The sequence below is a fragment of the Chenopodium quinoa genome, unplaced genomic scaffold (genome assembly GCF_001683475.1).
Source record: "Chenopodium quinoa cultivar QQ74 unplaced genomic scaffold, ASM168347v1, whole genome shotgun sequence".
NCBI classification, from domain to species: Eukaryota; Viridiplantae; Streptophyta; class Magnoliopsida; order Caryophyllales; family Amaranthaceae; genus Chenopodium; species Chenopodium quinoa.
This window is the reverse complement of record NW_018744537.1, coordinates 2,564,227-2,630,063: the sequence shown is the minus strand read 5'-3', so window position 1 is coordinate 2,630,063 and position 65,837 is coordinate 2,564,227. Positions and strand designations below refer to the sequence as shown.

Genomic DNA, 65,837 nt, shown 5'->3' with positions numbered 1-65,837 from the left:
ATGAGGAATTTGAAAATGTTGAGGCATATATGGTGATCGAATAAACGGTGACTCATTCTTTTGTATCATCCTTTGTATATAAAAGCTTGATTCTGGTTTCCTATTTTCTGTTGATGGGTTGAAATCCTGTTGCAGTCCTGAATCCAAGATTGATCCAATATATACCTCATTGAACTTCTTTGCAAAGCTCACTACAGAGGAAGTTAATGTAGGAAATTAAGGCTAATAACGAAATAAAACTTATCTCAAAAGCAAAGAGTATTGTCGTGGCGTGATAGAAATCACTGCCCTAAAGTCGAATTTGCCCCGCACTCGTACACACGGACTCACGGCAATCGACCCCCAGGGTTACACGACTTCATCCGAACTGTGTACTTCGTAATTAAGGATGAATTGAGAACTCAGTAATACAATGCCTGAATAGTGTTTTGAATATTTTTTGAGAGTTGGGAAAACCAGTGATGAAATTCGATTTTTTATGTGCTCTCAAAGACTGAAAGAATCTAGTATTTAAGCCGAGAAGAGTCGAATAATTAAGGGAGAAAATCTCGGTAATTACTCAAAGAAAACGGTAAAATGAAGAGATAATTTTGGGGAAGGTAATCAATCAAATAATTGATTGGCATAATTACGGAGTAAATCAAAGGTTAAATCTTTGACTGAATCCACGTAATAACGGTTACAATATCAACGATGATATTATGACCGTTATCCGAAAGTTTACATAAAAAATTATAATCATGTGTAAAATTCGGCCACACCCACACTCGCGCACGTGTCACGAACATGAACCGGGCCGGGCAGCAGCGGCGGCGCGCGAGGGAATACCCATATCTAGCCCACACAAGTTACTCAAGTATAAACATGAGTGATGAAATATATAAAGAAGGTAAAACCTCTTTACCTCACCAATGTGAGACTCTGTTCTTTTATTTTGAAGCAACTAAGGAGACTAATAAACAATATCTCCAACAATCCCCCACATGATTCAAAAGAAAAGAAGATGAAATGAGTGCAGGATGACAATTGGGCATTGGAGATGTGAGTCTCTCGGGTATCAATGTCTTATGGACTTGAATTGACACCTAGTGTTTACAAGTATATCCTACATCCATTATAGGTGGGAAAACGTTGAACCTTAAATGGGGTTTGTATGAATACACTTGCACACTTGACTTTATCTCAAAATTAATTAAGTTCTCGCAAATAACAAATGATTTGTCCATCACAATTTCCTGGGTTTTCATGAATGCTCTAGAGATCACAAGCCTAAATGACCTCATAGGGGTTGGACAAATTCCCCACATTCACATAGGTAAGTTCCTCAAGTTTGTCTCATCACAAACCACCTTAAATGCTATGAACTTATTAAGAGCTAAAGCTCATCCTTGAACCAAAATTGAAGAAAAATACTACAACACTTTATTTATTTGGAATGGTAGTAGTATGTAACTCGAGTTATTTGTGACTTCGTTTGACCCTTTTGAACTTAGAAAAAACTAAGTTGGGTATCCATCACAAATCACTCCTCAATAGGCTTTAAATCCATTCCCTTGTGTTGTTTCCAGCACCATTTTTCTACAAAGGCCTGTGATGAGAGGATCTGCAATATTCCTCTCAGATTTTACAAACTCAAGTGATATCACATTATTTCTGATAAGATCTCTAACTATTCTATGTCTCATGCGAATGTGTCTCCTCTTTCCATTGTAGGATTGGTTCTTTACAGCACCTATGGCAGCTTAAGAGTCACAGTGCATGGAGACTAATGGAGTAGGTTTCCCCCACAATGGAATGTCTGCAAGTAGCCCTCTTAGCCACTCAGTTTCTTGCCCTGCAAGTTCTAAAGCAATAAATTCAGATTCCATTGTAGATTTAGCAATACAAGTTTGCTTAGAAGATTTCCATGATATAGCACCACTTGCAAGAGTAAAGACATATCCACTAGTAGATTGAATTTCATCATTATCAGATACCCAATTGGCGTCACAGTACCCTTCTAAGACACGAGGTGTCCTTTGGTAATGTAGACCCCAATTGATTGTCCCTTTCAAAGATTTCAATAATCTAATCAAAGCACCCCAATGCTCACGATTAGGATTATGGGTGTATCTACTCAATCTACTAACAGAATATGTTATATCAGGTCTCGTATAGTTCATTAAAAACATGACACTTCCGATAATCTTGGCATATTCCTCTTAGAAACACTGTTACCTTTGTTCTTTTTCAAATGTATACTAGGATCATATGGGGTTTTGACAGGTGAATACTCAAATTGATTAAATTTCTTCAAAATTTTCTCAATGTATTGTGATTGATTTAGACACAACCCATTTGAAGTCCTAGTAATTTTTATGCCAAGTATTACATCAGCTTCTCCTAAGTCTTTCATGTCAAAACATGAGCTTAAAAAAGTTTTTGTTGCATTAACTATATCTATGTTGGATCCTAAAATAAGCATATCATCCACATATAGACATATTATAACACAACCATACTCATCAAATTTTGAATAAACACACGCATTAGAGTCGTTTACCTAAAAACCATTAGAGATAATGGTTTGATCAAACTTTTCATACCACTGTTTTGGTGCCTGTTTTAGACCATATAATGATCTAATTAGCCTGAACACCTTGCTTTCCTGTCTTGGTACTACACATACTTTAGGTTGCCTCATATATATGTCTTCTTGTAAATCACCGTTAAGAAAAGCAGTTTTTACATCCATTTGATGTACAACAAGATTATGAATAGATGCAAGAGCTATAAGTACTCTAATAGTGACAACTTTAGTAACAGGAGAGTAAGTATCAAATAAATCTAGCCCCTTCTTTTGGTGGTTTCCACAAACTACTAATCTAGCTTTGTATATGTCTATTGAACCATCGGGCTTTAGTTTCTTTTCAAACACCCACTTGCTACTTAAAGGCTTAGAGCCCCTAGGAAGGTCAGTCAAGATCCAAGTGTTATTGCTCATAATGGACTCTATTTCACTGTTTATGGCCTCTAACCAAAAACTAGAGTCAATGGAACTCATGGCCTCTTTATAGGTCCTAGGGTCATCTTCTAGTACAAAAGCATTCACAACTTCCTCATCTATAAGAACTTGTTCAGCTAGAAAGGTTGTAACAAAATCAGGACCAAAGCTTTTCTCAACTCTAGCTCTCTTACTCTTTCTAGGTTCCACAGGCTCACTAGAAGATGCAAAGTCATGTTGAGAAACCACTACAAGAAATAGGCCAATTTCCGACGGACTTAAATTCCGTCGGAATTTTCAACATTTCCGACGGAATTTTTTTCCGTCAGAAAATTCCGTCGAAAAAGGTAAATTCCGTCGGAAAATCCCTCGGAAATATTCCGACGGAATTTTTTCCCTCGGAATTCACAGCTTCCGACGGCATTTCCGACGGAATATTCCGTCGGAAGGTGTGAATTCTGAGGGAAAAAAATCCGTCGGAAGAAATAAAAGAAAAAAATAAAAAAATTGGAATATTAGGGGTTTCCGACGGAATATTCGGTCGGAATGTTCCGACGGGATTAAGTTCCGTCGGAATATTCCAACGGAATATTCCGTCGGAATGTATTATTATAAAAAAAAAACCAGTTCTTTTCTCTCTCTCCTCTCACCGCCTCTTTTCTCTTTCTCTCTCCTCCCCTCTTTCCTCTTCTCTGCTTTTTCGGCCTTTTTCTTTCCCCTTCTCTTTCTCTCTCCTCTCCTCTCCTCTTCTCTTTCCTCTTCTTCTCTGTCATTCCTCTTCTCGTTCTCCTTCGTCCTCTTCTCGTTCTCCTTCTCCCTCACCGTCCTCCTCTCGGTCTCCTTCTCCCTCCTCGCGTTCTCCTACTCCCTCCTCGTCCTCCTCTCGTTCTCCCTGTCACCCAAAACCACCAACACCGACATCAACAACAACAAATTTCGGTATTGTGTGGTCGAATTTGGTGGTTTTCAACAACAACAAAGGTTTTCAAGTCAAATTCGACCATGAAAACTCTAGATCTAGAGTTTTCATGGTCGAATTTGGCCTCGTAAACCTAATTTTGAGGTATTGTGTGGTCGAATTAAGTATCTCTTTTTTTTTTTAATTTATTTGTTGTTTTTTCGGTTTTTTTTTAGAGAATTCATTGTGGTGGTGGTGGTGGTGGATGTTGGGGTTTGCGAGGTTTGTGGGTTGTGGGTTTGCGAGGTTTGTGGGTTGTGGGTTTCGGGGTGGTGGGTTGTGGGTTATGGGTTTCAGGGGTGGTGGGTTGTGTTCGGTGGTGTGGGTTGTGTTCGGTGGTGGTGGGTTGTGGGTTGGGGCTTGTAGTGGGTTAGGAATTTTGGTGGGCTGTGGTGGGGGTGGTGGGTTTCGTGGGTGGTGAGTTGTGGGTAGTTGTGGGTTAGGGGGGTTTCGTGGGCTGGTAGGGGTATGGGTGGGCAGGGAGTGGGCTGTGGTGGGTTTCGTGGGTGGTGCTCTATTTTTTTATTTTTTTTTTGGAATTTTCCGACGGAATTTTTCGTCGGAATGTGGTATTTTCCGATGGAAAATTCCGTCGGAAGAGGTTTATTTGTTTTTTTTAATAAAATTTCCGACAAAATATATTCCGTCGGAAGAGGTAGATTCCGACGGACTTTTGATAACAGTCAAAAAACCGTCGACGGAAAAAAATCGGTCGGAAATTCCGTCGGAAAGGGCGTTTCCGACGGAAATTCCGCCGGAAAAGGTCGAATTTCCGACAAAGGGTTTTTTGACGGAAATTTTCCGACAGAATTTTCGATGATTCCGACGGGTTTTTTTCCGTCGAAAACCGGCCTAATTCTTGTTGTGAATGTTAGAAGATGATGCAACAAGTAAAGATGGATAATCATGCATTTTCATAGGAAAACAAAAAACTCAACATCTCTGGATTCCTTTATAGGTCCAAATCTAGAACCATCTTTAAGAATTTACCTGTAAGCAGCACTGTTAGAAGCATAACCAATAAAAATACCGTCAACAGTTTTAGGACCAATCTTAGACTTTTGAAAATCAGGCAAATCGATTTTCCCCATACACCCCCATACTTTGAGATAATTAAGGTTAGGCTTGTAACCTTTCCACAATTCATAAGGAGTCTTGTCTAGTTTTTTTATGGGGAACACGATTAAACATGATAAGCAGAAAGAAGAGCTCCCCCCCACATGTTAGTAGGGGCATACCAGAACTTATCAGCATAACATTCATCATTTCCTTTAAAGTCCGGTTTTTCCTTTCAGCTATTCCATTTTGTTCAGGGGTATAGGGGGCCGAAAGTTCATGAATAATCCCATTTTCTTCACAAAACTTCTTAAGGAGATTCCCATCATATTCCCCTCCCCAGTCTGATCTTACCCTTTTTATTTTAAGGTCTAATTGATTTTCAACTTCAACTTTATAAATTAAAAACTTAGCTTCAGCCTCATCCTTAGTACTTAACAAAAAGACCTTGGTAAAACGAGAAAAATCATCAACAAAAGTGATATAGTAATGTTTCTTTCCCCGGCTCATTGTGTTCTTAAAGTCATCTAAGTCTGTGTGAATCAACTCTAGTAGAGAAGAAGACCTATTAACAGATTTATTAAAAGGTTTCTTTGGGTGTTTAGCTTCAACACAGACTTGACATTTATCAAACTTTATAAAACTGAAGTTGGGAATCAAATTATGTTGTTTTAACCTCTTAATAGAGGCAACATTAACATGTCCCAACCTGGAATGCCACAAAGAAATAGACTCAGCAATATAAACAGAACCAACAGAGTTATTATTATCAACGACAACATCAACATCAAGAATAAAAAGCCCTCCATTACAGAAACCCTTTCCCACAAAATCACCATTTCTGGTAAGTGCAAGTTTATCAGATTCAAAAGTTAACTTAATGCCTGCTTTATTAAGCAAAGCTCCAGAAATAAGGTTCCTGCGAATATCAGGCACTGTAAAACATTTTGTAAAGCAATCAGTTTTCCAAAAGTAAGTTTCAACATAACTTTTCCTTTTCCATGGACACTCACAGAACTTGAGTTGCCCATGAAAACACATTCACCATCTCCAACCTGTTCATAAACTTGAAATTAAAAAGTTGTTTGTTAGAGCAAATATGACGAGTTGCTCTTGTATCAACAATCCATTCACACACATTACTAACTAAATTAACTTCAGAGACAACTACAGCAATGATATCTTCAGTAAGGTTAACTTGTGATTTGGAGCTATTATTGTTACCCTTATTTTTCGAACCCGGTCCATGTCCCTTAGGACAAAAACTGGAAGTATGACCAGATTCACCACAAGTGTAGCACTTTCCATTGAAATTACCACTGCCCTTATTTTTCGAAAACCTGTTAAGCCTTTTGCCGTGAACCTGATTAGGACCTTTCCCTTTGAATCCCTTATTTTTTCCTGCAGACTTAGATTCAACCAGATTAGCAGAAGAGGAAGAATGATCACGAGATTCAGATTTCACCTGAATTCGGTTCTGTTCCTCGATTTTGATGTGAGAAATTAATCCCTGGAGGGTGAAATCTTTTTGCTTATGCTTCATGGAATGAACGTAGGATTCCCAAGATGGCGGCAGTTTTTCAAGAAGACAATTTGACTGAAATGTCTCACAAATTTTCATTCCTTCGGCAATAATGTCGGCACGTAAAGTTTCATACTCATGAACTTGATCAAGCACAGATTTATCATCAGTCATACGAAAATTTAACCAACGACTACAAGCATATTTTTTAGTCCCAAAATCATCGGTTCCATACTTAGATTTCAGAGCATCCCAAATTTCTTTAGCATTCTTATATTTGCTATAGATTAAAAACAAAGGTTGAGTCATGTAATGTAAAAGCATTCCACGACAGGTTTTGTTATCCTTAGAAAAATCTCTAACAGAATTCAGAGGGGCAGAATCAATATCAAGAGCATAATCTATACCAATTTGACCAAGGAAAAATTCCAATTTATCGGACCACATTTTATAATTTTTTCCGTCAAAAGGATCTGTCTTAGACATATCAGGAATAAAAGCATTAACCATGGCATAATTCAACGGCACAACAGTATGAATTTCGGAATCAACCATAATATTAGTATATATATTAAAAAAAATGGACTTTAAATTGTAGGAAATTAAGGCTAATAACGAAATAAAACTTATCTCAAAAGCAAAGAGTATTGTCGTGGTGTGATAGAAATCACTGGCCTAAAGTTGAATTTGCCCCGCACTCGTACACACGGACTCACGGCAATCGACCCCAGGGTTACACGACTTCATCCGAACTGTGTACTTCGTAATTAAGGATGAATTGATAACTCAGTAATACAATGCCCGAATAGTGTTTTGAATATTTTTTGAGAGAGTTGAGAAAAACAGTGATGAAATTCGATTTTTTCTATGCTCTCAAAGATTGAAAGAATCTAGTATCTAAGCTGAGAAGAGTCGAATAATCAAGGGAGAAAATCTCGGTAATTAGTCAAAGAAAACGGTAAAATGAAGAGATAATTTTGGGGAAGGTAATCAGTCAAATAATTGATTGGCATAATTACGGAGTAAATCAAGGGTTAAATCTTTGACTGAATCCACGTAATAACGGTTACAATATCAACGATGATATTGTGACCGTTATCCGAAAGTTTACATAAAAAAATTAGAATCATGTGTAAAATTCGGCCACACCCACACCCACACCCGCGCAGGTGTCACGAACACGAACCGGGCCGGGCGGCAGCGGCGGCGCGCGAGGATACCCATATCTAGCCCACACAAGTTACTCAAGTATAAACATGAGTGATGAAATATATAAAGAAGTTAAAACCTCTTTACCACATCAATGTGGGACTTTGTTCTTTTATTTTGAAGCAACCAATAAGGAGACTATTCAACAATATCTCCAACAGTTAAAAGGCTGTCTTGCCCTTTCATTAAGTACCTCTATGGCAAGCATACAGTGTTTGTTTGCTAGTATGTGTATGATAATGTTACATGATTTTTAATGTTTTCAGGTCTCTGGATTTGGTCCACATAGTGACCCCAAGTATTAGCCGTCGTTGTATCCATGGATAGTTAAGTTCACCGGCGATATTACGACAGTTGCATTGTTGTGTTGTTGCCTTGTGGTGTGTTGATGTTGGTGTAATAACATTTTCCTATTGTAATAGGAGCATTGCAAACTAGTTATATGGATACTGTTTAAGGCATGGGGTTTGTTTTTTCACTTTGATGTATAGTGTCTTGTTAATAATGATACTCAACTTTGAGGAGTTTAGAAATACAAAATGAGTTATTTTTTATATCTAATGTTGATACTCAATCCACTTCTTAATTTAGCAACTCATGTGATATGAAGTAGTATATAATTTCCAATGGTGATACCCATATACTAATGTCACTTTTATAGCACAACATATCCACTTTTTTTTTTTTTAGAGATTATTGTGACTAATAATTTAATAAATAAATAAACATTACTCGTATTTAAAAATTGATAAGGGCCCACATATTTGTCAATTGAGACTCAGAGTAAAGTCCCTAAACTTAGCAACTTTCTTTTTTGAAATCTAAGTTTAGATACCAACTTATTGACATTTTTTGGAAAAATAAATAAATAAATAAAACTCTCTTTTAAAAAGCTTTAATAAATTTGACCATTGGAGATGCTAAGTGTAAACTCTTTGGAAGTTTTGTGGCCTTAATTAAAAGCTTACTTACCAACAAAAAAAAAAAATCCCTTTTTTTGATTGATAGAATATTTGATACTTCCTCCTTCCTTTTATTAGAAGCCTATTTGCCATTTTTCACGGAAATTAAGTATACCTGATCAAGTATGGCCCGACCGTCGACCCGAATTTGCCCGGGTTTGGGCAGAATTTTTGAGCCCGAAATGCGGGTTTGGGCTGAATTTTTGAGCCCGAAATGTGGGTTTGGGCAAGGAAAAATAGGCCCTAAAAAATTCTCGACAGCCGGCCCGAAAAAAATAAGGTGTCCAATTTTCAGAATTTAGATTAAATCATTTAAATGGAAAATAAAGCAATAAACCCTAACAACCTATTCTTTTATTTCAGATTTTCAGCAGCTGTCACTCACTCACTCCCTCTTCCTTACTCTCCTTCTCAATCTTCCAGACTTCCACACAAGACACAACGCTGCACTCTCTCTCCTCCATTGAAGCCTACTCTGAGTTCTCCATTGAAGCGCCTTTTGAGCTTTCTCTCCTCCATTTAAGCGGCTTTTGAGGTAAGAATGTAAGATGTCTTTAATATTTATTTTCTTTTTTCTGTAAACATCGAATATTCATTTCATATTCTAGAGTTTAGTCTCAGTTTCATAATCTAGGGTTCTTAATTTTCAATTGTCAGCATTTTCAATTTAGGGTTCTTAATTTCTGGAAATTGGAGTACTTATCTCTAGTATTCTGTTTATTTCGATGTTAAATTTTGAATTTTTGATTGTATCTTTTTTGTAATTTTCGACTAATTAGTATATTATAAATTCAGGTTTAAATGATTAAATCTTTCTGTTTTTTTGTTTATGTGTGTGATACAGATTTAATTTTAAAATCATGGTTAAGTCCAAAACAAGTAAAAAACGCGCAATTGATGGTGTTGATATTGGAGAAGAGGATAAAATCAAAGAAGAGGCAAATGCTAGTATACGTGATGGTCGATCAGCGGTGTGCGGTGGAATGATATGAAGAAGCTTGAAACTTCTGACAAGAATGAAACCAAAGAAAAATGTAAGCACTGTAAGCAAATTTTTACTACCAAATCTAGCAATGGAACTTCCCATTTAAAAAGACATCTTGGTAAATGTGCTGCAAAAAATAATTCTTCCATAAATTTTTTTTTGTTTGGTGCTGATTGTAGTTCTGGAGCTCAATCATTATCTTTAAAACATCCTAAAATTGATCCTAATGAACTTAGAAAAGCCACTTGCATGTTTGTTGTTGCTCTTTTTCAACTATTGAAGAACCTGGTTTTAAACACATGCTTTCCGTTGCTTGTCCTAGTTATAAGGTATTGAGTAGACACACATTACGAAGAGATGCATTGAAGTATTATGAAGAGGAAAGAAAAGTTGTTGATCTGATTTGCAAAATGCTTGTGGTAGAATTTGTTTTACTTCTGATAATTGGAGAAATGATAGTACACAAGATGAGTATATTTGCATAACTGCTCATTGGATTGATGTTAATTGGAAGTTGCAAAAAAGAATTATTAGATTTGGTGCATTAAAACCTCCTTTTGATGGGATTAGTATTGCTGAGGATGTTCTCTTTGTTTGGCTAAATGAAAAATTGATGGAAAATTAGGAACATTTACATTGGACAATGCATCCTACAATAACACTATGGCTAGTCAAATTAAGAGACAACTTGTAAGGAATGGGAAGGAGCTTTTATTTTGTGGTGAATATTTTCAAATTCGTTGTTGTTGTCATATCATAAACTTGATTGTGCAAGATGGTCTTAAGCTCATTGATAGTGTTGTGGATAAGATTAGAGCAATTGGTAAGCATTTTAGGTACTCCATCCAAAGAATTAAAAGTTTTATGAAATTGCTCAAAAAACTTATCATTTGGATCCTAAGAAAAGGGAATTCGAGGTGATTTTTGTGTTAGGTGGAATTCAACTTACTTGATGCTTGATCGTGCTCTTTATTTTAGGAAGACAATTGATCATGTAGTTTATAAGGATAGTGACATCAAAATGTATCTTCTTGATGATGATGAATGGAAAAAAGTGTCGGTGATTCATGAGTTTTTAAAGCTTTTTTATGATGTCACAAATGAATTCTCTTCTTATAAAACTCCAACTGCAAACTTTTTTTTTAAGGGTGTTTGGAATATTCAATGCATGTTACTTGAAGCTACAAATGGGCCACATTCATTTTTAATTGACATGGTGAAAGCAATGCAAATGAAATTTGACAAGTATTGGTCCGATTATCATACTTTGTTGTGTTGTGCATGTGTTTTGGATCCTCGTTACAAGTTGAACTTTGTTGAATATTCTTTCATTACTCTTTATGGAGAATTACATGCTAAGGAGAAAGTGAAAGAGGTGAAAGCTATGTTATGCAATTTACTTAGGGAGTATAAAGATGTTGATGGTGGGGGTGTTGGTGAAAGTGATGAGGTTAGTCATGATAATAGAACGAGCAATGCTTCTTTTTCTATTGATACTGATAGGATGGCTAATTTTGGTTCTTGGATGAGTAGTCAACAACAAAATGTGAATGATAAGTCTCAACTTGATCTCTATGTGGAAGAAAAGAATGTTGATTTTAATTCCAAGATTGATGTGTTGGTTTGGTGGAAAAATAATAGGGCACATCGACATCCACAACTTGCGGCATTGGTTCGTGATATATTAGCCATTCCAATTTCCTCTGTTCCTTCCGAGTCGGCTTTTAGTATGGGTAAGAAGCTAATTAATCCATGGAGGGCTTCACTTACTTCCATGACAATTGAATCCCTTTCTTGCTATGAGGATTGGCTTCGTGCAAAAGGTTTCTCTTTAGGTGATGTTTTGTATCATTTTAATGTCATTGTATTTTTATTTTATTATTCATTTAACTAACCTTTTGTATATGTTTTTCATTTTGTCAAGGTGGATCAAATATTTTCTCACCTCAAAACCCAATTATGAAGACGAAGAAGATGAAGATGAGCAAAACAAAGTTCAACGCGAGACTATTGAAGTTGATTAGTTTTATAATTTAACTCTAGTATAATTTTCAATATTGTGTGTTTTGGACATTAGTTTGTAAACTTAAATTTTGTTGGAACTTGGATTGTATCTTTTTTAATATTTGTAGGCTTTGTTGTACTTCCATACTCAAAACTTTTATTATTTATTTGTACTAGTTTAGTTTAAATTTTAAAAAATTAAAATTTATAGTTTTATGCACTAACAATCTTTAAATTACAAAAAATAATTAAAATTGATGACTTTAGACAAGCAGGCCCGAAATGGCCTGGTAGGCCCGACTGGGACGGGTTTGGGCAGCAACATTCTGGCCTAAATCCTGGCCCGGCCTGGCCTGACAATATGGGCAGAAAAACAGATCATCAGCCCAACCCGACGTTTGATCAGGTGTAGAATTAAGGTTTCTCAAGATTTCTTAATATTAATGATTGTGATCCGTACAAATATGCATGTGGGGGTAAAGAAAGATAGAGAGAAAAAAAAAGTGGTTGAGAATTATTGAAGAGAGGGAAAGAGAAAGTGTTGGAAATTGATGTCAAAAGTACAAAAAAGAAAAGAAAAAAATGATAACAAATCGCCAAAAAAGGGTGATACTGTAACAAAGTAAAATCTTTAAATAAAAACAGGCTTGTAATTTTGGTTACCCAAAATGGAATACAAGTTTGTTATTAAGGATAGAGGGAGTAATTTTATTTTCTTTTAATTTTCCTATTATTGCTTGATTGGAATCTTTAACTAAAATATTATATCAATTAACATTATTTAATTTTAAGGGGCAATTTGGGTTATATAATAAAGATAATTATAATTGAACACATTTATACACACAGAAGAATATTATTACATAAATACAATATTAAGTTAAACGAGAATGTGTTATTTGATTAAATTGTTGTAACATGAATCTTTTGCTTGTTTATGAGCTTTTATTACTATTATTATTATTATTATTATTATTAAGGGGAAACTAATTTTTATCGATTTGCAACTTTTTTTTTAAATAAATTTGCTAATCAGGTTAAGTCAGTTCAAAACTGAACCATGCCTTATTGAAAAATTCAGGTCCAAAACATAACCCGGTCCTCGATTCTTGGATTTTTAATACTACCTCCGGTCGCTATTATTTGCAACTTTGGAGGAGTTTGCGGTCCACGAAGTAAAAGTTGGTAAAATAATTGAGGGGTAGTTTAAGAAATAAATTAAGAGGAGAGAGAAAAAAAAAGTACAACCACTTTATTTTTTGGTAAAATAATGGGACAAAATCTGATTTTTTGGTGGGGGACCCATTTCCCACCAAAGAAAATCAGATTGAGACACATGGGGCTTTACATTATAAAGGTGGATACTTGGTGGTGGAGGGAAAGTTAGAATTCTTCCCTCCACATACAATTACAACTTTTTTTGGAGGGAAAAATAAAATTTTCCCTCCACAAAAAAAAAAACAGAATTTCTCTTACAAAACAGGAATCATGTTGCTGTTTTTTTTTGTCATTTTTTTTGTCATCTTCTTCAAGCTTCCAAAAAAACAGCTTCAAGGTACAGCAGCCATAAAGGAAGGTGAAGGGGGGACTCTTGTTCTTGTGTCAGCGTATGAACATCATCCACAAGAATCTTTTGCTCGTTTGTTGTTGAAATTTCAGTACATATCCAAAAACACCAAAAAAAATCAGAATTTGTTTCTGCATTGGTTGTACCTGAAAATGGACAACTATTGGAGCGTTGAAACAATATTACACGAGGAATGCATGAACGCATATGAAGAAACGGTACTGGACAACAATGAGTTCGAGGGACTCACAATATGTTCCGATGAAGATGATTTTTATAACGCCGATGTACTACTTGAGGAGGAGTACAATTGGGCAGAAAATGCAGGGTATATGTCAGAATACACCAACATTAACCACGGGGACAATCAGACAACAGGCAACCATAATGAAAGCATCCACACCAACCATATCGAAGGCAACACATTTGCAACCGAAGGCAACAGAACCATGGAAACGCAGAAGGCAGCGGTGGAACACGATCAATTGGAAGGCAGCAGCTCACTATAGCCAAGAAACGTGAGATTATCGATGAAATGTTACTTGTTTTACGCAACGGTAAACTACCAAGAGGGCATTTAACACATCTTGCAAGGCAATTTTGTGTACACAAGTCAACAATAACCCGTGTTTTTCAAGACATTAAGCAACAACTGGAAGGGGGGAATGTCATTGATGTGAGGAACAAAAAAATTGGCAAATGTGGGCCAAAATCAAGAGAGTATACAGCCGAATTTTTACAGCCGGTACCACTTCATTTAAGGACAACAGAGAGGGGGTATGCAGGTGCATTGAAGATATCAAAATCAACACTCCATGAATTAAAGAAGAAGGGGGTATTGAGGACGCACACTAGCACAAACAAGCCAAGACTCACTTCAAATCACAAAATAGCAAGATTGACGTGGGTTCTTTCACACATACAGCCAGCAACACATACATCACCTCCCACATTTCATGCAATGAATCATGTCATTCACATCGACGAGAAGTGGTTTTATCTAAACCCGGATACAAGAAGATTCTATCTTCTTCCGAATGAAGAAGATCCATACAGATGTGAACAATCAAAAAGGTTCAAGTGTAAGGCAATGTTTATGGGCATAATAGGCAAACCGTTGTTTGATGAACAAGACCAACTGATTCATGATGGAAAGTATGGTATCATTCCTTTTGTTTATCAACAACTTGCAAAGAAAGGAAGCAAAAATAGGCCAGCAGGTACTATTGAAACAAAAGCGACACAAAACGTAAATCGGGGTGAAATAAGGAATATGTTGATCAATGAAGTTCTACCAGCAATAAGAAGCAAATGGCCAAGCATATTGCCAAAACATGTTATAATTCAATGGGACAATGCAAGGCCACATCAAGTGCCGACAGATGAAGAGTTTTTGGCTGCATTGGAGGAGGGGGGGTTCAACATATAGTTCGTTTTTCAACCACCACAATCACCGGACCTAAATGTTCTAGACTTAGGTCTATTCAGGGTAATTCAATCAATTCAACATCAAGCATTTCCGAAAACATTAGACGAATTGGTTGAAAGAGTTAACGTTGCATATCATGAGTTTGACCCTATGGTGAGCAAACACACATGGTTAACATTACAATCATGTATGATTGAAATTCTGAAGTGTGACGGGGGCAACAACTACAAAATACCACACATGGGAAAGCTAAGGCTAGAACGACTCGGGTTGCTACCGGAAGTACTAGAAGTCGACCAAGGTTTGGTGGACCAAGCATGTACTTTCTTGAACAACTCATTCATCCAAACAAACACAGAAGAACAAGAAACAGTTGCAATGGAAGGGGTGGATGCAGATTGAGGGCATTTGTATTGTTGGTTTTGTGTGCAATCAGATTGAGGGCATTTGTATTGTTACATCTTTTGTAATGGGACTCGTATGTAACTGATTTTTAAATTTGAATGAAGTCCAGTTAAAGATTTGAAGAAGTAAACTGAACTTTTAAATCCATCAGTTGGGTATTTACATTCTCACAAACCATCAACAAACATAGTACCTCAGAATCTAATAACATAGACTGGAGCATCACATGTTTGGATTAGTTTACTAAAATGAGTCCCTTCATCATTTGGATTAGCCCTTTATTGAAAATAGATAGGAGTATTGAAAAGGCGGAGTACTTTTGTTTAGATGAATGAAAGGGACAGTGAACTCATCATACCAACCAAATAATAATCATGACAGGGACATTTAACCACATCAAAGGGACTTCCTCGGGTCATTAAATCTTCATACACACCAATTCATCAAGACAGGGACATGGGACATGAATGAAAGGGACATCAACAACTCATTAAATGTTCATACCAACCAACTCATCATGACATGAAGTCAAACAACGAAGTAGCAACATGCAGGAACTCCACCAAAATAGGCATGCAGGAACTTCATCAAGGCAAGTAGCAACATGCAGGAACTCCAACAAGGCAAGGCAGGAAGTAGCAATAACAACAAACTTGATAAACCACACTACAGCCTAAACAACATAACACACATGTTGTTTCACAAACAACAACAACAAACAAATCACCACAATCCAACCCTGCCAGTAACTGAAGTTACTGGCCTGCATCATAATAACAATTCCACCACCTAAACATGATACTACTTATAAAATAAACTGAAATTAAATGAGTAAGGGTTTCACAGAAATATACCGACGCCAAAATCAGGGGACTCATTCATCAGGATCACTGTCGCCGGAATCACAAGAAACTGGTTCAGCCTCAATTGATCTAACCACAGAACCAAGTACCTCCCACAATTTTGGACTCAAAATATCACGGCCCTTGCCGGAATAATAAAGCTCACAGGGCCAGAATTTTTTTGACTCAAACGCATCAAGAAAAGCGTTTATCATCCCCCTTTCAACTTCATTTTCTGAAGCAAAAATTGCAATGTGGAGAGGGGTTAAATTCATGACTGAAAATAGGGCTACAAATCGCAAATTATTTGAAAACCCAGAAAACGCAGTGACTGAAAATAGGGCTACAAAATTGAGTGGAACTCTTTGAAGGAGGAAATAAACCCAGAAAACCCTAGAAATTAATCAGACAATCGTAACGATTTCGGGATCTAGAAACCCCAAGAAAACCCAGATATCTCTGATTGATTAATGGAGGAAAAAACCACCGTTTAATCGCAAGATCAGACCCAAAAAACCCTAGAAATTAGGGCACAAAATCGTAACGATTTCTAAACCCAGAAACCCCAAGAAAACCCAGAGATCTCTGATTGATTAATGGAGGAAAAAACCACCGTTTAATCGCAAGATCAAACCCAAAAAACCCTAGAAATTAGGGCACAAAATCGTAACGATTTCCAAACCCAGAAACCCCAAGAAAACCCACAGATCTCTGATAGATTAATGGAGAAAAAAATCATCGTTTACTCGCAAGATAAAACACAGAAAACCACAGAAAACGCAGGGACTCATTTATGGAGGTGTATGTTGAAGAAACGAAAACCCAGAAAAGCGTAGCAATTAGGACAGCAACTGAGTGGAACTCAAAGATTGAAGAAACGATAACCCAGAAGAGGAAGAGGAAGAGGAGGAAGAGGAAGAGAAGAGAAAACCCTAGACAGTGAAGATGAGAAAACCCAGAAATATGAAGAACACCGTATTCTAGAGTCTAGAGTGTTCTTGGGTTAGAGAAGAAAGTGATTTGATGTGATGATGTTGGGTGGGTAGGTAGATTAGGTTAGGAAATCAGAATTTTATTTTTTTGTTTGAAAATATTAGTGTTAATTAGGTTAGATAATTAAATAAGATTAGAGATATAATCTGATTTTATAAATAAATAAGTAAGGGTAAAATGGTCATTTTACACATAAAAATATACTAAAAACGGAAAAAAATTAAAAGTTGCAGATAATGCTGGGCGGCCAAAAATGGCAAAAGTTGCAAATAATAGCGATCGGAGGGAGTATTCCGATTCCGGTCCCGGTTCAAGTCTGATCCAGTTTTGGACAGGTGCTCTGCCCTTTCCCACGTTAAAAAAAAATAAAGTTACGGCTGAAAATTACTATATCACCCTCAAGAACTTCCAGAAATCCAGAATACATGAGGTTTCCATACCTTTCATCTCCATACTCTTTCTCTTGTCTTGTGCTGCCGATTTGATTGGTAAGTTCCTCAATCTCTTTCTTCAAAAATCGCACTCCTTTCATATTCAAATTCTTCGATCTATTTAGTGTATCTGTTCAAATTATATGATATTCATTTTTCTAATGTTTGTTTGATCGCTTCTAATTATTTTGTTTCTTGTTTAAATTTCTCGCATATTTTCCAGATTTCTCCCCTAAAATGGCTGCTTATCTTGTTAATTCCGTGAATATTGATACTTATTTTACCAATTTGTTGATGATTAGCTGAATCAATGTCAAACATCATTGATTAATTATTGTTCTTATGTTTAGGTTTTGGTTGATAAATCTGGTGGTAATAATCGAAATTCTGATGAATTGATATCATTATTATGGAATTGATCTGAGTTTAAGTAGACCTAGATATTTAGCGCTTAGGAAATGTAGATGGGGCAGTATTTTTGCACTCGAAACGTTATATGGATATTCGAAGTGGCAGTATGATCACTTGAGTGTTCAGTTATCTATTACTATGATCGATATCAGTCGGAATAAAACTAGACTGCTACCTTGCTTAAATACGATGTCTTGTTCCGATTAATGACATTGCGTTCGTTTGAGTCTGTGCTATATTGCTGTGGTCTTTTTCTGTAATTACTTATAATTCATATTGCCATTTTCTCCTCTTGAATGAAGGGCAATGGCGAGCACCGGAAATTCGATGCTTCTCTCCTTTCTTATGTTCACTGTAGTTCTCTCACTTGAAGTAATATATAGAGCGAAGTTAGCATCATCAGAGTTATTCACCATTCTTGGAGGGTTCATTAGCTCGCTATTGTTTCTTTTCTTCTTCATTGTGAGTTTGCCATCTAATTTTTCATTTGTTTGGGCTTGAGTTCTAATACTATGAGATATTTGGTCTTGCATGTGACTTAATTTTAGCTTGATTAGTAATTTGTTTTTCTGTTTGTTTATTTTCTACTGCAGTTCATTGCGAATTTTCAAGAGTCCAGTGGCACCAAAACTGGGTGGGGTGCTGGTAAATTCCATCTTTCTGCTCTGCTTATATGAACTGAATTATTTTTATGTGTGGGGAGTAAGTTATTCCTATGAAGCTTTGTCGAACATATAGAAATGTGGAACAAAGAAAATCATATAGAAGGTACACGTCAAGAGTGTGTCAGGTTAGGGTAATTTGGAGGCCATGGAGGGAATAGAAAGTGAGGGATTCAACTTTCCATGTTTGTATATGACTTTAGAGAGAGGAAAGGGAGTTGGATGGATCTATTTTCCTTCCCTTTAAATAAACTAAGCTCTTCCAATGTTGTTAAAAATTGGAAGGAAATTCCTAGCTCATTTATTTTCTCACTTCCCTTTCTTCCCACTTTCATTCCGTCACCTCACTTCCCTGTCTTTCCCATTTCCCCTCTCCTTTCCGGCCCTTTCTTTCCTTCAACAATTGCTGTCCAAACTTAGTGTAAGAAAAAAAAGTTGATGATCTGAACTATTTTGTAATGCTTGGCATTAATATTTTTTTTTCTTTTTTGCAGTTATAGTTGCTGAATTAGTCGCTCTTGTTGTTGCTGGTACTGTCCACCGAGTTTGTATCACAACATGGTATGCAAATGAATCCTAAATTTTTAAAAATTGTTTGTTTGATAACTTTGATCTGTACATTGATTTTATTACAAATAAAAAGTGGGTCTACATGTGTAATCTATTTTACTCGAACTCTTCAATTTATTTGTAGTACCCATGTTGGGTCCTTGGACATGGATAGGATACTTTGACCATTCTTTTGGGCCAAATTCATGGAAATTATTCATGAAATGGCCAAGTTGGACACGATACCCGAGTCTGAGCTACACAGTGAATGTGCTTTAATCTTTATATATGGGCATATTTTCCAAGTGTGCTTTCTAACTTTGGATGGACAAGGGGCATGTGATTTATTGTTAATGTTTTAAAGGGTGGTCTACCTGTTGGGATATAGGCTACGTAGCAGTATCAAGAGACTAGCAGAGTGCGGTAGATAATGACACCTTTGGGCCAAGCCGCCAAGCTTCTTTGACCATACTTTATTCAGACTTCTCTTCGTCTCAGATTCCTACCCCTTCTGTTCCCGTCAATCCATCTGCAGAGGTAACTTCTTCATTTCCATCCTCTTGGTTTCGAAATAATACATCCCATGGTAAAGGGAAAGATGGTTTTCACTCTTGGAAACTTTGCTTTTCTGAATTGATGGATATCGAGTTTATTTCATCTGCTCAATCACATTCTCTTAAGGTGTTTCGAGAGTCAAATATGTTTAAATTGTCCTCTGTTTCTGATGTTGCCTATCCTAGACTCACCCGCCTATTTTACATCAATATGGTGGTTAAAAGGAGTTGTGGGGAAATTACCCTTGATACTCTTGTCAAAGGGAGAGAAATCTCTCTGAATTCCTCAATTTTAGCCCAGATTTTAGGCACATCTCCTGACTTTTCACGGGATTCTCATCCTTCCCGTTTAGAATGTGTCACTCAGGCTAAAGAACAACAATTCTTGCTTCCAAATCTGTCTTCCTCTCATCAATTGACACACTTCTCTCTTCGCCTTGAACCTAAAATACTTTTCACATATTTGGTGCGATGTATAGTTCCCCGAACAAACTCTAGGGAACTACTTACCGATCAAACCCTTGATATTCTGTTCTTGCTCTTTAATGGCTATGACCTTGATTTTCCGTTTCTAATCCTAAATCATATGGTCCACTGCTTTTCATCTTCCAGGCTAATGCCTCTGCCTTACGCCAACTTACTTCCCAAAATCTTCCAATTCTTCAACATTTCTCTTGAAAATGAAGAAGTTGAGCGCATTCAATCACCTAAAGTTGGTCTAGATTTCTTACCAAAATCAGCATTCTGTGTCTCCCGATGGCTCTTGGAAAGCTTCGCTCTGACCTTACTCCAGAGGAAGTTGCTGCCCTACCCTCCTCTCTGTCTAAGGGGAAAGGCATTGCTGACTCTTCCTTATCCTCTTCTCGCTTAGATGCCTTAGAGTTTGGTTTGGATGACCTCCGTCGTGACATTCAAGACCTTGACAGCAAGCTTGACCAAACCCATGAACTCTTGGCCATTGTCAATGCCAAAGTAAATCAACTGTTTCACCTCAATGCCCTCTCCTTCACTGCTACGGCAGTATTATGCCTCTTCATGAGGATGCTGCTGAGCATGCTAGGGAGAAATCTGCAAATGTCCTCCTAAACTGTGAACGTTCAGTGTGCAACCGACCAATTCTTCGACCTCTAGTGTCTGAACTATCTATCATCACAGTTGAGGAATATGGAGTGGTGAAGAAATATAGAGCTGAGGAGCAGAGAAGGTTGGATGAGATGCAAAGGGACAAGACTATGAGGGAGGCTCATAAGCGTTTTGTTAACCGGGCTCAGGCTGATGTACGTTATCAGCAAGGTAGGAAGTAATTGATGCTGGGATCAAGGCCTTATTATTTGTTTTTCCTATTTCTGTTTTTCACTTTGAACTTCTGTTTTGTAATATTTTTAACATTTTTTTTAACTGTTCCAAACATTTTCCCTCCCTTGTTGGATGTCAAAAAGGAGGAGAAGTTTCCTGCTTGTTATATGATAAATGTTTTGGATATTAACTTTGTGTGCAGGTTTATTGGTTACTTTAATGATGGTTTTGACTTCCATCAAGGGGGAGATTGAAGACTCCACCTTGATGGGCCTTAATGCTTTTGTTTATTTATGAATGATGGAAGTCAAACCCATGTTGCAATATGTTATGCCAGGTTATATTATTAGCTCACAGGCTGTGCGTGCGTGGACTATGCAAATTGTTCAATATGGCTATTTGTGTAAAGCCCAATATGTGTGACAAGTTGGACGAATTTGTGGACTGGATAATTATTTAGTTTATTCTTATATATTTATATTGTGATAATTTTTCAGTTTATATTATCTCTAACAAATTTATCTTGTATTATGATAAGATATTTATCTCTCTCTAACTAATCTGTTTTGCAGATTCCTTAAAGCAAGGGATAAAGTTTATTTTAATTTTGATTCTATTCTTATCTAATGCTAATCGAATTGCTTGAGTTGAAATATTTGTTTTGAAGATATTTCCTGAAGATAGGCCGAACATATTTCTGTTGAAGATGAATGTTGAATTTGAAGCCTAAGAATAGCGTAAGACTATTCAAATGAACATTGAAGGTTTAACGGCTCTTCAAATTCAAATATCAGAAATTCAAGCCTCTCAACTCTATAAATAGCGTGCAACACTTCACAAGAAGCATTAAGAATTATCAAGTTTCATTCGCTATAGCAAGAGTTGTTAAATACTTTCTTTCTAGTTTATCAAATACTTTAATTTGTAGTTAGATTGAGAGAAAAGAAAAGTATATCAAGATTGCTTAAATTTTGTTATCAAAAGAGTGATATACTATGAGTAGTATTATAATACTCAAAGTATAATAAAAGTAAGGTAGCTTTTTATTTGGCGGGCCGCGGGAAGAAGATGGGAGATCTTCTAGGTGCTTTAGGACTCTAAAGGAAAAAATAAAAAGATTTAAAATCCTACAGGTTAGACAACCCTAGGCAGAGACGTAGGCATATTTGCCGAACTTCGTAAAAATATCGTTGTGCCTTGTCTCATCTTTATTTGCTTTACTTTACTCGTTTTTATATCTGTTTTAATTCGCAATTTATAATCTGCTTTAGTTTCAAAGTTTTGTTTTTAAGTTTTTGAACCGAATCTCAAAGTTTTGACTTGAAAAGTGAATCTGTTTATTCCGCCTTGAAACTGAGTTCAAAACTTTGAGATTCTTATTTACGAAAATTTTCCATACTCTATTCAACCCCCCCTTCTAGAGTATAGCAAATTTTTGTAAATAAGAATCTCAAAGTTTTGAACTCAGTTTCAAGGCGGAATAAACTGATTCACTTTTAAAGTCAAAGCTTTGAGATTCAGTTCAAAAACTTAAAAACAAAACTTAGAAACTAAAGCAGATTATAAATTGCGAATTAAAACAGAAATAAAAACGAGTAAGTAAAGCAAATAAAGATGAGACAAGGCACAACGATATTTTTACGAAATTCGGCAAATATGCCTACGTCTCCGCCTAGGGTTGTCCAACCCGTAGGATTTTAAATCTTTTTATTTCTTCCTTTAGAGTCCTAAAGCATCTAGAAGATCTCCCATCTTCTTCCCGAGCCGCCAAAATAAAGGTACCTTACTTTTACTATACTTTGAATATTATAATACTACTCATGGTATATCACTCTTTTGATAACAAAATTTAAGCACTCACTCTTTTCTTTTCTCTCAATCTAACTACAAAATAAAGTAATTGATAAACTAGAGAGAAAGTATTTAACAACTCTTGCTATAGCGAATGAAACTTGATAATTCTTAATGCTTCTTGTGAAGTGTTGCACGCTATTTATAGAGTTGAGAGGCTTGAATTTCTGATATTTGAATTTGAAGAGCCGTTGAACCTTCAACGTTCATTTGAATAAGTCTTGCGCTATTCTTGGGCTTCATCTTCAACAGAAATAACTTCTGCCTATCTTCAAGGGATATCTGTAAAACAAATATTTAAACTCAAGCAATTCGGTTAACATTAGATAAGAATAGAATCAAAATTAAATTAAACTTTATCCCTTCCTTAAAGGAATCTGCAAAACAGATTAGTTAGAGAGAGATAAATATCTTATCATAATACAAGATAAATTTGTTAGAGATAATATAAATAGAAAAATTATCACAATATAAATATATAAGAATAAACTAAATAATTATCTAGTCCAAAAATTCGTCCAGCCCAAAGCATCAACTTGTCACACGTATTGGGCTTTACACAAATAGCCATATAGAACAATTTGCATAGTCCACGCACGCACAGCCTGTGAGCTAATAATATGACCTGGCATAACATATTGCAACATGGGTTTGACTTCCATCATTCATAAATAAACAAAAGCATTAAGGCCCATCAAGGTGGAGTCTTCAAACTAAATTGGAAACATTTTCAAATTTGGTTGGTAAATGAGGCATGAAGAAAGGAATGTTCATTCTTTAAGGTTCACGAATCATTTATTTACTGGTGCTCTTAAACAATTTTTTTCTTTTTTTTTTTTGAGGAAAATTTTATTTATTTATGCTCCCTTATCTTATCTTGAAAATTACTTTGTGTAATTTTAAAGTTCAAAAAATATTTGAATCGTTCAAAAATTGCTAGGGTTAAAACTTTCCATTCTGTTTGTTTTGTTTCACTTTAAATTGCTTTCACACTTGTAAGACTTATCTTTATCATCTAAAATAATCTTGTGTAATCTTTCGGATTTAATTGAAAGAGTTATAAAGAATGAATCTCCATTATAAGCTTGGCTTTCTAGTTAAATGAGTCAAATGGGCATCAATAAGGTAATATTTGATTGACCTTTTTACACTTATAGACCTTTCAAAGGTTCCTTTTAGCAACTAAATTTGATGCAGGATCTTGGTCCAAAGTTCCATATGATTCTTTAGTACATTTATTCATTCTTGCAAGCTATGCAATAGGGCCTGAAAATTTCAATTTGCAATTAAAATATAGTTTAGATAAATCAAAATCAGGTCTAACATGTTCTAATAATTTTAAGGATTTTGAGGCAAAAGATCACTGCTTGAGTCTATTTTTTGCATCACATTTGTCCAAAAATCTGTCAATGTTATTTGAAAGAAATGGTTTTGGTTTCTGTTTTTCACTGACTTGTTAGGATAGTACCGAGACTTACTCAAGTAAAGAAAGGGGTCTTGGCAAGAAGGGAGAGCTTGAGCAGCCACTAGAAGGCAAAGCTTACTAGTGATTGGTTTGATGAGGGTAGAATGGGGGAAAGTGAAGTGGCCAGGAGAATGCAATGGACCAAGGAGAGAGCAGAGCCAGTCACCGGGGAAGGGGAAATGATTTTTTTGGGGGGTGGGGCTGGGGGGGAAGGGCAGTGGAGCCAATGGTGTGGTAATGACTAATGTCTATGAAGATTTGAAGAGCCCTGACAATTTGCCAACGCCGAAGAGACTCCCATTAATAGCAAGTGAGTTTAGGGACATAGCCTGATCCTTGTTTACATATAGAAATGTTGTTTCCAATTGATCTTTGATCCGTAAAGCAATAATCCTAGCTGAACTAGGAAATATTAAGTTTACAATTTACTGAGCCATTTTCTATCTCGTCCATTTTAATCCAGAGCCAAAGAGTAGAATCTTATGTATTTACATATTATCGGGAGATGTTAATAGTAAAGTTTTCATATGATGAGGGCTTTTGAGTCGTGTTCGCTATGTTTTGTCCCTAAAATCTATCTGCATACAGCCTATGCAAAAAAATGCTCTTATGATTTTTGTGAATCTACCAATAAGAGCAAGTGAGCAACATACTATTCTGTGTTACGATGTATTCTCACTGGTCAATTACTCTAGTTTTGTGCTCCATAATACCATCAACACATGAATTAAAACTTTTCTCTATCATGGAGTTCTGCTGTTCTTTTTACATAGCATCTAGCATGTGTTTACAATTTTTTTTCTGTTTACTGAGCTCGGGGTCTTTTAATGATCTTTAAATTTATAATAATTTTATGCCTGAGGATTTTGTTTCTGTGTGAAATGCTTCAATTTTGGAATGAACTTAACCAGTGAAATTTTTGTTTCAGCTTCTTGTTCTCCGCAGGATTGTTATACGAGGTTAATAAGCTTTCAGCTATGATGCAATCTAGAAGCGAACTAAAATCCAAGAGACACTGAGCCACTAGGCGTCTGCAAAGCCTTACTTTTAGATATAGATTCTGGTGTCAACGAGATTGTAGTTTCGTTCACTGCAAATCATGGTAATCTGTTATGTTTGTTGGTTAGATATGCCTTTTATACCATGCCATGGGAAGTTGTTTCCCTTGTGTCTCGACCATAACAACAGTTTATGACGAACAATGTGAAAAAAAATCAACGACAACAAATGTTTCAGAAACGATGTTATACATGTTTAGATGTTGAGTGGTTCATGCTTCGACTCATGAATTGTGTTTTTTTAGATTATCTTGTTATTTCAAATCAGATAAAATGGTAATTGTTGCAATATTTGTACAATGTAGAAAGTATTATCTATAGTCATGATTGTGGATTACTGACGAGTGTATTAGTTAATATTTTATTATATGTCAAAAAATAATAGGAAAATTTGTGTAGAAAAGACATATATTCACTTATTTGTTTGGAAGGACCTTATAAATTTGAAGTGGTGACAAAGGACTTTATAAGTCTATTTTGTTGTTTGGGGGGACCTTGACGTCGGAATCTGACCATTGACTTTTTTCTACGGCGTTTGACCTCACGTGACCTTAAAAAATGACCTTCCCCTTTCTTTTTTCCACGTTTTCCCTCCATTTTCCCCTATTTTCCCCAAATTCTTTCTCTCCTCAAATTCGTTGGTTCCAAACCCTAATCCTTTCTTTGTTCGAAATTATCGACCAAATTCATGCAAATCAACTTGGGTTATTCTCATGCTACCTACTATCTTTTGACCCCTCTCAATCATTTCACAATAGAGGGCATTATAATCCATTGAAGTTTTATAACCCCTCCCTTTTAGCACAGCATCTCATCATCACATATCGTCTAATTCACTCCATCTATGACAGAATTGGATTAGGGTTTGGAACCAACGAAGATGAGGAGAGAGAGAATTTGGGGGAGATTTTTGGGGAAAATAGGGGAAATGGAGGGAAAACATGGAAAAAAGAAAGGGGAGGGTCATTGTTTAAGGTCACGTGTGAGGTCAACGCCAAAAAAAGAAGTCAACGGTCGGATTTCGACGTCAAGGTTCCCCCTAACAACAAAATGCACTTATAAGGCCTTTCTCTCCACTTTAATTTATAAGGTCCCTCCAAACAAACAAGTGAACATATATGTGAATATGTCCCTTCTAGACAAATTTTCCAAAATAATATTTATATTTTATTATATTTATTCTAGTTACCGTAGCTACACAAACCAAGGAAAATTAAAAATGGGGACTATAAATGTGGGTACTTTTATATTAAAGTAGAGAGTAAGAGCTTTATTAAATAAAATTAGGCTCCATAAAGTGGGGTTGTGTCCTTGTGAATGATAAAAATAAATAAAAAGTTGTCATAAAAGAAATAAATTAAGTAAAACTTAGAAAAACGGATGAATATGAAAAGCGAGAAAGTCTTAGGAAAATTGAGGTAGTAGTTGACATTTTTTCGGTAGTTGGTAAAGAATTAAAGATTCTTATTGGTGGTTAGAGGTGAGGAGGGAAGTGGTGGATGAGTAGTGTGGTTAATGGATTCAATTAGGACTTAGGAGAGTTGAGTGAGGAAAGAATACGGATAATGGGGATGGATAGGGTGGCTGAATGAGGAAAAAACAGAAATGGTGGACGATAGTGACATGCTGCATAGTTTCAGTGGAAAGCAGTATAAAGCGAGGTATATGGAGATAATTTTTTTTTTCTTCTTCTTCTTTCAAGTTAAATAGGTATAAGGTTGCCGGAATCAATTAGATATGAGTATATGACCACCTTACATTAGAGATTTTTTTTAAGTGAAATTCTCTCTGGTAACCACGAATTTTTATTTTTTCTCAGTGGTAAAGTCTGAAACTTTTGATTATCAATGGTAATCAATAATTAATGTTACTAAGCAAATGGTAACATTAAACCAGGGTTAATCTTGGTTAAGTAACAGTTTACATTAGTACCCTTAAAATTATTTTTTTTTAAAAAAAAACAAACTCCTCCCAACCCACCCACCCACCCACCAGCTAACCGCCAGCCCCCCTCCCCTTGCCAACAATCAGATCGGCCTGGAAGACAGCGTCTCAACCCCCTCCCCTGCCGGAGACCCCCACCACCGACACCCCAATCCCAAAACAAGCACCCCTCCCCCTATTCTCAAACCCTAAATAAAATCAAGGATTTTCCGCCATCTACATCTTACTGAGTCGACTCGATCGAGGTTGGAAATAAGATTGCCGCCATTGCTGGTGCGCGCAAGGACAATCAGCGTCGCAAGAGCGCCGATTCTCACCACCTTCAACTGTACCGATTCTCACTAGCGAGCTGAGTTCGTCATCACGGATCGTCGCATATTCAACCGATTCAGCTGATAGACACCAACTACCACCAACAATTAACATTTTGCTGCTGCATCTTCATTCTCCAATTGAAGGAAACTTGTTTTCAACTAACATTAAAGTGATAATTAATGAAACTTCTTAATTTCCAGCAAAGTGTATAATTGTCGAAATTGGAACAATAATTGAAAGGGGAGAATGATTTGGGAGCCTGAACAAGGGAAGTGGGGTCGTTTTTGGAGTGGGAAAGCCGTTAGCCGGGGTTAGGGGAGCTAAACGTCGGCATGGAGGGGGTTGGCGGTGGATGGGTGGGTGGGGAAGAGGTTGAATTTTTCTTTTTTGTTTTTATTGATTATTGATTAATTTGGTTGGGGGTAATTAAATGAGGGTAGTTGTGTCTTTTTGCAGTCCAATAGCTAAACCATGGTTAAGAAATTAACAAATTGTTTAACTTAAGTTATCATTTGCTTAATAATAGAATTTATTGATTACCATTGATAATAAAAAGTTTCAAATTTTACCAATAAGAAAAAAATAAAAGTTCGTGATTACCACATAGAATTTCCCTTTTTAAAAAAATAAACTAAACATAGTATCAAATTTAAGTGTCCTTGCCTTTTGCATTCTCTTTTTTGAATCTGTAATTAGAGTAAACATCACATGACTTTCAAACTTTAGTATCAAAATACTAGTTTGTAGAGGGTTGTTATGATATAAACTTTTAAGAATGGGTCTAATAGTCATTGGGTATTCATTAAAGACAATCTTTCTATAATACAACATCACGGTCGTCAGAATGTAAACAATTCTCATCCTTGACAAGTTCAAATTAGAAATCACATATTTTTACCAAAATTTTCTTGTTATAAAACACGTTGTTTGTCTCCCTCTACCTATAGATCTTCTAGCAAACACATAGCTTAGAGCTATATGTAAACCATATACAAAATTAATCAAACTTTCTAAGGGAATATATTATTTATCTACTTATATATATCAAAAATACTTTGAATATATAGAAATTTGGATTTTTAAATTTTTTCTAATGTACTTTGAATGTAGATTTTTAACTGTGTTATTTATAACTTGTGTATGCAGCTGATTGAAAAAAATACTTTTGCATCTGAGTTTGCCTATGGAACAAGAGTATTCAATTGAAAAAGGTCATGCAACCTGGTTTAGTTTATGAGAAAGTGACTGATAATTTTGATATATATTGTTAATTTGTTATACTTGTTTGCAAGCTGGAAAAAAAGTTGTTTAGAGCTTAATTTGCCTTTTTTTTCGCCACATTTCCTTTCCAAAATGAAGAACGGGTATGCAAATTGTTGAGAAGGAGCAATCTACTTACTCTGTAATGGATTCAGTCAATTGAGTTTACTATTGTTCCAAATAATTAGAATTTGATGGTGAAAACATGAGCAACAATTTTCATTGATTCAAATAACAAATAATAACTCTTCATTAAATATAATAAGTTTAATTAAGTTAATTATTAGAAAAAACATATAAATGCAAATTCGCAATAACTTTATTCCGTTACATGAAATAAATTACATTGCAGTTATTTATGTATTAACAAATTACATTAAACCACATGTACACTTTATTACATAAGTTTTTTTTAATAAATAGTGGGTCAATTGATCCTTAAACTTAGCTCCATAACTAAGCACTTAGGAGATTTGAAGACTTTCGTTGATTGTCCTATTATTTTGTCATCAAAGATGTGCCAGATATTCTACATTAAATTTGTACATATTATTTATTTTTATATGATATCAAATGATTAAAAAAGTGGTTAGCCTATTATAGATAAAATTCTTGCTAACTTTTATTTTTTTTAATAAATTTTGAAACTGATAGTTAGCCTATTTTTTCTCTTATGTATTTTTCATATTCTCAATTTTTTCTATTTTTGATTTATAGAATTTATTGATCAATATAATGGCCTAATATCTAAAATTAACACTCATACAAACATCATCAATTGATTCAACTTTTTTTGGTGAAATCATTTGTATTTTTTTTGTGTAAAATCATTTTAAATTTCTTTTTGTAAAATCACTAATAAATGTGAGTTTTTATTTGAATAATAACTAGTGCTCTTTTTTTTCTTTTTTTTTTTCTTTTTTTTTTTATGGTTTACTATTATTTGAATTTGAGGTGATTGATATGGTTTGTGATTTAAATTTGCATTATTTGAATTTGAGGTGATTGATATGATTTGTGATTTAAATTTGCTGTAGTTTTGTTTTTAAAATAATTAATTTTTTGTTTACTATATTAAAATAAATATTTGATGCGTTAAATAAGCATATATCTATTTTATTTTCATTTTTTGTTAATAATATATACATTGAACATCACTTTAATGAATTTTGATTCAAATATTAATTTATGATCATTGACATGCATATTAATAGATATTCATTTAGAATAACGTTAATTTTCACATTAATAAATGTTGGTTTGTATATATTTAACTCACATTGAAATACGTTTATATAAACTTTTAAATTTGTACAAAATGTTCATTTTCTTATTGTACGAGTATGTTTTATTTTTATTTGCATGAATGTTCATTACTACATCCTTAAATGTTTATTTTTGTTTAGAGTGTGTTCACGATTATCATTTTTTTTCATCATTTTGATATCTTATTTTACAAAATCATCAAATAAGGCTGTAAAAGGTAATATGTACAATGGTGCCAGGATTATACTTTACAAGGAAATTAAAAGACGCTACAATATTGGATCATATGGTGTTGTTACACGAAAGATAATTCTATATTACTAGACATATACTTGTATTATATTAAATTAGATATTCTTTTTTACGCTTAAGATACAACGAGTATTTAATAACTTAGAATAATATTATAACTGTAATTTGAATATTGCACCTTGTATTAATAAGTTTTCAGCTATATGATGCAATCTAGAAGCGAACTGAAATCCAAGAGACACTGAGCCACTACTTCATTTGGCAGACACCTATAACATTGGCAAGGTCTTGTACTTATTAAGCGTCTACAAATCCCTTACAGATATAGATTTTGGTGTCAACAAGATTAGATTTTGGTGTCAACAAGATTGGAGTTTCGTTCACTTCTCTTCTCATGGTAATCTGTTATGTTTGTTGGTTATATATGCCTTTTATAGTTACCTCTTACCATGGCATGGGAAGTTGCTTCCTTGTGTCTCGACCCAGGCATAACAATAGTTTATGACGAACAATGTGAACTAAAAAAAAAAATCAATGACAACAAATGTTTTGATCTTGGAGATACTCATCAAAAACGATGTTATTATACATATTTAGATATTGAGTGGTTCACGTTTTTAGAATATCTTGTTATTCCAAATCACATTTCAGTTATAGATATATTCTTCCTTATTCACCCCAATTATAGCGTTGTTAAATATGGTCTTGTAAAAATGAACATACCACTAACATAACTTAGTATCCTTGCAACAAGCTCCCATTTAAAGTTACATCAAACACGAGAATTAAGAAAAATGTTGCGGGCCTGAACACCTTACAGAAGCACACTCTCAGCAACAAACTAACCATTACAGAAGCACACTTTAAGCATCAAACTAACCATTAGACGTTACACTAGAATACATAGATGACAAAAAAAAAAAAAAACCTTGCCAAAGTCTGAAAAACTTGATACACAGTTAGAAACACTTCAGAACCATCGTGCTAGCTAGGTTGCCGAAATAAGAGCAGCTCTAACAGCTCGGATTATGTCTGTAAGCGAGATGACCCCAAGGATCGTACCATACTCAAATTCATCGACAACCCAAACCCTGTGCACATGTCTACTCGTGACCAAGTCGATCACTTCCAATAAGGAGGAATCAGCATAACAACTCACAAGCAACTTGGGAGAGTTCACCAAGTCTGGTACCCCATGGGAAGGGTTTTGATACACTCTCGACATGAATTCCCTTACATGCAATGGTAGCCAAGACTTCATCAAATCAACCGGGCATCCTCTTATATCGGTAGCTGAAAAGGTCCCCACGAGTTTCCTGCCATATCCCTACAAATTGCATAGCACAAGTTCGATCTTAAATTATGTATATATGTCTTGCTATTCATCAATATATGTTGAGTGCCCAAGCTAAGAGCACACAAATAGTCAATTCTTCTGAAGCTATATCGTGATTAACAAATCTTTACACGATGAACCAGAATCACTAGCATAAAATCTATATCATATTAGGCATTAGATTACTAAACAGAACAGAGGATTTTCTGACTTCACTTACATTAATCAGCTGTTTGTGACCTTCTGGTGGAATATCAGGGGCCTCAACTATGGGCACAGCTTGAAGACCAGCACTTCTCAAACACTTGATGGCATCCATAGCTCTTGTTCGACGAGTCACAGCAAGTATAGTATCAGTGATGGCACCTGTGCTACTCACGGTGCGTGCCAATGCATCGCGCAACTCTTGTTGGCCATGGGCTTTAAGGAATTTAATGACATCCATTTGGGTTAACATCCGGTAAGATGATGACGACTCTACGAGCTCTACACCTGAGATGTTATCCATATGGCTGTCTAGTGGTACCATTGCTCGGTGGATTCCCTTGCTGAAGACTTCCATGCAATCTAGGAGACTGCATTCATTGTTGTGAACAATATAATTATGAGTACATAAGAACTAGAAAACACCAAATCTCATCCACCATTTGTTCTTCTTTCTAAACCTAAAAACGAACACAAAATAAGTTATAAAGAATACATGATTCACTATCATTTTGGATTAGCAACGTAGCATATTGGACCTAAATACAATGACATACTCAATGTTATGCCTCTCTAGACTCTACTCGCACACATGAAGGCTATCTCTTGCCTGCAAAATGCTTATGCTGGACAAAGCCTTTATCCTAATCTCAAGAACATCCTTTATATGCTAAGTTGCTAACCCAAAATGATAGCATTCCATATGGCCTCTTGCACCCAAACCCAATGTATCAATTGTCCTGTATATTATTAGCATATTAGTCATTAGAATACTTTGTAGAATTTTCCGTCGGCTCATGATAAGATCTCAGATCAAACTAGCTAAACCATAAAATTTAGTGATTTACATCCTTCGCCTTTAGTTTTTTTTTTTTTTTTTTTTTTTTTCAAAATTAGGGGTAAGATGAAGGACCCTATCTAATTAGCACCTTTCACCGGTTCAGCTTATTGTTTTTGTTGCTAATAAGGTAACGATCTATTTTTCTGGACCTCTCATAACCAATTACTTATAACTTATTATCTATTGGCTTTACCAAACCGGGTAATTCCCTGTATCTCACTGTGAGGAACAAGTTTTGTTCCTCATGGGATATGTGTACTTGTCAAGTTCACAGAGTTCCACTCATTACACATAGGCAGTCCCCACTAGTGAAAAACATCAGATTATTTTCCAAAATGTCATTATGAGGAACAAAAGTGTTCCTCATGATGAGAAACTGGGGCTCCCTCTACCAAACCAGCACGAAGTCACAAACATTATTGTGTAGAAATATTACGCAAAATAAGTGTCCATCCAAGTTTATTTGTTTATCACATCATCCATACCACTTTAATATGTCACATTAATTACCACTGCACTATTGAAGAAGATTTATAGGTAAATTTCACAATAAGATGCTCGTTATAATAGATATTGTACAAATAATTGTGGGAAAGTATGGTATATTAACTCAAGAGAACCTTAAAAAGTTAAAAGTATTCTCTAATTAGAATACCACGATTTGGAACAATGTTTTCCGCTGAAGAGAGTACACATAATAAAACGAGCCTAGCTCTTGTATTAGGGGATAAACTTCCTTTGTATTGTTTAATATATACTTTCTTTTTATAACGTGAAAATTTGACTTTTGTATTATTCACATAGTCTACCTGACTTTATCTTTAATGATTTAATAATTTATATAAATAATTAAAGAACATTATATTAATTTGAGCTCCTATCATATTCATCACTAAATACATACAATTTTCAAAAATTTTATAATTATTACTCATTAATAATTAAAGATACTAATGATATTTATTTTTTTTGGTGTTCCACCTGGTTTGGGCTAATACGAATTTGAGGATCAGTTTTGGGTGGTTAGGTTCCAATCCCCTCCCAATTATGGTTGCGGGGGATCGAATACGCGACCCTTCCTACCAAGTGTAGCCCCAATCACTACCAAGTGTAGCCCCAATCACCACTACACCAACAACCAATTGGTACTAATGATATTTATTATTATACATTATCAAGCATGAAAGTAATATCAGATCAAAACATTACAAGTAAAAAAATACAGAAAAAACATAGCACAAAATTAAATGAAAATATACAAGTAGCTTTTTTTTACCTAGTATTAGGATTGAGAGTCCACAAGCTCAAACCCTCGAGACAATGACCAATAATAGTAGAAACAGTAACATTTAACTTGTTATCAACATCACTAGTAGAATCACCACCATTAACAGCATCATCGCCAGCAAGATGAGCCAATATATCCAACATAGTTACCATACCTATGTAATGTTTTCTTACTGCCCCAGTGTGTTTATCAGTCTCCATTATCATTGATCCACCTGCCCCTATCCAGTGTCCTGGCGGTGCCGCTACCGGCACCGCCATGACACGGTTGGCCACTAGGGTGTTCATGGTGTCTGCTAGGGTGGCTGTGTAGGGCACCTCCACTAGCCTCCTCTTTTCTAACACTAAATCACTCACTTTTTTTTCACATATACTTCTCATCATTTGAGATTTTGATTCTCTCATACTTTCCCCATGTTGTGGTGGTGTTATTATTTGCATTTTTTCTTAATCCTAGGTTATTCTTTTTGTTTTCCAAAATAAGTTTGTTACACTATCTCTTTAATTTGTGATTTTTTTTTTTGGGCACTAAATTTGACATAAGGGGTACACTTATTAATTTATAAGTAGAATTGTTATATTGGTTATTTATTCAACCAAATAAATATGAAAGAAATAATAAAAGTTTGGGGTGAGATCAAAGACGTGTCCTTAGTAGATTGTGCATGGGGCTAATGCATGTATCATCTAGCACGTGGATGGTTTATGTGCAATATTATGGTGACTGGTGACATACCAATGCCAATCCGGCAATCCCAATCTTCTAATTTCTGAATAATTAAAATAAAAAAAATATTAATAAAAATCCTTTCGATACTTATACTCCATATTGTTTTTTACTTTGACTATTTTTATCTCGCAAAAAAAAAAATCCCCAAATGAAAAAGAAAAAAAGAATAGGAGGGAGTAATAAATATCGTAATTTATTCATTTTTTTTTCTTACACAAGTCTACATATTCTTTTACACAGTTTTATGATAAAGGAACATTTAATTTACGTGGATTTCCTTCTCTAACTTTATTTTAAACTTTTAGAGTTCATCGAAACTTATATGAACTTATTAACCCTTTTATGAGCTTATTTATTATGGAGTAATAAGCTAATATGTATATACATTTTAAGTGTCGCAAGACTTGCAACTAAAAGTTACTTCCTCCATTAATGGTTAATTGCTACAATTACTATAAATGGATGCTAAGCTTTAATTACAACCAATTTCTTTTACCTTTTTTGATAAGTTTTTAATAGCAAAATACCAACCTGCCCTTATTATAAAATGATTAACATACACTTATACACTTAACTAAAAACAATTAAAGTCCTAATCTAACATTACTATTTAACCATTCCCGCCAAAAAATCTGATCCCACTTCCTCATTCATTTCCTTTTAATATCACTTCCCCCAAATTGATTCAACTACCCAGCTTCATCATTTATTGCAACCTTCAACCTTCAACCACCTGCATTTACTCCATGGCTTCAAGCCCTAACCCAGATCTGTCAATAAAACCCCCACTCCTTGCACTCCACGCGTTTCACCTTCTCCTCTCAACTTCTCTTCTCTCTCTCCTCTCCAAATTACGACCTTGTTCTTTCTCAGATCTGAACAATTTCCTCCAAAATTATGAGTTCCCCACCTGAGAAATCATCTGATATCTTCGCGTACTAGAATCTGGGTGTTGAGAAACAGGATCGCCCTTCCACCTCTTGGTGTTCAGCGCTACAAGTGCGAGCGAGGAATTGGTAAAATGAAACCAGTTCGTCGAAGCTCTTGCTGTGGACAAGATTCAAAAAAGGAGGTGGTGGTGCTAAGCTCTCAGAGTACATCTCTAAAAAGAAGGATTCTTCTGATAAGGCAGATCTTGGAAAGAAAGTTGAAGAGGAAAAGGTTCCTAAGCCAGATCTAGGCAAACAAGTTGTTGGTAAGGCTAAAGTTGTTCCCCTCTGCCTAGATCTGAAAAGGAAGGCAGTTGTGGATGCGGATACCCTGGAAGTTGCTGTTATTAGCGAGCTTGAGGCTGCTAAATCTGCTCCTGCTAAGCTGCAGAGCAATTAAGGGTCCTATTTCTGGACTCAAAAGGGTTCGATCTGGGTACTTATTGATATGGACAATGTTGATGATGATTATTTGTCTTATCTAAAGGAGTTCCATCTAGAAATGTTCCCTGACAATTGTTTATGTAGCGTAACTACTATCTAACCCTTAATTTCTGCTCATTTATGTTTGTACGTGATTATGAGTTCCTTTTATGAGTCCTTCTTTAGTGTTACTTATGTAGCCTGTTTGTGGTTTATTGTTGTTGAACGATTGCCTGTGAGTACATGTTGCTTCTGTATGCTGTTGGGGAATGTAATTGAATTGATGGATGATGATCTTGTCTGTGTTGGTTTATTTAGAGTGTTGTAGTGGAGAGATCGCTCCACTTGTTAGCGCGCTTGTGAAAGACAAGCGCGGACCGCTCCAAAAGCGCGACGAAATCGCGCTGAGCTTCTGGAGAAACTGTAAAGTTTAGGAGGCGCGCCCGCGCCTCCGGACGGCGCGCCCGCGCCTTGGTTTGGCGCGACCCGCGCCTAAACCGCGACAAAATCGTGTCAGGTTTCTGGAAAAGTTGGAATTTTGGAAGAACGAGGAGGAGCGCCCGCGCGAGCAAGTGGCGCGCCCGCGCGCAGGGTTGGCGCGCCCGCGCGCAGGGTTGGCGCGCCCGCGCCCCATGGTGGAGCGCCCGCGCTGCTGTGGTGGCGCGCCCGCGCCTTCTCGCTCGCGCCCGCGCCTCCTCGCTCGTCTTCGGTTTTTTACGGTTATTTCCTTTATTACCGTAAAGGGGCCTTGTTTTCTTTGAAATAGAAAAGAACAGAAAAACTTCCTCTCTGAAAATTTTGCTCTCTACACCTTTAAAGAAGAAACTTGCAATCTCTTCTTTGATTCTTCATCTTCTAAGTTTATGGTTTGAGAATTTGATCATCTTTCTACACATCTAAGTGCTTAGTGTGTAGTGTTCGTCTATTGTATCTCAAAGCGTGTTTCTAGTTCAACCCAAGCACCGTTGTGGGGGAGATTAACGCTTTAGGAAAGTGTTCTCACGCCTTAGACGAGTATCAAGAATCGAAGACTCACGTGGTCCATGGTATTCTCATGATCTTGGTTGTTCTTTTGGCAAGGAAGAGGCAAGTATAGTCTTTCATACTTATAGTTTAGATTGATTTTCTGTATTTGGTATTTTCTAAACTTGTTGGTGTTTGGTTGGAAGTGTAATTTATATTATTCTTCTTTATAATTTTCTGTTTTATCAAATTCTAGGGTTAGAATTTGTTCTAGCATTATATTGATATAACAATCTAAATAACAATCTAAAGAGTTAATTACACAACATGTCTAGTGTGAAAGATCTTACCACAAACTTTGTCAAACTCAAGAAGTTTGACGGTGTGGAATTTCGACGATGGAAGAAGAAGATGTATTTTCTTCTTACATCGTTGAAGGTTGCCTATGTGATTAGTACTCCTAGGCCATTAGAACATGAGAATGAAACCATGGAGGATGTGCGTGAGAAATCGAAGTGGGATAATGATGACTTTATATGTCGGGGTCACATTCTCAATGGGATGGAGGATGATTTGTTTGATGTATATCAACATGTCGAGTCTGCTAAAGAGCTATGGGAATCGTTAGAAAGCAAGTATATGGCGGAGGATGCTTCTAGCAAGAAATTCCTAGTAAGTAATTTTAATGACTTTAAGTTTGTTGAAGGTAGATTGATTATGGACCAATTTCATGAGATACAACGTATTTATAGTAACTTGAAACAACATGGTATCAATGTTGATGAATTGTTTGTTGTTTCGAGTATTATTGATAAGCTGCCCAATAGTTGGAAAGATGTTAAGCATGACTTAAAACACAAAAAGGAGGACATATCTTTGTCCAATTTGGCTACCCATCTTCAAATTGAAGAGGGGATAAGGGCCATGGAGAAGGCTAAGGATGGAAATCCTAGCTCATCCACCATTAATATGGTGGAGGAAGGCAAATCTAGTGCTTCAACTAGTGGTAAGAGGAAGAAGTTCAATTCCTCTAAGGGCATGTCCAAGAAACAAAAGGACAACAACAAGAATGCTTGTTGGGAATGCGGTAAGACTGGACACCGCAAGAAGGACTGCTACATTTTCAAGAAGAAAATGGAGAAATCCAAGGATGGTCAAGCTTTTAAAAGCAAGGACCAACCCACCAAAGGTAATTTATTACATGAGGTTGAATTTAATTCCGGTATGGATTTAAATGCAACGGATCCTAACATTTTTATGGTGCAGGATGATGACTCTTGGTGGATGGATTCGGGGGCTTCAAGGCATGTATGCAAGGTGAAGCATTGGTTCAAAACCTTTCACAAGGTTGGTGATGGAGAAGAGCTCTTTATGGGAAACAACTCTACCATCATGGTCCAAGGAAGAGGACAAGTTGAGCTGATGTTTAGTTCGGGCAATAGTATCATCCTTAGGGATGTATTATATGCTCCTAGTATTTCTAGAAATCTTGTATCAGGCCCAACCCTGAATAGACTTGGATTTAGACTAGTTTTTGAAGCAGATAGATGTATTATAACTAAGGGTAGCACTTTTGTTGGACGTTGTTATTTGTCTCATGGATTGTTTCAACTCTCTTTAAGAGAGAGGTCTGTAATGTTGGATGATGTTTGTTTTAATGTTGGTAATGACAATAGTATGAAGTTATTTTATTTATGGCATTCTAGATTAGGTCATGTCAATTACAATAAGTTGTCTTTCATGTCTAAACTAGAACTTATTCCTCCATGTGATATTGCTCTTGATAAATGTCCTACTTGCATGCTTAATAAGATCACCAGAACTCCTTTCAAGAAAGTTGAAAGATGTTCTAAGATCTTAGAATTGGTTCATAGTGATTTGTGTGACTTTTATAGTACACCTTCTTTGGGAAATAAAAGATACATAGTTACGTTTATTGATGATTTTTCAAGATTTTGCTATGTGTATCTTTTATATTCCAAAGATGAAGCCTTGGTTAAATTTGATATTTATAAGAAAGAGGTAGAAGTGCAAGTAGAATCTTTTGTTAAGAGATTGAGAACAGATAAGGGAGGAGAGTATTATGATCCGGCATATTTCCAATCTTTGGGTATTATTCATGAGACTACAGCTGGTTATGCACCACAATCAAATGGTGTAGCTGAAAGGAAGAACAGAACTCTTCAAGAAATGGTTAACTCCATGCTATCTTACTCCGGTCTGAGTGAGGGATTTTGGGGTGAAGCTATGTTGACGGCTTGTCACATACTTAACCGTGTTCCCACTAAGGGAAAGGATTCCACTCCTTATGAACTTTGGTACAAAAGGAAACCAAACTTGAAATATCTAAAAGTTTGGGGTTGTAGGGTAGTTGTAAGAGTGCCCGGCAACAAAAAGAGAAAGCTCGGTGAAAGGGGCTTGGAATGCATTTTTATAGGTTATGCTGAGCATAGCAAAACCTATAGGTTCTATGTGATTGAACAAAGTGACTTTATTTCGAAACATTCGATAATTGAGTCAAGAGATGCAATATTTGATGAAAATCGATTTTCATCAATGAGTAGACCAAAGGATCTACAAGTTAGTACCAAAGGAAAGGAAATTGTTGATTATGATGATCAACATGTTTCTCATGAAGGTTCATCTAATAATGAGGATGAGATTCCTCATGTTAGAAGAAGTAAAAGAGAAAGGAAAATTAGGAATCCCTTAGATGACTTCATAATTTATTTGGTTGAAGGATCTAGGGATGTCCTTAGTTCCACTACTCCATATTGCTTCAATGTGGATAGTGACCCAAAAACTTATAGTGAAGCAATTTCTTCCCAAGATAGTGCATTTTGGAAAGAGGCTATAAATGATGAGATGGATTCCATCATGGGAAATAACACTTGGGTCTTAGAGGATTTACCTTCCAGTTGCAAACCACTTGGTTGCAAGTGGATTTTCACTAGGAAAAGGAGACCGGATGGCTCCATAGTGAAATTTAAAGCCAGATTGGTTATCCAAGGCTTTAGACAAAAGCATGGTGTTGATTATTTTGACACCTATGCACCGGTTGCAAGAATAACCTCGATAAGGTTGTTAATTGCAATGGCTTCGGTATATGATCTAGTAATCCATCAAATGGATGTCAAAACGGCATTCCTTTATGGAGATCTAGAGGAAGAAGTGTACATGAAACAACCCGAAGGGTTTGTTTTGGAAGGACAAGAAGATAAGGTGTGTAAATTGGTTAAGTCATTGTATGGACTTAAACAAGCACCAAAACAGTGGCATCGAAAATTTGATGACACAATTTTGTCTTTTGGATTCAAGGTGAATCAAGCTGATAAGTGTATATATAGCAAATTTGATGACAAGGGTCATGGTGTCATTATTTGTCTATATGTTGATGATATGCTTATTTTTGGTACAAGTCTACAACAAGTAGAATTGACCAAAGAATTCTTATCCTCATCTTTTCAGATGAAGGATTTGGGGGAGGCGGATGTCATATTGGGCATCAAAATAATTCGGGACAATGGAAGACTTATTCTAAGTCAATCTCACTATGTTGAGAAAATGATCAAACGGTTCAATATGTTTGATAAGTGTCCCGTGAACACCCCCATGGAACCAAATGTCAAATTGGTTAAGAATTCGGGGAAAACAATTTCCCAATTGGAATATTCAAGGATAATTGGATCCTTGATGTATGCCATGACTAGTACAAGACCAGATATTGCATTGGCTGTGGGAAAACTAAGTAGATATACTAGTAACCCGGGTACACAGCATTGGTTTGCAATAAGGAGAGTCTTGAGGTACCTTAAGGGTACATTAGACTATGGTCTAGCTTATAGTGGATTTCCTTCGGTGTTAGAAGGGTATTCTGATGCTAGTTGGATCACTTACAAAGAGGATGACTCTTCTGTAAGTGGTTGGGTATTCATGTTTGGAGGAGGTGCCATTTCATGGTCTTCCAAGAAACAAACTTGCATCGCTGATTCCACTATGGCAGCAGAGTTTATAGCTCTTGCCTCAGCTTGTAAGGAAGCTGAGTGGTTGAGAAATCTCATGTTAGAGCTGCCTTTATTGCCTAAGCCAATCTCACCGGTGGCTATTCATTGTGATTCGAATTCGGCTTTAATAAAGGCTTATAGTCAAGTGTATAATGGTAAGTCTCGGCATATTTCATTAAGGCATAACCTAGTGAAAGAGCTTATCAATGATGGGGTCATAAGTCTTGACTATGTTCCTACGAAAATGAATTTGGCGGATTGCTTTACTAAAGCAATGCCAAGACATTCCATCATATTTGCTTTGAATGGAATGGGTTTATGTCCTATAGCACAAAGTTGTGAAACCCAATTAACACTTGAAGAAACATCAAGTCTTAGATTCAATGTGGTTGAATTACAACTTTGTTGTTTGTTAGCAATATTCGATGACCCATATTGCTATGTTAGTTGTGACGGTAAGGTAGCGTCAATTCAAAGTTCTCAAAGATTTAGAGTTGAGAAGCTCTAAATGAAAGCGTCTTGTCACAAGGACACGTTTACGTATATGAGAACCTACCTATATAAGTTCGAAGTTTAGCCGCTTCAAGAAGTCTAGTTGGACATATAGACTTTGATGAACTTATTAAAGATACGGACACATGGCTGTATAAAAGTGTCAAGTGATGTTAAATTCGAGTTATCTTGTGTGTATTTCATCTTCGAATGATTAGAGATATCCGTGTGATTCAATCCATATGGAAATCATGGGATATGATCATCGTTAAGTGTGTTATACTGAGTGTCAATTCAATCCGTAGGGACATTGACATTGATGCATGAGATGAAGCTTATTTTATGAAAGTAGAGAAAGGATTTAAAGGAACACTCTAAATGGGGGAGGATTGTTGGTTTATTTAGAGTGTTGTAGTGGAGAGATCGCTCCACTTGTTAGCGCGCTTGTGAAAGACAAGCGCGGACCGCTCCAAAAGCGCGACGAAATCGCGCTGAGCTTCTGGAGAAACTGTAAAGTTTAGGAGGCGCGCCCGCGCCTCCGGACGGCGCGCCCGCGCCTTGGTTTGGCGCGACCCGCGCCTAAACCGCGACAAAATCGTGTCAGGTTTCTGGAAAAGTTGGAATTTTGGAAGAACGAGGAGGAGCGCCCGCGCGAGCAAGTGGCGCGCCCGCGCGCAGGGTTGGCGCGCCCGCGCGCAGGGTTGGCGCGCCCGCGCCCCATGGTGGAGCGCCCGCGCTGCTGTGGTGGCGCGCCCGCGCCTTCTCGCTCGCGCCCGCGCCTCCTCGCTCGTCTTCGGTTTTTTACGGTTATTTCCTTTATTACCGTAAAGGGGCCTTGTTTTCTTTGAAATAGAAAAGAACAGAAAAACTTCCTCTCTGAAAATTTTGCTCTCTACACCTTTAAAGAAGAAACTTGCAATCTCTTCTTTGATTCTTCATCTTCTAAGTTTATGGTTTGAGAATTTGATCATCTTTCTACACATCTAAGTGCTTAGTGTGTAGTGTTCGTCTATTGTATCTCAAAGCGTGTTTCTAGTTCAACCCAAGCACCGTTGTGGGGGAGATTAACGCTTTAGGAAAGTGTTCTCACGCCTTAGACGAGTATCAAGAATCGAAGACTCACGTGGTCCATGGTATTCTCATGATCTTGGTTGTTCTTTTGGCAAGGAAGAGGCAAGTATAGTCTTTCATACTTATAGTTTAGATTGATTTTCTGTATTTGGTATTTTCTAAACTTGTTGGTGTTTGGTTGGAAGTGTAATTTATATTATTCTTCTTTATAATTTTCTGTTTTATCAAATTCTAGGGTTAGAATTTGTTCTAGCATTATATTGATATAACAATCTAAATAACAGTCTGTAACTTTTGTCAACTTATTGACAGTATTGGATGGATATTTGGCCTATATGAATTTGTTCTCAATGACATAATTAGAGAGAACTGAGTCCCTTATGTGTTTTCCTAAAAGGTTGCCCTATAGTATATTTTATGAGTCCTTGATGTATTTGCCTAATAGTTTGACCTACAGCATATGTTATTAGTCCCATACCTGACTGTGTAGATGGTTGATGGTTGCCTTTTCTGAAATAAGTCCCTGTCCTTAATGTGTGCATCCTGGGAACACTCCAAATGATGAAGGGACTCAATTGTAAAGTAATGGCTTTGTTTGATTTGCTCCAACAAATTCAAAAATGATTTGTTGTTAATGTAACAACTTGGCCATTTTATGTGAAAACAAACACTCTTCCTGATAGAGTAACACAATTACAATGACATAGGCAAATATGAGGTCAAAACACTATTTCTTTCATTTCATCACTGGTTTTTCAAAACACCTCATACATGACATGACATAAAACATACTTGTAACACATAACTAAGCACATAGCATCTAATACAGGACTGCCTTACACCATATTTGTAATGTTTGTCAAAATACACATAACCAGTTTAGAAGAACAAGAATAACCCAACCAAAATAAACTACTAATTTAAGACATAGGCAAAGACTACGATGTTACCATTAATGACTCGCTTCTTTCTTCACTGGTTATGTGTGACAGTCCTTGTGTTGATTGTTTGGTAACCCATACTGTGGTTAGTCAGCATCCACCTCCATTTCTGTATCCTCCACATTGCCTTCACCTGTTGGTATGAAAAGTGTGTTAAGATAAGTCACAGCATGTTCAATGAGTTCCCTTGGTACCTCCAAATAGTCAGGGAGAATTCCCATCCTCTCTAACTTCTTTTTTTCCATATGGGGAGGATTAAAGTTATTACCACCATCCTTCTCTAGTATTTTCTTCATGACAGCTTGGAGACTTATCCAAGTATACTTGTTAAGAGTTGGATCAAACTCTCCATATGCTTCTTTAACTTTCTCAATTAGATCATCAATAGTTTTTGGGAATGACTAGTACTGTAATAACTTAATCACTTTGAACAACCTTAAGTCTAACACATTTAAATCTGGACTTTGTGCTGGCTGGTATACTAGTTGTATGTTGAAACCATTGCATGACATGCTACTCTGAACTCTTCATCATTTGGGATCTGATGGGGCTTAGCATTATCCCACTATATTAGCACATCTTTTGGAAGGATTTCAAGCCATTGTGTCTGGATTGCTGGAATTATATGCTCCATTAACATTGTTCTTATTGCTTTCTTATTGACACTCTGTACAGCCTTTGTTTCAAGAGTCCTAGCCTTCCTGTTCATGCTCTTTTTCTTTGCCCCTGTAGTGTACACAAAAGGGAATATCCCATACTTCCCTAAATGTAGTAGCTGCCCTATTGTGCTATATAGGGGCTTCCCTATCATTCCCATAAATATTGCCTTAATCTTGAATCATTTTTATTGCTGGCACCCGTAAGGGTTTTCTTCTTTTGGAAGGAGATAAAACTTTCTTTCCTCTGGGTTCAAGTAGAACCATTTCTCATCAATGTGTATAACTTGTTGCATGTCAACAAATGTGGGGTTTTCCTCTGTTGGTATGGGATTTATGTGAGCTAAAGCCCACTAAATTCTTGCAATCTTGTGGTTAAAAGTAAGGGCTGGGTAGTTGCTGCTTGTGTGTGTTCAGACTCCCCTTTTTCCTCAAATTATGAATTGTGACATGAGAAATTTTCCAAGCTACTGCATAGCTTCTTTCTATGGTCCTCTTATATAATGGGACTGACATCAAAAACTCATCTGAATATTATGTTGTTTAGGACCAAATCTGCCCAATTTTTTGGACCTGACATCATACATTCCCCTCATTCATTTGTTGCTTGATTCTCTTGAATAACCTTGATAGTATTGACTTGTGCACATTGAATTTGTTTGCTTGTTGAGTCAGAAATCCCCTTGGAAATTCATCATCTGTCATTGTTAGCAAAATTGCATCAACAATTTGTCTTTTCTGCTCAATTGTTAGATCTTTTTTGCCACAATTTGGACCTCTTCCATGTGGGATCTGTTGATTGTTTGCATGCTCAGTTTCTTCATTATCTTCTTCAGTTGTTGAATCTTTACTGTGACTTGAATCTAAAAATTCAGTCATGTCTTCTTCTATAATTAGTTGCTCTATCCCATAGAAATCTTGGTCAAAGAAATCTCCCTTTTTTTTTTTTTGTTTTTTTTTTGTTTCACTTCTTCTGTTTCAGATCAAGAAGGTGATGAAGTGGAGGTGGCGTTTTTTTGGACAACTCAAGCTGAACCGGAGCATGCAGATATGCTGCTAAAGATGTTGTCACTAACTTAGCACTAATTAGAGTTAGGATGGTAGTTTTTGGGTAATTATGCTAACAGTAGGACAAAATTAGTGCTAGCTTTTGTGGTTTAAATTGTGGATGTAATTTGGTTAGTGATAACTGATAAGTCATGGTTTGTATCTTTTGAATTTCTAAAACTTTGTTTATGTGTTGTACTATTTATACCCTCCTTTACATATGGTATTTTGCAAGGAAGGAAAACACTTAGTAGTAAATCTGAAAATTTGGAGTTGAAAAGTAAAAATTTGAAATTTGGTGAAAATTTTGGGAGGGAAAAGTACACCTCCCAAAAATTAGATTGCAACTTTTTTAAACAAAATTTATGTAGGCCCACACTTCTTTCCCTCCTTTTTATTTTGAATTACATGGCTTTACCTCACAATTAAGAACTCCTAAAAGTTTTGCATTAGAGTCTGCGCACAACCCCTTTGTTGCAATTAACCATTAACGGAGGAAGTAACAAAGAAAACATTGTCAAGTGATTTACCTACTAGTGTGTGAAGGGCAATTGCATTTATAAATAAAATCATCAGCAAATTTCTTAGGTGTCTTGTAGTAGGACATTGTATTGCATGCATTGTCTAATTTACCAAATTTTCAACTAAATGCAGGATCAAATTACATGTATTTGTCTACTTTGGCTAAATACAACAGCAGAACATCATTTCCACTGCACGTTCTGCCTATAATGGCATTGCCTAAGCTAAATCAAAATCACTGTACACGACACATTTAGGAGCGCAATTTAAAGGAAAATTTACATTTCTAGCTGATTTGATTTACATATTCTCTTTTCCAGACCACATAGGCAGCTTTCTTCCATTAACATTTGTATCACTCTTTGGATTCAACCCATTAGCCTGCATTTCATAAACTGAGTCATCAAAATCAAGATCAACATCTAGGCAGTCACTGAACACATCAGCTACTATTGGTTTAATTTCAGAAGCCTTTCCTGCTTTGACAGCTCTTTTCTTTGATCTCCCAGTGCTTCCCATCATGTCCTTGTCTTCATTAGAGATTCCATTAGAAACCTTGGCAGCCTCTCTTCTCCTTTTTATTGAATCTGCACTGTCATTACTGCTGCTGCTGCTCTTATAGTGCTGTTTGATGGTAGCTTCAACGGTTTCCAGGACACGATCACCATACTTTTTCAGCTTCACACTGTAAACAAGAAATTAATAAAGCCTGTGCAAGTGATACCCTTTTGGCACTCAGAGGGACTAAGGAATTCATACTATAATCGAGAAATTAATAAGGCTTGTGCAAGGTTTTTTTAAATTTCTTAGTATGGTGTATAGAAAGCCACAAAGAAAACTGTTGTAGACGGAATTCAATAACAAGTCTTGGATACCACCTAAGACTTGACTGACTAAGCTGATTGACATCCACTATATTCTAATGTAACAAGTGGTCAAGGTGGGTACTTCTGGCTTATATAAGTACTTCCTCCGATTTTCTTTTATTGCACCATAAAGACTTTTACACTATTTATATAATGTTCTTTGATCATCATTTGTGATTTATTCGTAAGGAAAAACTTAGTCATGTGGGATCTAGTTGGATTCATCTTAAAATCTACATTTCAAATATCAATTTTTTATAATTTTTACAAAAGTGTGATTAAAGATATTAATAGGCAAAGTAATGTATTGGCAAGCGTGAAATCACTCATAGTACAATAAAAAAAAAGAATGGAGGATGTATATAACTATGGTGGTAAGGTAATAAATTAAAGGACCGCAACATAATCCCAAAAGAAAAGGATATTTCCCATAAAAAGATTAAAACCCATATAAACATAACTTAATTTCTAAAAACTCTTACTTGCCAATGCCACTTATCTCTAGCAGCTCATCTTTGGTTCGAGGTACCCTCCTACTAATCGCCTGCAATGTCGAATTCCTGATTCAACCACAGATAAATTCATTATGATGATTTTACCCAGGATTTAGAGATTGAGATCAAATAAAATTGGTAAATGCAAATAGTACCTAGGGATGATGGGGATTGCTTTATATTAATAGCAATTAAATTAAGTGTGTTTATGCATCCACTTACTTAGTATATTTTTTAAAGAAATTAATGCTGTAAACATATTCTTTGTTTCTGAGTAGGAATTCTAGCATCATGAAATTTAGCAGTTGATAGAACATGAAGAATCATAAAATTAAAATAAAGTAAGAGCACATGTTGCATTAAAAAGGAAATATGCTTACGTGAATATGTGATGTGCCATGAGCCTTTCCCCACCTTCTTTCATGAGGGCCATTCTAAGCAACCTAAGAGCAGAAAACAATTTGGCAGCAATAACCTGGTTGAGAATAAAGAGAATCAATCACCAGACGAAACTCATATTTAAAGCTGACTAGCTGAGAATATGGAGCCAAAATATTAACAATAAAGTGGGAGAATTGGAGATATACTTGGTCAGCTTCTGATTCAGGCATAGAAGTGCGGCTTTGTGGAGGACGTGTTTTCTCTAAAGAGAGCAAGGACGACTTCCCTGGTGTTGCCTCAGCTTTGGTTACTTTCAATGCTGATTTGATGGTTGAAGGAAATCTGCAAATTATACATGTCAAATGTTACCTACTATCCAATAAACAGGTGCTCATTACCCAGCTAAATATACAAGCTACAGACTTCCAGAACGCTTATTGCATTATTCTGATTTCAGTCATTAAACAACTGAATTTGATTGCCTTGGCTAGGAAAAGGGTTTTAAAAAAGCCAACTTAACTTAGTCTTAAACAATACTAATTATTGCGTAATTCACAGAATTAATTCACGATTTAGAGCACACCACAAAAGTGAACATAGATATGTTAGAAAATTGAGTTGATAGTGTTTTAGTGGTTGTCAAGAAGTTAAAAAACGAATTTAGATGCCAGACCTTAAAATTATCTTTTGACCGCCAAAGAAAAGATTTCTACATTTCCCTTCATTGACCTGAAAACAAGTGAAGGATTCATCTACAACAAGTTAGGCAAGAATAATCACAGCTTTAAACAGAGGAAATATTTTACCCAGGTACACAACAGTAAAGCAAGTAATTAGAGATCTCAATTGATTGGCCATGCCTTCAGAACTGATGAGACAGATCCGTAGATATCACTTTTTTTGACCTCCTCGACAAGAATGTTCTCAACAACAAGGTGGCGAAGCACTCGAGATGCTTCACCCTTCGCCAAACCTTTCCCAGCTCCATGAAGTTTCAGAGTATTATGCTTGTACTTCTTGACCTGGAATTTCCACAGAAAATAAATGTGACTGACATCACATACCCAGGATAAAAAAATTAAAAAAATAAGTAGTTTAGATGTATAAATTGTTACATATTGGCTTAAAGAGCCCCGGAAGACTTCCAATATGTGAGCTGATGAATGTTGCTGCCCTGTTGACTTTACCAGCTCCACCTACACAAAACATCAACATCACTAGGTAAACTTGTCTTGACGATTCATAGATATAACAAATCCAATTAGCTTCCCTAACCAATTGCGTTGCTACAAGTGTCACATCCTTCTCAATAGAACTTCTAGTTTTGGAACAATTGTCACAGGTTTTAATACAATGTGCAGGATCAAAATTTTCTCCAAAGTGAGCAAGTTGTAGAAGTCGTCGACAGTCAACGTCATTTTCACAATAGCTAACCTGGTAAAATCAGACCATTTTATCAAATTTTTGCAACAAGGAAAGAAACAAACAAATGAACAAAACAACTGTAAACCAAAAGTTGCATCAGCAAATCATATACCATGCGTTGAAGGTTCTCCATGTTCGTTTCAATTATCCTCCCAGAATTTGCCGAATTCAAACGATTATGTGCAGATGTGAATGCATTTTGCTCAATAACCCCTTGAGTGAGCATGTGCTTGACACGAATCTGGAAAAAGTGAAACATTCAAATATCAGTAGATATGGAAGTGGAGAAAACACACATATATCTATTGGTAAATATTATATTAAGGACAAACATTAAAGAATATGGTTGTGCATAGGATTTATAGTTGTCAGTGATAAGAGTATATAAACATGTAAAACTATAGCATAATTTATGGCTTACATAATCGCTGTAACTGTAGAACAACACACAAGATGAACGTAGACCGTCTCTACCAGCACGACCACATTCCTTCATCATGGAAAAACTTTATAAGTCACGGTTTAAATGATTTTGTATCATAGCCAAACTCAAATACAGCAAAGCTGCTATTCAGACACCTTTTTTCTTTTCTTTTTGACACCTTTTCCCAAATGCACAATCATCTTTGCATTAGTTTGGAAGCTAAACAGGGACAGCTTGTGTATAACCATTATAAACAGGGACAGCTTGTGTATATAAACATTATAAATATCTGACTGGAGTTCAATTGCTTCAAAATTCACAACTTCTCACTAATACTACTGTGATTGCATCCACAGTACAGACAACAAAGAATCAAACAACCAGCTTTGTCATAGCCACAGATTACGAATGCTTGCCATAGCAACAATCTCTGTAGTTTATGAATGACATAAGACAATCAATTTCGGTCTGAAAGCAACAAAACTAGATGTCCTAATCTTTTAGATGAATAAACTAAGAACTCACTGAACTAAACATTATATATAATCACTATTATCCTACAGCATGAGGGAAAGAGAACAAAGCGCAAAATATATAGTGAACATTGACACCTGATGGTAGCCTTCAACAGATTTTGGGATGGAGTGATGAATCACGAATCGAACATCAGGTTTATTGATACCTAGTATTGTAATCCACTAATCCATGTCAGATGACAAGTTGACAGGTACCAAGAGTTAGGCTAACTACCACCAAACAACAGAAAATACAAAGTTACCCATTCCAAAAGCCACAGTTGCACATATTATATTAATTTCATCTTTGCTCCATTGTTTCTGAACAAAGGCACGCTGAGCAGCGTCCATGCTGCCATGGTAAAAAGCTGCTTTATGTCCACATTCCTGAAAATCAAAGACATGAACTGCTTAATTGTAAAATAAGTTTGAAGCAGCAACTATAATTGCAGAAAGTTATTTGTTTTAAACAAATAGCTCAAACGAAAATTCCAGAATACAATGAAACAAACTTCTTGCATTTGACTTATAAAAAGAACGAAGCAGCACCAATTACTTGATGTGCCATGCTTCTTAGAAAGTTAGAAACATGATGTTTAGAGTGAGCAATTAAATGCAGTAGAAAACCATTTTACTTAAATTTGAAACAAATACAACTATCCTTGTGCAACCATAAACCACAAAGAGGCAGACCTGTAACTGTTCAGCAACTTTTTCACAATCCATTCTTGAAAGGCAATAAATTATACCACATTCATCAAAGTGGTTTTCTCTAATGAACTTGTCAATTTCCTCCACACACTTTTTCGTCTTAGGGATAACAGAATACCTGAAATTTATTACACAAGATATCATCATTAAACTTACAAAGAATACTAATTTAAAACAGAAAATTTTATCTGTTGGAATCTTTCCAAAAAGACAAACATTTGGCAACACTTACGACAAATTTGGACGGTTAAAACTTTGCCGGAAAACAATGCAATTAGAAAGACCAAGAGCTTGCACAACATCTTCCTTGACAACAGCTGTTGCAGTAGCAGTTAAAGCCAGCACTGGCGTGGCTGGGAACTTCTGTTTCAAAATTCCAAGACTCTGGGCATAATCCAACAAGATTTGTAAACATTCACACTGGAATGAAGGAAAAACTAGAAGCAGAAACATCCATTTAAATTTAGAGCACATACCTGATAGTCTGGCCTAAAATCATGTCCCCACTGACTGACACAATGAGCTTCATCAATAACAATCCTGGCAAGTAAATCAAGAGAATACAGCTTCTCTAAATGCCTCAGGAATACATCGCTTCTGCACATAGGTGAAAAGTTGACAATGTCAACAAGATCCATAATCAAACCTCTAAAAAATCACATAATGCCATAACCAATCTTGTTCATGCTTACAGCATTGATTTACAAATCAATTCTGTGATCATGAACAACGTTAATTAAGAACCAGCATTGATCAAATTATATGAAATCTTTTTTCAGCACCAGTAAATACACATGTCACACTTGTACAATGTTGATACTCACTTGGCAATTTTTTCTGGCGTGACATATAAGAGCTTATATCTGCAATTATCTGTACAAAGCTCTCTAAGTATCTCTTGCTGTTCACTCCACTCCATACTGGCACTCAAGTAAGCAGCCGGTATATTTGCCTAATAATAAAATCATGTCAAGATACAATAGATGTCTAAGATTAAACTAATAAAACTGCAGAGAAAGAGAAAGAGAGAGATGTTAGATAGCTCAGGAGTCTAAGATCATTCAAGTGCTTTGACAAGTGGAGGCTGGAGACTAATAGCTCAATATATTAGAAGATTAGTGCTCCAAACAATATAATGTATGTGTGAGATACCAAGCTGTAAAGAGCTGGCCTACTGTGGAAGATGGTTAGTTAGAAGAGAAAGAGAGAAAAGAACCAGAAATGATACAAATAAGGGAGAGAGAGGGCATCCAATCAAGATATGAATACTTAATTTTGTTTAGCTCATGGGAGTGAATCAAGCCACTTAAAAGCTTGATAACTGATCCTACAATTTTATGAACTTCCAGAAATATCATTCACGTTCAGCATCTTATTCCTTTGATTCCACCACTATACAGTTATGTTAATTCATAACAAAAGCTCACTGGAACACATTTCTAAGCTGAGCACAAAAACAACTGATGAGAAACCAGCATAAATACTTCCTCAAACCATGAAAAGGAGTTTAGCACTGCGTTCTCTGATTTAGAATTTTTAGAACACAACAATTATTTTGGGGACCCTAGACTTATCTATCTGACAATGATATGTCAGTAAACTTATCTATCTGACAAGTTTGATCATCTGTTAGACCCACAGCATCTGCCATATTACAAAATCGAATAAAACAAATATAAATATTATAGCACCTATTTACACACTGCGTTCACTTCCAGTATTACAGTTAATTTGGTGGACAATGGTGATCTTGGTCAATTATCAGGTCATCTGCAGAGTAGCTTTAACTCTGTGATGGGATCCATCTCAATCTCAGTGCCCAATTTTTTTAGGCAAGGTAAGAAATCACCTGTACAAGATGCATAATCTGATCTTGGATGAGAGAAACAAGTGGTGATACAACTAAAGTTACTCCTGGACAAACAAGAGCAGGAAGCTGCAGAAAAACAGGTAACGTCAGACTCAAGCATAATGCAATCTCAACCCCAAACAAAAAGGGGCAAAAGGAAAATTTAAGTGCATTACATCCTTATTGAGTGTGAATGATATGTCAGTAAAAAAAAAAAAAAAAAAAAAAAAAAAAAAAAAAAAAAAAAAAAAAACTGCAAAAGCCCAACTAGTCTACAAAGGCTTCATTGATGACACATTCTAACATTGTAGAAGTAACAAAGAATCATTCATGTAGAAATTGGAAAGAGGTTATGTACCTGATATGTCAAACTTTTTCCTCCTCCCGTAGGCATTAAAACAAAAACATCATGACCACTCATGGTTGCATTGATAATTTCCCTTTGATTGGGTCGAAAAGAATGGTTACCAAACACCTTTTTATTGTTAGCCTGAAATAAAATTTATATGTAACAATAATAAATAATAAACCACGATGTAAGTAAAGTTCTCAAATGAACGCAAGTAATCACCTCCAAATTCTTGGTCCAAGGAAAGTCCCAGCTACTCCATTTCCTATCATTTGAACCTTCAATGTAATTCACATCAACAATTCTCGGTTTATATGACTCTCTTTCCATAGGAGCTGATGAAAATTCAAACCTCCCAGTAGAAGAGAATGAAACTGATGATAAGTCACAGTGATTATACCCATTTGACTCGTCAAAGTTATTAAATTGGTTATCTAATCTCATTGGAACTGCCATGATGCCAGATGCCTGAGGTGTATCATATCCATTTGACCTAAAAGTTGCCTGAGGTGTTACATACCCATTTGACTTAAAGGTTGCCTGAGGTGTCTCATGATTAAAGACCCTTACATTTGCTGCTGTTGCAGATAACTGTGAATTCTGCATCTCTATATCAGTAGTTGAGCTGCGGACATGAGCCTCCATCAACTGAATTTGTTTATTTAGCTGCAACCTAGACAAGAGAATCTTTCAATGTACGAGCAAGTTGTCTGAAATTCTTGAAAGTTAAGGTGTTGAGAAGAGTTATCCAAAATGCATAAACCATAACAACTATAATCATTGTAGATAGGAAGGCCAGAGGAACAGAGGGGGTTAGAAGTGTTTTCTGCAAACCTGTCCTGGCGAAGCTTTTCCATCCTCTCAGGAGTTAGATCCAAATTGTCAAGCAATTCATTTGATATGACAATTAACATATCTTTTATCTCCTGCAGATGATTTATCCTTTCTGGACAAAGTCCTAACTGGGAAATGCAGAAATTAGGCATTAACAGTGATGAAATGTTATCAGGTCATATATAAAACCCATTATATTCAATCCACATGGAAAAGCTCAGACCAAAGTCTATCTTCTCACTATTAATTTTCTAAACAGACAAATCATTAAAACAACAAAAGAACAGAAGAAAACACCTTATATCCATGACTGCAATTACAGCATAATTCTGGAGGCAAGGAGGCTTCATCGTGCCTCGTATTATCATTTTTAGCAACCATTGGAGTTGCCTGTAGAGACTTAGAACCAGTAGGCTGAGGAGGGCAACTTGATTGATAGTGCTCCATGACAATTTGATCAACATCAATGTTCTGGCCAGGCATATTCAATGTATTGACAATCAGTAGGCAGTATCATTCGGAAACTTAGATGAAAAATGATGAACAAAACCTTATTATTTCACATGGTGGCTATTATTCTACTGACTAGGCACCGTAAATCTTGATTATTCACAACTTTCTTTTTACCTTTAGAAGTGGATTCACCACCAGTCCCAGTACCAGGTGTAACAAATAAACTGATTTATAATGCAACATTAAATGTGATGGTAGCAGCTAGCAGATAATGGCCATTATATGTTGTTTTAACATTAATCAAGCTACAGGCTAACCCAAAAAAAAAAGGGTGCCTCATTAATTAAAATTTAGAAGACTGAAGCAAAAGGTCTTCCAAAAGCAACTCTCATAAAACAATATCAAGTTATGCGTTAGATTACCCCGAGAATATCATCATCATTTATTCCATCAGTAACTGCCCCATCTAGCTGTTTGCTATCACTTGTTGAACTGACATTGTGATGTTGTAAACCTTCAGGAAATGGTGTATGAGAGCTATGCAACATTATTGTTGCCTCTTTCTGCTTTTGGCCATAAGTAGCTTTCTCAGCTTCAGCTGTATGGTGCATTGGAGCTGAGGCAGCATAATACCTTGTGGGATTACCAGCTTTGTCTTTGCTTTCACTTTCTTTGTGATTCCATTGCTGATTTTCAGAGAGCTTTGTGCTGCTATCATAGGACTTCTTTGATATAACATGTCTTCCAGAAAACTGAGTGGCATTTACATTTTTGACTGGCTGCACAGTTTTGCCAGGCTTGACATAGTTTCTGCAGCCAAGCTGAAGGTTTGAGAGGGCCTTCCAGGCCTGCCAAAAAAAAAAAAAAAAAATCAAACAAGAAGTTTGGATGGTGACAAAATTGTAAATAATATACCTTTATAGTTTAGACTCTGTAAATATTAACTGAATCCTGGAGCACAGAACATAGCCTACACTCCCTCCTCTTACCTATCAAGCATCAGGCTCCCATGAAGATTAGTAAAGGTAATCAACCAAACTTCTACTTCCTCCATTTTTCTTTTATTGCACCATTAAGACTTTTACACTATTCACATAATGTTCTTTGACCATCATTTGTGATTTATCCATAAGAAAAAGCATAATCATAAGGGATCTAGTTAGATTCGTCTTGAAATCTACATTTCAAATGTCAAAATTTTATAATTTTTTTAGTAGGCAAAGTAATGCATTGGCAAGCGTGAAATCACTCATGGTGCAATAAAAAAAGAACGGAGGAAGTATAAGATTGTAAGAGAACAGAATAAAAGTTGCTCACGAAAAAAGAGAAAGAATGGAAAATAAATTATTTACTGGTATAATTTATTACATGATTAATTAGTAATCAAATCAAAGAGGATAAAGTTCTAATATACAGACTTGATAATCAATGGAAAATGACACCTGATCCAGACACTAGTACATGATTAATTGGTAACCAAATCAAAGAGGGATGAAAAAAATAAAAGTAAAAAAGGACTTGATAATCAATGGAATGACACCTAATCCAGACACTAGTTCTATTTAGGAAGAAATTTACCTGTTCGACCTGTGATTCGCCAATACTCTGAACTTGGAAGCTCATCATCCTAAGAAGGAACATAAAAACTTATGAATATGATGAGCATATATCTTTTTTAACAAGTATAGTACCAAATAAGCGAATCCCAAATTCCCAATCTATAACAAATTGGACTAACAGCTGCTATATCTAGTCAAGATAACAGTAGATATGAGTCAATCTAAGGACATTATCATGTGATCCTGAAACTTAGGTAACGTAAATCATATCATGAGTCCATCATATTATACTGTCACAAGCTCACAACCACGGAATAAAAGCAGAAAAGTTGATGTAACAAAATCTAGCAGACTATTGATGCTGCGGGCATTTGATTTTCTGAAATTTCTAGCACAAACTCTAGAATTAAACGAGTGCATACATAAGACGGTTGAACTCATGAAGTATCACCTCATATCACTTTGAAACTCACCCATGTCACTCATAAAACCCGCCCCATGTCAGTATCATATAACCCTAGAACTAATCATTTACTTTAAAATTCTAATGTTCTTCCTTTTAAACTATCAAGCATAATACCTTACACAAAATAAACCCTGATTACGCTACAGAAACCGAATCATTTGACAAAACGACGTTTACAGCAATTTACCTTCCTTCAGGAGGCGGCTTCTGTGAAGGTAGCGAAAAAAGAAAACTCGAGGCTAAGAACTCATTTTGAGCAGCAAAATTATTATGTGACTTCACATGCTCAGCCCAATTAACTTTAGGAAGCTTATTACTGCATTCTTTCCCAGCAAAAATACTCTTCCCACTGCATTACAGAAAACCTAAATCAGCAATTCAGCACCATTTTTCCTCCAAATTTCATTAAATTCACAGTACCCACAAAGATAAAGCATTACCTCATAATTTATAAGCTTCACTTTCGTCATGAATTAGCATACCCATCCAAAAATCCACCATAAACTGCTACTATTTAAATAAACACATACATTCAGAATAATGGGGAAATCGTCAATTTCAAAACCCTAATTGCAAAATCAATAAATTAAATTTCGAGGGGATAAAATGATAATACTTACTTGTTAGCAGTGCCTCGAATTCATATACTAAAATTGGTTTATCTGGTGCAGCGGCTGGTATAGTTGAATCAAAATCGATTACAATAGTTCGCGATTTTTAAGTAAATTCAGTTTGTTCGTCGATTTTTGGGGGAATAATTGAAGTATGAATTTTGAGCAGAAATTAGGGTTTTTACAGTTGAAATTAGTGAGATTGTATTGTGGAAAATGAAGGTTTGAGAAGAACAGCGAAAGGGGCAGAAGAAAATGGAGGAGAGGGAATGTAAAAATCGGGGTAATGAAATGGGCGGGAAGCTGCAAAATTTTGAGAACGTTGGAATTTGGAAATTTTACGGTGTACGGAGGTTTTTTTTTTTTTTTTTTTTTTTTAAATAACACCTTCAAAACGGCCAATTGATCAGAATGGTAAAAAAAACCTTTAACGACAATTTGGTAAACCTAAAATTACTCCAATGGTAATTTGGTAAAAAAAATTAACTTTATGCGACAATTTGGTAAAAAAAAAAAAAAACCTCAAGTGACATTAAGACCAAAATTCTAATTTTTTTTCCCAGCGAGCTCTTCAAAATGACCATTTAAATTCGTTTTTGTATTTTTTAAATTTATTTTTCCATTTAAATAAACTTTCTAAATAATATTTCAAACCTTTTATTTTTCTAAATCCCAAATTACCATAACAAGGGATTGAAAAATAAATTAAAATTGATGTTTAAACCTTTTTCTTCAAGTTTTTATTTCTCTAAAAATATTGGAAAAGTGGGAAAAATAAATGGGAGAAGTAATTTTAAAAAACCATAAAAATGAATTAAATTAGACATTTATGAGTTGTTTGCCGGATTTTTTTTCATTTTTTGGGTTAATTGTCGCCTGAGTTACTTTTTTGACTAAATTGTCGCTTAAGTTACTTTTTTTTTTTACCAAATTGTCGTTGGAGTGAATTTTTTTACTAAATTGTGGCCGGGGTGAATTTTTTTACCAAATTGTCGCTAGGGGTCTTTTTTTGTGAATCGCTAAACATCGCCCGCAAATTACCATATAAAGCCCACAAATATGACTTGGTGTGACAATTATGCCCTTTTTCTAAAATTGAACAAATCTCGATTTAAAAACCGTGGAGCTGTGCTAAGTTGCTGCGGGATTCCATTTTCTATAATTGAACAAATCTCGAATTAAAAAAAGTGGAGCCGTACTAACTCGCCGGGGGATTCCATTTTCTAAAATTGAACAAATCTCGATTTAAAAAATGTGGAGCCGTACTAACTCGCCGGGGGAGACCGGAGGGCAGGCCGGAGTTGTGGGGGACGCTGGAGGTACGTCGTCGTCGTCGGAAAACGAGGTAAGTCACCGTTAAAATTCACGGTTTACCGTAGGGGTGGCTCCGGCGCCTAGGGTGGACGCCCAAACCGTAGCACGGACGTCCAAGCCAGACGCCAGAACCACCGGACCGGCGTCCAGCCCAAACGCCCCAACCACCAGACTGGCGCCTGGCCAGGACGCCAGTCTGCTGGCTGAGGCGGCCCTGCCAGGCGCCAGTCCAGTGGCTGTGGCGGCCCTGGCAGACGCCACCCCTATTTTATTTTATTTTCCTTCTTTGTTTTTGTTGTTGGGCCTAATTTTTTTTTTTTTTTTTAAAAAATAGAAAATGAGTTTTTTAAAAATTTCGAAATGGCTTTTTTTAAAATTAATTTTGAAAATTCGAAATAGGTTTTTGTAAAATTAAGTTTGAAAATTCGAAATGGTATTTTTTTAAATTTAGTTTGAAAATTCGAATTGGGTTTTTTTAAAAATTAAGTTTGATTGTTGAGAAAGGTTTTTTTTTTTAAATTAAATTTGACAATTCGAAATTGTATTAAAAAAAAATTGGAAATGGTTTTTTTTTTTTTTTGTTTTCAATTTATTTCAAATTGAAAATTCAAAACGGTGTTTTTTTTTTAAATTATGTTTAATTATTTAATGTGTTTATGTATGTAGTGAGTAGATTTGTGTTAATGTATATCAAAATATTTAATTGTTTATGTGACTTTTATAAATGAGTGTGTTTAAAAATTTGTATGTGTATGTGTATGAATAATATTATACGTAATTATGTTTTTTTTTGTGTTAATTATGTGTAAATATAGAAATTAAATGTATTATGCGTTAAATGTATTTATTATAATATATAATTCATGCAGAATTATGGTGGAGACGGAAATGATTACAGTGGGATATTTGGACATGATGGTCCATTCGAAGAAGCTCAACAAGCGATTGATTGGGCAAAACAAGTTGCAATTGCAGCTGGATTTTGCTTGGTAGTAGTAACCCATAAATCTCAACGGGATGGTAGAATGGATCGCATTTTGAGATGTGACCGTTATCGCAAAAGAGAAGAAAGAGATTTTCGTACAGCCACTCGGTTTGATACAAAGCGGAAAGGCTGTGGGTGTGAGTTCAGAGTAAAGGTCCGACAACTACGGAGTCGTGACGGTTGGGAAGTGATTGGTTACTCTAAATGGGGGTATCACAACCATGAGATGATAGTATATGAAGAGGGTCATCGACAGCTGAGCGGCTTAAGTCCTGCTGCGAAACTGGTTGTGAAAGAAATGAGTGATGCTCAAGTCAAGCCTGCTAAAATATTAGCATCTGTGTTAGAGAAATTTCCAGAAGAGCATCCAAACCGAAGACACATCTACAACGTCAGACAGCAACTCAGGTTTGAACGGTCAGAGGGAAGGAACCCTATACAGCAGCTGCTACACCAGGCACAATCACGTGGTTACCTGTTCTGGTTTGATTCTGATGAAGATACAGCGGAGGTGACTCATCTTTTCCTTGTGCATCCTGATTGTGCTGATATGATCAAGTCTTGGCCATTTGTGATTTTGATCGACTCAATGTACAAGACAAACAAGTACAAGTTCCCACTGGTTGAGATCATGGGGATGACTCCAACGAACCAGAACTTTCTTATTGGTCATGCAATCATCAAGGATGAGACGGCTCCAAGTTATTATTGGGTCTTGGAGAAGCTGAGAAACTACATCGGGCCTAATGTTCATCCAGCAGCCATCGTCAGCGACTGTGAGGGAGGTCTATTTGCCCCCATAGCAGAGCTGTTTCCAGAATCGAATCACTTATTGTGCACATGGCACATCAACAACTGCATGAAAGTGAAAGCCTACAACCTTTTCAACAAGAATTTGGAAATGGCAGAGAGATTGGTGAATGGTAAGTGGCGGAAGATCCTACAGGCTACCACAGAGGAAGCGTACGAGCGAGAATTGGCTAACTTCAGGGATTCGTACCAGTGGTGTCCGGCACTGGTGGACTATGTGATGCAGCAATGGGTCCCTCACAGGGAAAAGTTTGTCAAATATTGGACAAACCAGGTACTTCATTACGGGAACACTACAACATGTAGAGTTGAGAGCGCTCATAGAGCTACCAAGGACTGGATTGATTCATCGACCGCTGCTTTGGATACACTGTTCGATAGACTTAACAAGTCAATTGAAACTCAGAAGAACGGCATCAGGAAATTGCCTCTAACCGATACGTTTATCGTCATGTGTACCAGGATGACTTGGATGGCGCTCTGCGGCGTATCCGGTGGGGAGGTGGACCTTGCGGTCAAAATCATTATTTTGACGCGCCCCTAGATCTGTTTGCCGTTGCAAACATTTACAAGTGCGCAGTCATGCATTTCGGGCTGGGGTTGCATAGTCAAGCTTATTATCCTTGTACCACGGTTCTCCCTTGGCGTTCGCGTGAGACTGTCACCACACCGGTCAGAGAGGTAGCTATTGCGTTTCTTGGATCGTCATACAGACATTTCATCCGACTAGACATGTCATCCGATTTTCCAGTTCCACCGATTATACCTCGGTGGTACACCATTCGCACAGCGAGTGTAGAGGGTTGGGATGCGCTATATCATGACCGGATCCACGAATGGAACACCCTAGCTGCATTTTAGTTTTTCATGTTTACATTATTCCTATGTAACCTTATTTGTACGTTGCTCTTTTAATGAGAACATTAATTTTTTATATTGTATTGCTTACTGCATTCTATATGTTGCATGGGTAAGTTGTGCGGATCCACGAACGGTAAAACCTAAAATGATAATATGTCAAAGTTGAAAAACAACAATGGTAAGATGTCAAAGTTGAAAGCTAAAAAAAGGTAGTAAAATGTTACAAACTTAAAACATAATGTTCAATTTAATAAATTAAAACGATCAAAACCATCAGTAATCCCTCCTCGACGCCGACTCCCAATGCGCAAGGGTCTGTTCCAGACTATCAACAGTAGCTCTCACTGTTGCACTCATGCTGTCCTTCTCTAGAGAGAGTTTCTGTACGTCCTGCATTATCTTCCCCATCCACTGCATACAACAAAAAATAAAAGATGAAATACAATAACAACATATAAAACTTAATTCAAAAACAACGATAAATATTTTATGAGACATACAGCTTCCGTGGCAGTAGGCGGTGGCAAACAATCATCATCGTTGTGGTCGAGATCTGCGATCAATCTCGGGTGCGAATACCGGTTGAATTATTCCATGTAGTACTGGTCACACATGGGAGGAAGCCCAGAGGGCGCCCGCTGCAACTCCGCAGTCCATAAGCGGGCCACCATCGGAAACTGGTCCCACGTCGCAGTCATGATATCTGGCCATCGCACGACGTAGTCCCTCGACGATGCAGGTCGGACCGCCTTCATCGGCCATGCCGGGGGAGGAGGGACAACTTGGACAAATCCAAGCTGGCGAAGACAACGCTGGGGCATGTACGCCTCGACGATCTCACGATACTGAATGAGTCCCGTGTACAGGGTCCTGGGTACCCTAACACTAGGGTGCGGGCCGAAAGGCATCCAGTTCACCTGCACATAGTTTTAAAATTTAATAACATGAATATAATATGTGCAAATAATAAAATGTAGAAACAATTTATAAACGTTACCTCTAAGGGGGACAGCCTGTCAAGCAATAACCGTATCGATTGGAGGCGGTCAACGGACTTCTTCTCCGAGCGCGGACTCCATGCACATGCACGCGGCATCCCCTCATCAATGGGAACCGGGTCACGATGTGGTCGCAATGCAAGAAAGTACTCGTATATCCAGGTCTGCAATAGAGTCAGACACCCAGTGACACCTGCCGCGTCCGCCCGACTCGCAAATCCTAGTTGGCGATACAAATACGCCAACGTAGCCAATCCCCAGGAAAACTGGCCTACACTGTCGGGGTCAGACGCCTCTACTATGTCGCGTGGCCTGAGCTTGTTTCCGCCGCTCTTATCCGGAAACAAGGTACATCCGAGGAGTAGAAAAACATAAGCACTAAGCTGTGCGTCATGCGTCCTACGTGCGCTGGGGTACAAACACCGCTGCAACACGGATACGATCTTCACACCGCCGTGTTCCCAAACACCCAGCGCCTCGGTGTACAGTGCAGCCCTGTCCACCGCCAACAACTCCGCCAGCAAATCTGCCTGATCCGCATCAGCCACAGCACAAAGTCGTTTACCCTCAACACGAATCCCCAGAATGGCCTCGACGTCATGTAACATGATCGTCATCTCACCGAACGGAAGGTGGAAAGAGTTTGTATCCGGCTGCCATCGCTCAACGAAAGCCGTGATCAGCGTACTGTCAATCTTATCGTGCATGATGGCAGGAACGTGATTCACCCCAGTGCCCTCCAGTCGCTCGAACATCTCGCTCTCCGCCGGCCAAGCCTCAGCCCATGTACGCAAAAAGCTACAAGTCTTTTCCCGGGTATGACATTTCAACAACCCCGTAACTGAAGGCCTCTCCTGGTCCTCCCAAATACGGGCAGCTATGTGTCCTAGAAAGCTAGGAATCACACTCCCGTCAACAGGCCCACCGGGCAATTCACTCCTAACAACCCAAGAATCATTAACGGCCCTCGACCGTTTCCTACTTGCCCCAGATACAGTGGACGTAGATGATGTGCCAGATCTACTAACAAACCTACCACCCCTACCCTTACGCACCTCCACCATATGTGCCTCGTACATGTCATCAACCCTCTGACTGAATGGACCGTAATCATCATACGGTCCACTCCCATCGTCCACATCCTCATCCTCATATGCGCCCTCCTCCTGCTCCTCCTCCTGGTCACCCTCCTCAACATCATCATCGTCATCGTCATCCTCATCCCGCCGGTGGATCCGTTCTCTACGAGCCGAGGCCGAAATACCTCGGGATCTAACATGTCTATGCCCCGACCTCTCCACTGAATAGGTTCTACTAAGAAGCTCTACATTCTTCCCCGCACCATGATGACCCAGTGAATTCTACAAAAAATTTAACAAATTATTTCAACTAATTAGGACACAAAACAAAAATTTCAAATTATTTCAACTAATTTATTTCAACTAATTAAACACAGAAAAATATTATACGGCATACACAAATACACACATAATACCCTAATATATTACAAAATGTATGATTTCCAAAAAAAATAAAAATTATTTCAAATAACTAACCATAAAAAATAAAAAACAAATATATTACACATACACAAATACACACATAATACCCTAATGTATTACACATTTTAAATAAAAAAAACAATTACACATTAACACAAACAATTACCACATACTACATTAATTAAGGCATAAAAAATGTTTAAACATCAAACATAAAAAAAAAAATATAAACACACAAAAAAAAAATCTGATTTTATAAAAATAAAGTATACACGATTTATTAAAAAAAAACACATAAAGTTGATAAATATTTAAACAAAAATAAAACACATTAACAAAAAAAAAATTATTTTAAATAAAACTAATTTTCTGATTTTGCAAAATAAAAAAAAAAACCAAAAAAAAAATCAGAAAAAACAAAAACAAAAAAAAAAAAGAAAAAAAAGGGGGGGGGGGGGGGGTTGGGCGCCTGACCAGGACGCCCACCCACTGGCGGTGGCGCCAGCTCCGGCAGCCATAGCCAGTGGGCAGGCGCCTGAGCTAGAAGCCCACCCACTGGCACAGGCGCCAGATCTGGACGCCACAACCAATGGGCTGGCTCCTGGTTTGGACGCCTGCGCCGGTGGCTGGGCTTCCAAGCCAGACGCCACCCCACCGGCTTTGGTGGCCGGAGCTGACGCCACCGCACGCGCCACCGTCTTCTTTTTTTTTTTTTTTTTATAAAAAAAATAATTAAAAAATTACCTTGCCACCAGGTCGCCGCCTTTCCTCCGCCGTCGCCGCCGCCACCTCTTTCCCTTGCCGCCGCGACATTGTCGTAATTAATTTTTTTAAGAGAGGTAGATTTTCTGATTTTTTTTAGAGAGAAGTAGAGAGTGTTTTTTTTTTAGAATGAAAAGGGCAATAGAGTCAAAACAAGTTATATTTGTGGGCTTTATATGGTAATTTGCGGGCGATGTTTAACAAATCCCCTTTTTTTTTACCAATTTGGTCAATTGGCCGACAAAACACACTATTTAGAATGAACTAACCGCCCATTTTTTTTTTGTGTGTGTGTGTGTTTAAAGAGTTACAAGGATAAGTGATGAGAATCGATTCTAGAATCTCCTAGGATCGGAGAGAACTTCTAACCACTTGAGATATCCCTTACTCTCACTTTAATATTATTAATTGTATTAAATTCCCCCGTAAAAATAAAAAAAAATTAAATATCACCACCATTTCTCTAATTCCGTCCACTTTTTCGAATATGCCTTTAATTAATACTAGTAGTTAAAATATACTCCCTCCTTCTCTTTTCATAGAAATCAATAATTACAATTTTTTTTAAGGAATAAATTACATTTAATTTTTGATAGAGAAAAAAGAAAACAAGTTTTGGATTAAATTAAAGAAGTACGAGTAATTAAATGCAAATAAGTAATCCTAATTTAAAAAATTAAGTTCAATTAAGCCATGGTAAAACCGATTAAACTTCAAGTGAACCAAACACCTAATGAATAAAAAAGATATGGCCAATACAACCTAAACCAAACACCTAATGAATAAAAACACATTATGATGAATAAAAAAGATATGGCCAATACAACCCTCAAGCTAAGTAATCAACCCAACACATGCCCCAACCCTTGCACAAACAACCAATAAACAGTGTTAAACAACACAAAATATTGTATTCAAACAATGCGATTTGTGACATCAACATGTATAAAATGAAAAGGGTTTTTAAAACTATTTAATTCTAAGGAACAACTAGTTAATATTTTCTCTACTACTCATCGAAACTCAATTAATCCAACAAATGCCAATTGTAAATCTAGTGGCGAAACTATGTAGGTGCACACTGACGAACGTACATCACCAGCCCGAAAAAAAATAAATTAAAGTTCAACTTTTACAATATTTTCTTCCCAAACTCCTTCATTATCAATTGACACGAATCATATGATGGCGTGTTTTCAATCTTATGACTTCGATAAGCTTGAACAAGCTACGGAGTGATAGCTAACAATTCAATTTCCATTTGCTTCATAACAAAACACTTCTCACAAAAAATCCTACTCCAAGTTGGTCTAGTTTTTAATGAAGTTAGAAGGGAGTGAAATTGCTTTACAAAGTGATACTATATTGTTATTAACTCTTGGCGCATAGCTGCTATTTACTTGCCATGTAAATAGCATGAATAAGACAAAAGAGTGGTGGATAGTTGTAAATATGAATATTGGTATCATTAAATAGGTAAATAGTACCATTAAATGCTTTAGTACTGTTTCGGGGTTTTTTGATGTCCTACGGGAGAGTTACAATTCCATGACTGACGCCTGTACCTGCAAAACAACGGGTACTCCGCCTCCGACGATCAAGTTAGAACGTGTATGAGGAGTAAAGTGCGGTAAGTAAAATGTCTCTCTTGGAAATCAAGAGAGTATCTGCAATGTAGAATTGCTCAGTTCGAGGTGTCAGGTGTCTAACGTTCTCTAATTGTGAGTTAACGTGAATTAACTATTTCTGAATAGATGTTCCTCAGAGGGAAACATCTCCCATTATAAGGTGTTGAAAAATGTTCCCAATACTAGGTTTTAGTAAACCTAGGCCTGACTGGGCTTTGCCTAGGAATTTTGGGCCGTAGAAGGCCATTTTCCTGATGGGTTATTTGTCTGCCACGTGTCGTGGCCTGATTGGTCCACCTTGGACCTCTCACGAGGTGACACGTGGCGGGCTCTGGTTGGTCCACGTGGATGACATGTGGCATGAT

At 36.6% G+C, this 65,837-nt stretch overlaps 5 protein-coding genes across 5 annotated transcripts; 3 read left to right on the top strand and 2 right to left on the bottom strand.

Moving 5' to 3' along the window:
• The first annotated feature begins 13,781 nt into the window (after window positions 1-13,781).
• Window positions 13,782-14,675, top strand: LOC110698960. Its single transcript, XM_021876464.1, has one exon. It carries the CDS (start codon window positions 13,782-13,784, stop codon window positions 14,673-14,675), a length of 894 nt encoding a protein of 297 aa, XP_021732156.1.
• A 2,573-nt stretch (window positions 14,676-17,248) lies between these two features.
• On the top strand, window positions 17,249-25,529 carry LOC110698648 (protein KRTCAP2 homolog). Its single transcript, XM_021876127.1, has 5 exons — window positions 17,249-17,403; window positions 18,060-18,219; window positions 18,351-18,402; window positions 18,914-18,980; window positions 25,063-25,529. The coding sequence occupies exons 2-5, from the start codon at window positions 18,064-18,066 to the stop codon at window positions 25,151-25,153; spliced, it is 366 nt and encodes a 121-aa protein (XP_021731819.1). The 5' UTR covers window positions 17,249-17,403; window positions 18,060-18,063; the 3' UTR covers window positions 25,154-25,529.
• A 5,120-nt stretch (window positions 25,530-30,649) lies between these two features.
• LOC110698647 (SNF1-related protein kinase regulatory subunit gamma-like PV42a) lies at window positions 30,650-34,736 on the bottom strand. Its single transcript, XM_021876126.1, has 3 exons — window positions 33,887-34,736; window positions 31,786-32,140; window positions 30,650-31,556 (listed from the first exon to the last, which is right to left on the bottom strand). The coding sequence occupies exons 1-3, from the start codon at window positions 34,336-34,338 to the stop codon at window positions 31,218-31,220; spliced, it is 1,146 nt and encodes a 381-aa protein (XP_021731818.1). The 5' UTR covers window positions 34,339-34,736; the 3' UTR covers window positions 30,650-31,217.
• Window positions 34,737-37,269: 2,533 nt separating this feature from the next.
• LOC110698959 lies at window positions 37,270-38,108 on the top strand. Its single transcript, XM_021876463.1, has 2 exons — window positions 37,270-38,029; window positions 38,071-38,108. Exons 1-2 carry the CDS (start codon window positions 37,270-37,272, stop codon window positions 38,106-38,108), a joined length of 798 nt encoding a protein of 265 aa, XP_021732155.1.
• A 7,606-nt stretch (window positions 38,109-45,714) lies between these two features.
• LOC110698646 (ATP-dependent DNA helicase Q-like 4A) lies at window positions 45,715-57,255 on the bottom strand. The gene is made up of 26 exons (XM_021876125.1): window positions 56,622-57,255; window positions 56,442-56,511; window positions 56,189-56,350; window positions 55,555-55,603; window positions 54,399-54,824; window positions 53,821-53,994; window positions 53,524-53,651; window positions 52,912-53,362; window positions 52,699-52,830; window positions 52,341-52,427; window positions 51,316-51,443; window positions 50,968-51,088; window positions 50,724-50,875; window positions 50,474-50,609; window positions 50,044-50,167; window positions 49,877-49,947; window positions 49,263-49,331; window positions 48,954-49,082; window positions 48,692-48,850; window positions 48,532-48,612; window positions 48,277-48,438; window positions 48,090-48,145; window positions 47,623-47,758; window positions 47,416-47,510; window positions 47,024-47,101; window positions 45,715-46,360 (listed from the first exon to the last, which is right to left on the bottom strand). The coding sequence occupies exons 2-26, from the start codon at window positions 56,444-56,446 to the stop codon at window positions 45,976-45,978; spliced, it is 3,696 nt and encodes a 1,231-aa protein (XP_021731817.1). The 5' UTR covers window positions 56,447-56,511; window positions 56,622-57,255; the 3' UTR covers window positions 45,715-45,975.
• Window positions 57,256-65,837: the final 8,582 nt, after the last annotated feature.

What these genes read in the sequence shown, in the direction of transcription:
- LOC110698646 (XM_021876125.1), bottom strand. An exon ending in ACGCCAGAAAAAATTGCCAA is followed by an intron (nt 51,089 to 51,315) that starts GTGAGTATCAAC and finishes ACCTATGTGCAG; the next exon opens with AAGCGATGTATTCCTGAGGC. An exon ending in GGGGCTCTTTAAGCCAATAT is followed by an intron (nt 48,439 to 48,531) that starts GTAACAATTTAT and finishes TGGAAATTCCAG; the next exon opens with GTCAAGAAGTACAAGCATAA.
- LOC110698647 (XM_021876126.1), bottom strand. Translation starts at nt 34,338, where the DNA reads ATGCAAATAATAACACCACCACAACATGGGGAAAGTATGAGAGAATCA. An exon ending in ACTCTCAATCCTAATACTAG is followed by an intron (nt 32,141 to 33,886) that starts GTAAAAAAAAGC and finishes CAATGAATGCAG; the next exon opens with TCTCCTAGATTGCATGGAAG. An exon ending in GTCACAAACAGCTGATTAAT is followed by an intron (nt 31,557 to 31,785) that starts GTAAGTGAAGTC and finishes TGCAATTTGTAG; the next exon opens with GGATATGGCAGGAAACTCGT.
- LOC110698960 (XM_021876464.1), top strand. Translation starts at nt 13,782, where the DNA reads ATGTTACTTGTTTTACGCAACGGTAAACTACCAAGAGGGCATTTAACA.
- LOC110698959 (XM_021876463.1), top strand. Translation starts at nt 37,270, where the DNA reads ATGTCTAGTGTGAAAGATCTTACCACAAACTTTGTCAAACTCAAGAAG. An exon ending in GAATGCTTGTTGGGAATGCG is followed by an intron (nt 38,030 to 38,070) that starts GTAAGACTGGAC and finishes TACATTTTCAAG; the next exon opens with AAGAAAATGGAGAAATCCAA.
- LOC110698648 (XM_021876127.1), top strand. Translation starts at nt 18,064, where the DNA reads ATGGCGAGCACCGGAAATTCGATGCTTCTCTCCTTTCTTATGTTCACT. An exon ending in TGTTTCTTTTCTTCTTCATT is followed by an intron (nt 18,220 to 18,350) that starts GTGAGTTTGCCA and finishes TTTCTACTGCAG; the next exon opens with TTCATTGCGAATTTTCAAGA. An exon ending in CGAGTTTGTATCACAACATG is followed by an intron (nt 18,981 to 25,062) that starts GTATGCAAATGA and finishes TTTTTGTTTCAG; the next exon opens with CTTCTTGTTCTCCGCAGGAT.